At 25.1% G+C, this 72,089-nt stretch overlaps 1 protein-coding gene and 3 non-coding genes across 4 annotated transcripts in view; 3 read left to right on the forward strand and 1 right to left on the reverse strand.

Moving 5' to 3' along the window:
* Positions 1-24,347: 24,347 nt before the first annotated feature.
* On the forward strand, positions 24,348-24,437 carry Trnai-uau (transfer RNA isoleucine (anticodon UAU)). The gene is given in 2 exon segments: positions 24,348-24,385; positions 24,402-24,437. It is a non-coding gene; the product is annotated as a tRNA-Ile (tRNA).
* A 20,562-nt stretch (positions 24,438-44,999) lies between these two features.
* Trnai-uau (transfer RNA isoleucine (anticodon UAU)) lies at positions 45,000-45,089 on the forward strand. The gene is given in 2 exon segments: positions 45,000-45,037; positions 45,054-45,089. It is a non-coding gene; the product is annotated as a tRNA-Ile (tRNA).
* Positions 45,090-47,207: 2,118 nt separating this feature from the next.
* On the forward strand, positions 47,208-47,281 carry Trnai-aau (transfer RNA isoleucine (anticodon AAU)). The gene has a single exon. It is a non-coding gene; the product is annotated as a tRNA-Ile (tRNA).
* A 14,651-nt stretch (positions 47,282-61,932) lies between these two features.
* LOC145835570 (adenylate kinase 8-like) overlaps positions 61,933-72,089 on the reverse strand; it is a 12,343-nt gene continuing 2,186 nt past the window's right edge. The window contains exons 2-12 of the mRNA XM_082943226.1: positions 71,323-71,407; positions 68,222-68,271; positions 67,695-67,829; positions 67,125-67,254; positions 66,511-66,686; positions 65,764-65,862; positions 64,735-64,867; positions 64,208-64,407; positions 63,756-63,868; positions 63,131-63,281; positions 61,933-62,243 (exon numbers count right to left, since the gene is read on the reverse strand). Of these exons, the coding sequence (XP_082799352.1) occupies positions 62,115-62,243; positions 63,131-63,281; positions 63,756-63,868; positions 64,208-64,407; positions 64,735-64,867; positions 65,764-65,862; positions 66,511-66,686; positions 67,125-67,254; positions 67,695-67,829; positions 68,222-68,271; positions 71,323-71,407 (1,401 nt within the window). The 3' untranslated portion in view covers positions 61,933-62,114. The remainder of the gene's footprint in view (positions 62,244-63,130; positions 63,282-63,755; positions 63,869-64,207; positions 64,408-64,734; positions 64,868-65,763; positions 65,863-66,510; positions 66,687-67,124; positions 67,255-67,694; positions 67,830-68,221; positions 68,272-71,322; positions 71,408-72,089) is intronic.

Below are 72,089 nucleotides of genomic sequence, written 5' to 3' on the forward strand. Positions count from 1 at the left end.
AAAAATGAAGCTCCCTGCCTCTGCAGTACCTCACTGAAATTACAGAATATTTTTGTAGAAACTAAAATGACCGTTTTAAAAAAAAACATTTGTAATTATTGTACAAATGTTTACTGTTCAACGTACAAAAAATAAAGCACTTGCAGTACTTAACTGTTATAAAATAAAATACTTATAAATTATACAAGCATCTGTTTGTTTTTTATGCATTCACAACGTGCTTTAAAATTAATGAATTTACTATTTTCGCTTACTCTCCTATTGATACATACCAAAAATAAAATATATTTTTACTTATATAAACAAGTTGTTTAGTTTTAAAATTTTAGTTTTCAACTTACTTTTTGCAGTATCGGGTTTTCTTGGCATGATGTCAGTTACGACCTCGAACGTTGTTTTCTGTAATATAATAAAATTTCAAACGAAATAGAATATTTACGTTTAGTATGAAAAATGTACCGGATGTATAACACAAAAATTAACAAATTAAAAGTAAATTACTTTTGATTAACCAAATGTTTAAACTACAAAAAAATGAATGAAAACATATTATAATAAAAAGAATGGAAACACAAAGTTGATCGCGTCAAAAACAGTAAACATATCTTAAATGTATAAAGATTATATGTTAAAAATAAAAGTACTTTTACTAATTAAAGTTTGAAATATAGAGGTACTAATAAAATCATAAAGAATCAATTTCAAAATGACTTAGAAAAAATTTAAAATGAAAAATATTAAACGCAAACTATTTTGAAGTTAAAAGTGCCAACGCAATTCAAAAGAACCACAACTATAAATGCAGTTTTTCAAATCCAACAACTCACAAAATGATCCTCAAAATCCTCGGAATCTTCACCGGCAAGCTCAACAATACACTTCGAAGGATCGTTCTCGCTCGTGTTGAAGGGGTTTTTCCCCGATGTGAGAGTCGCATTGATTATTTTTGGTATACCAGGGACGAATGAGGATTGTACATTGTGTTTGAAGTTGATTTTTCTGGGAGTTTTTTTGTCACTTCGTTCCCAGAATTTGGGGAATACATCGACCTAAAGTCGACATAAACTTATTTTTTTGTTTAATATTTAAAAAATTACTACTAAAAGAATTGCGATTGTTCTAATTGTTGAAATACTAAAATTTGTAAACTACTCAAATATTCAAACTGTTTATAAAAATGAAGTTTTATTTTAATTTTAAGCATATAAACGCGATTTAGCTTTTAGAAAAATTTTAAAACACAAGTAAAATAACGGTATCGGTTAATTTAGTTTCAAAAAGTATATTCATCGAAAACTTTAGAATATAACAGTATTTGAGTTTAAACTTACAATGACATCGAAAGAAGTCAACGACTTTTCACTATTCACAGTGATTACGTAGTTCCTATCATTGGTGCTTGCTACGTCATAATCAGCAATTTCCACGTCATCGGTGGAAGATTGCTTGAGTTTTGAGACTTGCGCGGAGAAGCTCTGGTAATGTATTCTGGTTCTGTCGATGAATTCGAACTGAGCTTTGGATTTAAAAGAACCTTCTACTTTCTCAGTGGTATCCGTGAACTCAAAAGCTATAAAAATACGAAAGTTAACCACTTGTCTTACATTAGTATTTCTATATCCTTTTCAGTATACTTTTAGTTTAGTTACTTGATTCATTTCGACTAACAACGGTTTAAACAAGTTAAAAAAGTATGACTTCAGATGTGATATGATCGTTAATCGTATAAATGATAACTATTAGGTTATATTTTTACTTTAAACCAAAAAAAAAAACTGTTTAAATAGTATGTTTTGATCAAAAAGATAAGTATAAATATATTTACCTTTGAATGCGCAGCTGTGGAGAAGGTCATCTAAAAAATATTAATTTATATTGGATACAAATTATTCTAATATATTTTAAGTAGTATTTTTTCTAGACAAAGAATCAAAGTCAATATTTTTTAAAGAAAAAAATCTAACTTTATTTTTAAAATAGTTTAAAATTTTTAAAGATTAATTTTTTTTTTTGTAAAATAATTTAAAATAAGTAATTTTTTCATACAAATAGTTACCTATTATACAATTTCTTATCCAAGCTATTGAAAGCATGAAAAAAAAACAGATTTTACAAAAGGAGAACTTTTAACTATGTAAAAAATGTTAACTATCCCAAAAAATATTTATAATTTTTTGATTAGAAAAACTAAATAGTTATTTGTGAAATGTTACACATACAGTTTTATAAACTATTCTTAAAACTACAAATTTGAATGAATTAAGGTTTTTAATTCAAACCAGAGTACTCTGGTACTTTCTGCAACACCATTGATCCTCTCCAGTGTTTGCAGAGTTGATGGGCTCTTTTTTCACTAGACCCAAGGAAGTAGTACAAGAAATCAAAATCCTGCTGCCTTGTATAGTTTCCTCCTGTTTGGTTAGAATCGAATGTTAATGTAATTAGTTTTTTGAATGAAACAGTTCTTTAAACTACTTAATTAAAAAAAATAGTTTTAATGTTTTTTTACGATTAAGACACTTTAAAAGTCGGTTAAAGGTCAAAATTGAGTAGACTCCATCAGTTTGCTTCTAACTTTTTTCTTTGTTTTAGTTATAAAACTCGAATATAAAAGTAATACTTTGTTTTATTTTTATTATGTGAAAGGATTAAAAAGTACATATACTTAATTTTTTAAACATAACTTTAATATAAAAAGCTATCTAAAAACAAAATTCTATACAACTTAATAGTTGTACTTTTTATTTGTTAATGAGCTTTAAAATTTCTTCAATTATAAAAAAATTGAAAATGATATATAAAATTTTATATAACAATTTTACTGTTCAGAGTTTATTAAAAAGTGTTCTATGATTTATTTCTTACTGCGTAATTTTTTAAATAAATAGTTTAATTGTTGTTATAAAACTAATATTTAATGTTATGAAAACCTATGAAAATATTCAAGTTTCGTTTTATACAATTTACCACATTAAAAAAAAAAGTATTTTAGTATCGAACTAGTTCAAAGAAAACATAATCACAAAATTAGTGTCTTTTGATTTGAAATTATTGACTTGCATTACTTATTTCGATAAAGAAACTTAAAAAGATACAAAAGTTATAAACAAATAACCATATAAGTAATATTTTTTTATTAACTTAAGCAGTTTACTTAAACAAAATTAAACTTAAAAATCAATAACTTGTTTGAAAAAAAAACTTCTTTGAAAACTAAATTAAATAAAGAAAACATTTTGTTATAAAAAATATATTTAAAGTGCTATAGACCTTTTAGATATTTAGAAAAAAAAACCACAACTATATTCGAGTAAAAATCAACTACATGTTTAGTTTAAACATAATTTAAATCTCTTAATCGTCAAATCCAAAAACGTTAGTTAAAGCCAAAAAACTGAAAATTCACCGTAAGTCTCTCTAAATTGGTAAACGAATGAAGTACCATTTCTGTTTTTTGCTGCCAATGTGCAACGTGGAATGTAATGGCCTTCGACTATAAGAGGGTGCTTTATCTGAAAAACAAAATAAGTGAGTTAATAGAATCTACACTGTTATAATGATTGTAATATTTAACCATTGCTAATTATTAAGAAAGCTAAATTACAGTTGAAACATAAAACGTAGAGAGTAGAGTGTTTTTATATAGTTTTTAATTGACATGCATTATTTCTTGAGCAGTTATCGCTGTAAAACCAACTTTAATAATAAACTGTTTAAAACTAAAAAACGTTTATATAATTACATATATTTTCTTTTAACCTGCAATTCAGTGTACAAAAGCTTGAGCTGCTTATTCACTGAAGTTTTTATTTTGAAGTTGGCATCGTCTTTCACCTCCATTCCGTTGATATTCCAAACGAGAGTTTTATCAGGAGTGTATTCATTGAAAGCACACCTAAAAAATTTTAATATGAAAACACGTTTGAAATATCTATTAATAAGCAATACTTCAAAAGAAAAGTTCTGCGCAACAACGTATAAAATATTTACTCGTTTAAGTGGTAGTGTACTTTTTAGAAGCTAGCCTTGTTTGTCGCACTATTTAGGTTTTATTATATTTTAAACTTTTAGAGTTGTTGTTAAGAGTAAAAAATATTTTAATTCATGTATTTAAAACTTTTAAAGATGTTATGAACAGTAATAAAAATAGTTAAATTTAAATGTCTAAAACTTTTAAAGTAATGTGAATAGTAATAAAAATATTTTAGTTTAAATGTTTAAAACTTACCTAAACTTCATCTCATCACGGTTGAAGTCACTATAGAGTCTTTGAGCTGTTTAATTTGATTTTCTTTTAATGAATATTAAAAGTTATTACAAGTAGTAAGAATCGTTGATAAAATAACTGCTTTATTTTTACAGTTAGTTTCATGAGTTGATTTTTTTGAGTTCATTATTAAAAACAAAACTCAAAAGTAATTAAATTTTTAATAAAAAAATTTTTTTAAGCATTAGTTTTTATTATTTTAATTAGTCCAAAAATAAACATAAGTATTTATATAAGCTTTTTTTAAGCACTAGTTACTCTCAATAATTTTTTTAAACATATATATATATATATATAAAACTAACTGTGGGTAAATTGAAACATCTGCACGTACATAAACTTAACTCCAACCCTAATTTTACCGGTGAGCGAGGGATCCAGATTCAACTTGGACATACCTTTGACCTAAAAAAAGCGTATACACGTTACCAAGCTTTACTTTTACAAATTGCTAAGTTAACTCCACTATTATTTTTGCATTAAAAAACATGTTATCATATAGATACTACCAATCTTAATTCAAAAAGCATAAACATCGGTGGGTAACCTAAACCTAAAAGACATTAAATATAATACTTAAGTATTAAAGTTAGCAAAAATGCATGTTAGTAAGTAAAAATCACAACTATTTTACAAGGTATATGTTAGTTAGAGACTATCACCAATCTAATTACTTTGTACTTATACCATCGTGTTAGTGAGAGGTTAATGATAACAAAGTACACTTAGTTACGGTAAAGTCGGATAGTTTACTTACGTTTGAACATTATTAAATTTATTAAACAGTTTAAATAAGTGATTTAATATTACTAAGATCACTACAAAGTAACCACATTAGCACGTAAACCCACCTCAGTAACAGTAAAATCTTAACTTGCGTTTACACGCTAACAATTTAAATTTACTTAGTATCATAAATCAAGTTCACCTCAGAAACAGTAAAATCTTTCGATTTGCTTCCGTTCACGCTCACCTGCCAAACCACTGTTAACCCGTCCGGAATTTGCATCTGGATATCTTCCCTGTCCTCCGAAGCTGTTTTTTTATTTTTAACTGTTTAATTAAAGAAAAATTGAAATTTGCTTTAAAAGTTTTTTGTTTGAATAAAGCTTAACCTTACAAGTTTTCTTTTTTCTTCAGACTATGAAACTTGATGTTAAGTTTAAATCGAGTATTGCGTAGTTTTATTAATTGCATATCTTTAAAGTACTTATATCATTAACTGTTTATTATATCAAGTGCTCATTTTATTATTTGTTCAGTTGAAAAAATATTCATTCATTTTAAATAACTTAGAATTGTATAAATTTGACGTTAAATTCATTTTCATACTTTGCGTGACTTTGGTGTTTAGTACGAATCGAGTATTGGGTAGTTTCATTCACGAATGTAAAACAATTTTAAATCAGAAAATCTTAGGTTGATATTTTTTATTTCAATACATACGTACATTGGAGTTTTACAAAAAATAAGTTCGCCTCCGTAGAAGTTTTGTAAAAAGCTTAAATTTTTGCACACAATTTTGTTGTGATGTCTTCCAAATACATATATTTTTTACTACCTAAAAACCTAAAGATAACATATTTTAAAAGTACCCTTAACACACATGTATATAAATTACATTGGCTAGTGAGTATATATATGAAAAAAAAAACAAACCTTCGATGCTATTTTCAAAGCCGCGTGAATTACAAACAATCTCAAAATGCAAATTTTGAAACAATAAATTTTTATTATTATAACAAGCAACTATAAATCATTCATATTTTATAAAATATAAACAAATAAACATTTTTTTTTTTGTTTGTTAGAAATTTAAATTTTCTAGTTAATAAAGCGATTTTTAAAACGAGTCAAATACTGATGACAGTGGTTGAAAAGTAATAGTATTTATTTGTTTTAGTTTAGTTATATATTCATGTTTTTGTTTATACGTTTGAAAAAATATTTATTTAAAGAAAATTTCCCTTAACATTTTTAAATCCTATAAAGTAAATTTCATAAAACAATAGTAGTCTGTTATTTTTTTAATAACCGTTTTTGCTAACCTTATTCTCATATCTTTAAAATTTAAAAAAAGAATTGCATAAATGGCAAAAAACTTATTGGCATTGGTTTTGATACTAATTAACCAGGGTTTCCTAATTTAATCTTCAAAAGGCCCTCGTTAATAAAATTAAAAAACTCCGGTCCCTCCAACAGGATTACTTAAAAAAAATCACCATTAAAATCACCTAAGACTTTTTTTGCTCTTCAAAAGCAACTCCAGAATACCTAGTGTAAGTTTCAAATTATGACATCATTCCCCCTGTTGCTCCTTTACTTCTCATGTCCCCCTAAATATCTGACGTTGCCCTATTGGCCCTCATTGGGTAACCCTGCATTAAAAAAAAACAAAAGTACAAACCCAAACCTCTGAAACCCTTTCTTAGATTGTGGTTCTTGATTTCTGCTTGGCAACCGAGTATACTATTAGGCGATATGTAGATGTGAGATAAGAAAAAGAATAATTTAGTCATGTATAATTTTATTAGCAAATGGTTTATTAAAACTAACAAAAACCTCCCATAATATTAAATAAAAAACACATTTTATTTCCAAACCTTCGAAGCCCTTTCTTAGGTTGTGCGTCTTAACGGCATAATGTTTTTTATTTTGATACTACTAAACCAGAAATTAATTCAAAGTTAAACGAACCTTCAAAGCCCTGTCTGAAAAGGTTCTTGATTTCTGCTTGGCATCCGAATATGGCATCAGGCGATATGAAGGTGTCGGGTTTCAGGAGGAACTTCTCGGATCTCTCGCCGTATATCCTGTAATCCGGAGTGTTCTTTGGATGGAGGAGCGTCTTGCCGTCGTCGGTAACGATGTACCACCGGGTCTCGATCTGTTGTTTGAAAAAAATGAAGTTTAACATAATTTATCACAGCGGTTATCATTGTTGTGATTATTTATTGCATTCATTGATGTTTACTTCTGTTTGTTAAAAATACTGTCTCCACGCTTAGTGTTTCGGTTAATTATAATAAAACTAAATGTCTTTTATTACCTTCTTCAGCGACAATGTAAAATCGAGTTTCAAATTACTATTTATTTATTTTTTAAATTTTATCTTTTTTTTTTTTGTTGTATATTTAGTCAGAAACAAAATTGTTCTTTAAAGAGGTATCGATTACCGGTGAGATAAACTTATAAATGAGGCTAATAATCAGGTATTGTTTATTAAATAGCTCTACTATCTATAGTTTTTTTCGAATTAAACCTATAATTAAAAGTCTTTATTATTACTTATTTGCAGTGTTAGCAATTTTTTTTTTATTAACTTATTGACAATATACCATCTTGTTTCGATCTGTATGAATTAATTGCTTTGCTTAAAGTCTACTCTGTTAATTAGAAATATTATCTCCACGCTTAGAGGCTTACTGTTTAAATAAATATAATAACAATGACAGTGGCGATATGCCACTTCGATTTGGTCTATTTCACATGTTTGCATAGTATTCAAATACGAGTTAACTTATAAACACATAAAAAAAAACTTAAAAATACATATATCTGAGTTTAAATTTTCCTAAATGTTCAAAGCTTTTTTTTTTAACGTTCAGTTTCAAATAGCTTATAGCAAAAAAAAATGCGTTAAACACTTTGTAAAGGTGTAGTATTTAACTACGAAAAAACTAGTTTCACAAAATATGCTATTTATTTCATTATTATTTTTTAAGAAATAATAATTTTTCAAAGGTTAGTTTTAGTTTATACAGATTAGAAATAAAAAGTGAACTTTATTTTTTCGTAGAAACAAAACAAAAAAAAAAGACACTAAAACTGTTTAAAGTTTACTAATTTAAATTAACTTAACATAAGCAAACATGGTGAGTATTTACAAAATTGATTAACTAACAATTCTTTGCACAACTTTTGTATAATAATTGTAAGTTATAGTAAATCATTGCTTAAGTTTTTTTTACTATTATAAACGTTGTTTAGATATTATAACAGAAAACTTTAATTAAACGATTAAAACTAAACAAGCTTCAAAATTGTTCTAATTGAAATACTATTTAATTTTTGAATATAGTATATTCTCTACATGTAGCACGTCTAAAAAAAAAAATTAAATTGTAAAAATTTGGGATAAGACTTTAAAAGGTATCCGCGGTGTGCGACTCGATAACCGAAAGGATTTTTTCTTAGTTTTAGCACCAAATATTTTGAGTGCTTTTTTGTCGTTCAATCAACTATATACATACAAAATAAACAAACAATACTTATTATTTTACCTTGGTTGATTGAAAGATTTGTATATAAACAAAATATTCAACTACTTGTTTACCTTTGATTGGGTCAGTTCTTCATGCCTTGGTACGTCACATGTGTATAATGTTCCTTGTTGTTCGTCGTTACCGCGTATTTCTGTATAATTGTAATTATATTATACATATAAACTAAAGATTTTATAAAAAGTTCTGGTCGATAGTGCTCGGCAAACTGAATTGGAGCTAAATATTTATTGAATTATATAAAAAATATAGTTTAGACAGCTGTTTTGTACATGAAAATTTCATGTACGAAGCAGCTGTCTAAAATACTGTTTTTATATATATAATTAAATAAATAGTTATACATATATATTGATATTAATTGTAGTTAAACTGGATGAATTTAGTTTTAGAATTTTAATTAAAAACCATTTTTGATAGCTGTTTCAGCTTCTTGGATATTTTATTTATTTCAAAAGTGTATTTATTTATTTTGCTTTTCAATTTCGTTTAAAAAAATGTTATATTTTTCTTAGACTAACAAAATTAGTAAAAAATTTGTTTGGTAATTGTATGGTCATTTGTTAACTTTTTTTTATTTCGCCATCGTGTAAGTCAGTAAATAAGATGTTTTAAATGAATAATAGTTATTTATATATACTTTTTTATTTGTTAAGGTTTGACACAATAATGTAGAAAAAAGCAATTGTAAATCATTTTAAATGATTAATTTTGAGAAAAAATTTTGAGAAGAAATTTTAAAAAGTAAATTACTAAATTACATACGATGTTCTTTGAATAACTACACTAAGAAGTTAAAGCATAATTGTTTACTGAAAACTTTTTATTTAATTTTTTATGCGCGTTAACTTGTTTTTAATTATTTTTTTTTCAAACCACTTTACTAATAGAAAACCAGGCGCTTAAAGTTTTTATTAACTTTTGTTAGTAAAATTACTTATATTACTAAGTTTTGCTAACAAATTGATTCGAAAATCAGATTTAAAGTAATCCACATGCAGTAAAAAATAACTTACCTGAAAAATTTAGAACTAGTAGAACCAATGACAGCCAGAAAACCTTCATTCTTTTAATAAGTTCAGATGTTTATATAAATTCTGTAATTATTTTTTTTATTAGTTGTATGTAATAATTTAAGTTTAAAAAACTGGTTATTTTTAAACCTAGGTAGACGTCAGTAAAACTTTATTTTAGTAAGTTTATGTTTGTGTTTTTGATTTTTATATAATTATTTAATGTGTTAAAGTCTAAATTAAAGTTTGTTTTAAAGATATAATTTTGTACTTAACTTTTTAAAAGTGTTTAAGAACATAACTTTTTACGAGTACATGATCTATCTACTTTCACTTAAATAAAATTTGCAAAATTGCTTATTTTATGGGTTTTTACCGTAACTAAATGCATGAAAAAATTTGTTGTAAGTTTGCATATAAAAAACAGCTACAGTAGACTAAAACAAAAATAAGAAGTAGTATATGTTTTTTTTAATTTTTTAAGCTTTAACTAAAATTTTATTATTATCTTCAGCTATTAGTTGTATTTATGTAAGGTAAATATAATTATAGATTTTTGAAAAATGTTTAGAAACTAGAACTTAGTTTTGTCATAAAACAAATATTTTGTCAGTATTAGTAGTTGATATATCTATGTTCTTTATATATATAAACTTTTAAATACTTAGTATGATAAACTTATCATTTAAAGTAATTAAATGCTGCCTAAACTAATTAAATAAATTTGAACACTATAAATAACTGCTAACAAAAATTAAACCACACATTAAACTGAAAGTTTTTATGATGTACAATTGTTTTTTCAAACTAAGGTAAGTCTTATAATAAGTTTGGTTAGACTAGCTTTATAGAGTAGAACTTATCATAAAATTACTAGTAAATTTTCTTACAAAAATTTCAACATATGAGTTTAAAACAAAATAACTAAAATTATATCTAAACAAAGTTTCATAAAAAAAAAAAGAATTCAACAATTATTTTTATTTTGTGAATCTGATTTAAATATTTATTAAACAGTTCTTCATTCTTAAAACTACAAACTGATTCTAATAATATAAACTAATTATTAAACTGGGCTAAAAATAACTAAGATGCTAACCATAAACCTGAAAACTATTTTAGCTTAAAAACAAACAATCACACCTGTAAAAAATTTAAGTTTTAAAAAGCTTTTTTTCAAATGAACTTAAAATTTCACAAAAGAAGGTTGTCAGCTGATAACACGCACTAAAATATATTGTTTTGTATAATTACAATAGAAAAAACAGTTATAATATTCTTTTGTTCAAGTGATTTAAGATTCAAAATTTATCAAGGTCGCTTGCAAATACTGTAATATTTCACTATGCGATTTAAATGTAGTTATTATACTCTTGTATTTTTATATTTACGTCTAAATGTAATTTTACGTGTTAAAAACAGCAATTATGTTCTTATCAAACAAATAACAGAAAAATATATTTGATAGTTTGCAAAAACTGTAATACTTCATTTTGCAATTTAAATGTAATTATTTGAATCGCAAATCAAATCTTATTAAATTCTAAGACTTGTGTTTTTTTTATTTACTTCTAAAATGTAGTTTTACGTTTGAACTTTCTAGTACAACAGTCATGTTTCTGCTAAACTATATTTTTTTAATAAATTTTAACTAATACAATAACCTATTGAAAGTTGTACTTTCAAGTTATAATCTTCAATAAATTTTAGTTCTACGTTTTACAAAAACATTTTAAGTTCTAATCAAAACATTTAAGTTGTTGAATTAAAGCTAAAATATATTAAAAAGTCTTTTAGATATGAGATATACTTTTTCAATCTTGCAACTAGATAAACGAATGCTATTTATTTAAACAAAATCATCAATAAAACTAAGCTATAATACGTTAAAAACAAACAATATCAAAAGTTGCTTACTATGTCAAAAGTCTTACAACTAAAACGACGGTCGTACTAAAAAAGTTGCATAAAAATTGTGTTAAGTCCTTGAGTATGACAGAAAAATTTCTTATTTTAGAATTTTGAAAACAATTTAAGATAGATTACAAACCTTGAAATTTTAATTGTTTTGACTTTGCAATGATACAATCTTTGTTTTAAAAACCAGCATGAAAAATGTAAAATTAAAAGAAAAACGTTAACTATATTGGTTATTATCACGCCATAAACGATGATTTTTTATAAAACTTTGTTTTCTTAACTACTTAAATGGTTTAAAAAAATATATATTATTGTTTTTGTTAAATTTGAAGAAAATAGTTTTATACGTTTAAATTGTCACGAAGTAAAGGCTAAAAACATTTTGAAACAGATTTTATCTAGTTTTATTAACCGATATCTTTCTATCATACATTCTGAATTTTTTGACTTTAAGAAGCTAGTTGTATTAGTTATTAACATGTTTAGAAATAGATAAATAAATACAAAACTTATAAACAACAAATTTTAGCTGCAATACAAAACGTAAATCTGAATACTAAAAATAAATATTTTAACTCTTAACACAATGCAAGGAAACGTGTGTTTACCAATTACTTAATTAAATATTTATACCACGCGTTTGTGAACTTATAAGGTGAGTGGTTTGATTCGAGCGTGGTTAAATGAGTGGTTAAATCTTTTTGTTAACTGTCTTATTTTCGAGTTGTCACAACATTTTGTTATAAGATTATGAAACCGAGTATAAATTAACATCAAAAAGTAGTTCAAAAGAAAACATTTATGTTTGAAAAATTAAATAAATTTAATGTGAAGTTTATTTTTACAATTCATTTGCAGAAACAATCGCTTGTTAGTTATTTGAAAACAAACAAATTGATAATCAAAAACTAATTTTCAATAAACAACTTTTATCTTTTACTTCGCAATAACTCCCTAAACTGCATTTTTATAAATTTTATGCTTAAAATGAAAAAAATCAACAAAGCCTTTCTTAGCTTAAGTAAATTAAAATAAACTTCTATTAATTAATACAAACTCTTCTAAATTGACCTAATTTAAAACAGTTTATGTATTCTATTATGATTTGCATTTATTCAAGTTTTTATTTATGTTAAAAAATATAAGTTATTTTGATGAGAAAATATAAATAACCTAAAAAAATAGAAATTTGTTACGTCCTCATATAGTAAAATAAACACATAGTTAAGAATTCTTTACTCGATTATACTGTGTTCAATATGTTTTACTACACCTAATAAAGTATTTAAACTAAGTTTAAATATTTTTTAATTAATTTTAACTGAAAGTTTTGTAGGTTTACATTAAAGTTTCAAGTTTGTCAGCTTAAAGTAAACTGGTACTTAAATCAAAATCGCATCATAAAGTTACCAATGCAACTCCTTTCCTTGACAAAATTGGATTTTTTCTTTGAAAAATTATGTTAGTAGACTAAAACATGATAGGTTTGTTATTTATAAGAAGCTAGTGATTTTGTATTTTGAAACAAATACAACCATCATTGAATAAACTTTCTGAACTAGATATCTAATTAAATACTATATTACCTAGTTTTTCTACTACAATTGCTAATAGTTACTGACTTTGAAACTAAATGTACGGTTTAGAACTTGTATAAATCACCGAATTATTTACAAATATAAACAATATAAAAATATACAATGTTTTCAAAACTTCTTTTGTTTCAATAGTTACAGTAAAAAACAAATGCAGAGTTTAAAAACGTTGTCTGATTATTTTAAATATGTCGCTTACATTTATAAAACTGAGTCTAAAACTGAACATATGCCTTAATAATTTTATAAACAGAACATATTCGTAAATATAGGATTCAAGTACACGTTTAGTTTTTTCGACTTTTGACAAAATTATTTTATTTAATTTTATTAGCTTTGCTATTTTTTATTAGACTAATTAGAAAACTTAAGATAATCAAAGTACTTACTGGTTTTAATTGCTTATCGACATTGTACTGTGTGTTTTACTTATATTCGATTCTTAAAGTTTTAATGTTATAATCACACATCGTTAAGGTTAATTAAATTAAAATCAATATTTAATCGTTATTTTTTTCTTACTAGACTTGTTGTTTTTAATTTTACAAGACTACGTTAATTTTTACTACTTGTTGACCTTTTATGTAACTAAAGTTAGTTATACACACTTAACTAACTGATAGTTACATTTTGGTTTCTTCTGTAGCAATATCGAAACTAATTGTCAGAATTACTTCTGAAAAATTCGGACTTTGGATTTTTCGATATCTTATATTTTTAAAATCTTCTCCGTTAGATGACTAGCTTTGCTAATTTAGGCTTATTTGTAAAAGTCTATTAACAACTTGCAAATAAACCTAAGTTTAAACACTTAGTCATATTTATATTTCAATCTTTATTATTCTAAGTTCCTAAATAAAACAAACACACAGTTTTAAAAAACTAAACTACAAAGTAAAACACTTTGAAAAAAATTAATACAAAAAACAAATCTTCAGAAAATTGTTTTTAAAACATTCTTTTTAAAGTTTATTTTTCAACATTTACACAAACAAAAGTTATTTGTATTCTTGTTCAACCAAATGTTGGTAGAAGTTCCAAAATGTAGACCTTATATTCTACAAAAAACAACGAAAAGTGATTAACGTATAGTAAAAATTATATAAAGTACTCTTATCTTACATAATATATAACAAGACTTTACTTTATTTACGAATTAATTTAATCCAATCATTTAGATAAATCATTGCAAATTATTTTTTTTACTTTAGAAAGATTAAGAACAGTTTTAGTTTTTTATATAAGTACGAAACAAATTTCACGTATTGTTACTTTTAAACTTTTTAAGTAAATCTGAATTATGTAATTTTATAATCTATTATAAATTTGTTTCTGTTTAACCTAATAAATCCAAGTTACTAAACAGTGTCCAAAACTACTTTGAAATAATCTAGATTATTAATTTAACTCGAGTATTGTTGTTTTATTTCAAAATGTCTTCATTTGAACAATAAATATTAATATTATAGTAAATCATTATTACGTAATTTGTTTTTACAAAAAACTTAAAAAGTAGCTCAAAGTTTGAAATCAATAAATGTAAAAATCATGTATTTTATGCCTTCATTTACAAGTATTCAAGTAAACTGACTGTGTATAAATTTCCATAAGTTGATAATAGTATCAAAAAAGATAACCATCCGAAACCCGCCGTATAAGAAAAAATCGCAGATTATGGTTTACATAAAACATAAATATTATATGTTTCTATAATATGAGTCAAAGTCTAATAATAACATTTTAAAAATAGCAAATTTAAAAACGAGAAAAATAATAAACCTTTGTTCTTCGTACTCCAGACAGCTATTGTCTTACTAATCAACAGTTTTAATTTTTTGTTTTTAAGCGGTTTGAACATCACTAAAAAATTCCATCTAACCTATATTTAATTGTTGACTGAAAGAGGTATATCTATACACAAATTACCTTTGTTTTACTTAAATTCGTACAGAACTCTATAAAAAAAAGTTCGTATAAAATACAAAAATATAAATTCGAAACCTTTTGACATGACGCTTTTTGTAAGTTTTCAAAAATAAACATAATACGTGGTACTTTGATAAATTCAAACTGTTTAGTTAATGTTATTTTGAATGACAGAAAAAAACATTTTGAAAACAAAAGTATTTATAACATTTAATTAGTTGAACAATTTAGAAAATTAAATTTTAACTTATGTAAGTCTTATAGAGAAGTCATAATTAAAATCTAAATAAGAATTTGATGTATGTATCTAAGTAAAATTGCTTCACAAGTTTTACTTAGAACCTAACATTTTATAGAATTATTATATAGTTATTCATTGACTTTATATGTTCTCAATCAAACTCATGCTAACAATAGATATGAATGCTTTTATTTTTTAGTCCTCTATAGACTTTGTAAAGTTTATGTTTCTGAAAAAGCAGTATTTACTTTAATTCGTAATTTTATGAATTTTAGTGGTTTTACTTTGCAGGTTTTACTTTTGTTAGATATTCTAGTTTTTTTTTTACTGAAAATTTATTTTTTAAATTAGAATCTCGCACTCGTACTTGGTATATTGTAATGTAACTTTAAATAGGTGTAAAAAAGTTATTAAGTTTCTTGAAAGCTAACTTGTATTTAAACAACTATTAAGTAAGCACTTCCTTTGACTGATAGCTAAATTGTTAGCTTACCTATCTAAAAAATCACGACATCGCTTGTATTTTAGCTTAATTTAAACGGTAAGCTCGATTTGGCCAACCAACTGAAGCTTTTGGACTTTATAAATATTTAGTGTTTTGTTTATTTTATGTTTTATATTTTATAATTTGTAACTGTGTATTTATAGCCATACACTAAAATAACTCAACTTAAAAATCCTAATTACCTAAGTTTAAATTAATTACGTTAATTTGATTGAAACATCATTCTATAATTCAATTGAATATTTTCTCAATACCTTACTTTTTACAATCAGTTTAAAACATTCAATTATCAAAACTAAAATCAACTAAAAAAATTTTAAAAAAAGTACATTTTACAATTTTTTTTCAAATAAGATGTACAGATTTTTGATATGTTTTAACGTATTTATATAATAGACTTTTACATGTGTAACTTATGTAAAGCTAGTCATTTATTGTACCATAGTAGTAAAAATAAAAAGATAGTTGTATAAAGTTACTTTGAATATAATGTATTAGGATGTTTAAATATTTCTTTGATTTTTGCTAAAAGTTACTTGGTATACTTTATTTGTTAAAGTTTTATGAAAAATAGTACTAACTTAGAATTATTGATGCACTTGACTTTTTTATGAACACGATATTTATCTAGCTTGTACTTATTTTAATTCATTAACCAGTTTTCACAACTGATAAATTAAAAACTAAAGCTTAATATATTTTTTATACTTAAAAAACTTTAAACTTAGATCAAACTAAGTACAGTTACAGTAAACTTATGCTGTAATTAATATTTTAAACTAAATTAAATTTTTTATAAAAATTTTGTACTATCTCTAAAAATAGATTTCGTTTTAAAAGTTTAGACAGGCAGATAAATATCAAACTTTGTTTTCATTTAAATTTATTTGGTGGTTTTAGTTGGCTAGTTTGAAACATAATAGTTTTTAGAATACAAAACATCGCAAAAATTTAAGACAAGTGCGTTATTTTATTTGTGCGTAAAGAAAAATGTGACAATTAAACAAAACTAACAAACTGCTTAGATAAGCATTGTGACAGTTAGCGCAAAATTTAAAAACAATAAAATACACAGAGACAATTAATACAATACTAAAAACCTGCTAATATATACGAAGTCATTTATATTACAATAACTAAATAATTTCCAAATGAAATAATTAACATTCTAAAAACAACACTAAGTAAACGATACAGTTAACACAAGACTTTATCAAAATATACAAGACATAAAAACCACTTTCAGCTGAAGTAAAGTTAAACTTTTCTAAATATTTAATTAAAAATCTTCAGGTGATTCCGCTTCTCGCTTAAACTGTGACTTTGGAAGATTCTTGTTGCACAAATCTGTTTAAAAAAAAATTATTTAATGATGATTTGAATTTTAACGAACTAAAACATTGTTACACAAACTTAATAAAAATTATTGTGTTTTAACTCGGTCTATATGATTTTAATGGATGTTAGAGGTGATAAATAATCTTAGTCAGCGGGAAAAATTAAAAATATTATTTACTTGTAGGCTTGACTTAATATAAAAAGTTCCGTAATTTAAAAGTATACATCACAAAAACTAAATTTAACTTTACAAAAGTAAAATTAACGAAATAAACATTCAGTAAGCTTTAATTTCTACTGATAATTAAATGAAGAATATCTATCATTTACTTTCTGTAACAACTGTCTGTTTCAGCTGCTTTAAGCTATAAAATACGTCATTGACCTATAATCAATATCCTATCATATTATTTTTTTTACTGTATATAAAACTTTCAGATGTTATGAAACCAAGTAAGATAAAAATATCGAAAACAATAACTTCAGATCAACAACAATGGTAATAAAAAGTACACATGTAAAAAAATTGAACAAATTTGATACTATAATGTCGTCATAAGCATATATAATAATTGTAAAGTTTTATAATATTAAATATCGAACCATTCGTCCTATTAAAATTTTCGTTTAAAACTGTTTATATTAATCATTATAAGGTAAAAATTGTCCAAATGCTAATAAAAGAACTTTTAGCATAGTTTTTTTATCTTATAATAATTACAACTGAATTGTAACAACTTCTAATAAAAGTATTGTAAGCGTAAAGTTAATTTAATCCATATAGAATAATGTTTTACTTTATCATTTTAACGTTTACAGTTCGACTGATCGATAACAAAAGCATATGTTGCGTTTATGTTCTCAAAGTTGTCAAAAAAAATAAATTCTAACCTTAAAACTATTGTAGAAAGAAATTTACTCAAAGCTACTCTTAAAGTTTTTGGCATGCGGTCAAAAAACTTAATTTTCTGTCGATTCATAATTTAAACTTAACTACTAGTTACTTTAGTTTAAACTATGAGTTTATTAACTTTGTAGATTTTGGATTTGATTATTATTGGTAAAAATGTTTATGTTTGAGTTTTATATATAAAATCGTTAATTTAAGGAAAATAAATCTCAGAACTCTTAAAGTTTAATTTATTTTTGTTTTTAAAATATCAATATATTTATCTAGAAATTTTACTTGGAATTTTATTTTATGTGTTTGTTATACTCTAAAAGTAAAAACTAAACAAAGCTTAAGTAATTTACTGTGTACTATGTATCAACTCTAGCAAAAATAATTTTAAAACAAGAACTCAAAAACTACTTTAAAAAGTTAGCTTTGAAATCGTTATAATTTTAAGATAGTATAATAATGTTTAAATCTTAATAAAGTCTACTTTGTTGAGCTTCCCACCACAATAATTTGGTTCTTAAGAAGTTTTAAAGAAGAAGTTTACAGATTTAACAAAACTATAAGTTACGGCTTAAAGTCAAAGTAAATTTTGTTTTAAACTCTAAATAAATATTATTAAATTTTCTATTAACAAATATAACAAAGTTACAATTATGTCAGCCTATAAAAATTGTATCTAAACTATCAAAATAGTTTTATTAAACTAATAATCAATATAAACGTTTTATCAATTTCAACTTTGAGTATTAACTGAAACTTATTTATTTATTTTTGTGTGAGTTCAGAAATAGTTTTCAAACTTAACTTAAGTGGTTAAAAACTAAATAGTAAAAATAAAAAGTTATCTTACTTACGTTTACTAAAATAAATTTTCTAAGTACTTAATTTAGACATGCTTTTTATTAAAGTATTTAAATACAAAAGTTTTAACCTGTTTCACAATCGTATCCACAAATTTTGACATCTTGCATTTCAACACAACCAATTTGTATTTCACTTTTACCTTCAGACTGGCCACTTCTTATGCAATTCTTATATTCACCGTTTACATCTATAAGTAACTATTATTAACGAAAATAAATTACAAATACAATTAGACTGTATTATGGTTTAAGCGACTCAAAATTACGAAGGTTTAAAATGTTTTACAATTACATAAAACTAGAAACAGTTAATTGCTAATAAAAGTTTTCTTATCCAAATCCTTCAAAAGTTTTACGAACAAATATATTAGTTTCATTAAATAAAAACTTTCCTAAAGTTGTAATTTGTTTCTAAGAAAATATTAATACACTGCTTTACTTAAGTTTAACAAATTATCAATAATTCATTTATTAATTTAAACGAAATAATTTAAATAATAAGTCCAATACCTATCTCAACCATAACAAAGCAGCTTTTAATGTTTTTCGGTTGAACAACAGCACTAAGTTTTTTATCATCTTCAGTACAAGAAAGCGACTCGTAACACTTTAATGAGTTGCCTGCAAAACAATTACAGTTTTATAAAGCTAAGAAAAAAACTATTAAAACATTAAAACCTGTATATAATGTATGTAGTTTTTTGTATAAGCTTAACAGTATTTCATTAAACAAAGTAATACTGACTTTAATTCTTTCTTGAAGGATTTTTTTTTACTTACAATGGTTTTAAGCTTTGATAAGTTAGTAACTCTATAAAACAAATTTTACTTTGTTGTTTTTTGTCTATGATGTAAGATATTAAGCTACTTGAGAAAGTTTTATTAATTTCTTTTATACTTGAACAGTTAAAATATATACTGTTTTCTTTTTTTTAGTTGTTGTTTTAATATTAATTCTAAATGTCTATCATCACTAAAACTCAACTAACCACCATTAATAATGAATGCAACAACCAAGCACACGATGAAATACTTCATGTTAACTTTTTATTTTTAAGAAAAAATATACAATTTAAAACATAGAACTGCTAAGATGTTTTTGTAAAATAAGAACAAAATCATCATATTTATAGTGTGGAATTTATTTTTATTAGTTCATATATAAACAAAACTGAAAAACAATCTACTGTTTATTTGTTATCATTACAAAAAATGTTTATTACCAACTCCATTATTTCAGCAGTTATAGTTTTTAAAATAAACAATTCTTAAGTAAATAAATAAACACTATACTTTTTAAAATGTTTTGTAAATCAAAAAATTTTCTTTTGTAAGTCAAAAAATATATTTTCGTTATTTTTTAACTGTATTTTAGATTTTACTGTATTTATAAAACAACTATTTTAAACTAGTTAGTGTAAAGTAGTTTATTTAATATAAAAATATTTGTATTTTTACTTGAATATTTTAAATGTTTATATATTTGAAGCTACATTTTAGCTTAAACAATTTCTGCCTTTTACTTTACTTTAAGAATTTCCTTTACTTTGTACAATAGATTAACCTTGAACAGAATGTTACATTAAAAAAAATCTTAAACAGAAACAGAATTTAATATATTTCGTAGTTTTGTGTTATTAAAGTCAGAAATTTCTGACTCTAAAAATTTTGATAATAAAAATTTCAAAAAATTAATTTTTAAACTGTTTTATAAAACATTTAACTTTAAATATTTTAACTAATTTAAAACAGCTAAAAAGTTCGGTAAAAAAACTTTTATGCCTAAGATGAATAGTTTATTAACCTTTTTCATGCGTAGCTAAAATAATGCTTTAGAATTTTAAATAAATACTAATTCTAATTTTATATTTCTATAAACTGTTTAATAGTGGTTTAGAGCACATAATACAATTTCAAAAATTTTTAGTTTTAATTAATTAAAAAGTTCACAATACAAATGTAAAAAATGCTAAAATTTATTTTCACTTAAGTATACAAGTTTTTAAAACATTTTTTATAGACAAATTTATAAATGTAAAAAATGTATAAATTTTAAACTTATTTAACTTCTATAAGTTGAACAAATACTAATATTCCAAGTGTATTAGTAAATTCATTGAATTTAAATAAGGGTTTTATTTCATTTTAATATAAATAAATTAGTTTTTAAAGTTAAAAAACTAAAGCTAAGTTTATAAAATATGAATAGAATAATTTGTTAACAGTTAAAAAAGTTTAGTTTAAATATAATATTGAGGTTTGTATTTTATTTTTTGAAATATTTCTAAATTGAACTTATTTTTACGTAGTTTACTGTCATATATCTATGTACATTCCATCGACTGACACAGTATAAACAATTTTATTATTGGATTTTTGTTAGTTTTAGTTATGTTTTATATTTGTTTACCAAATTCAGTTTATTATGCGCTCATTGCAAACTAAACAAGACCATAATGTTGCAACTGTACTGTTGAGTTTGTTTGTATAAATAGTAACGCGAAAAGGGGAGTTAGAAAGCAACAAATGGGTTTGTTTATCTAAAAATTATTTTTGAAAATCTTTAAAGCTATCAAAGTAATCAGTGTATACTTGTAGATTTAATAAATTATTATGGAATTTATTTAGTTAGTTTTAAAAAACGTATTGATTGATAATTCTAAAAAGTTTAATGACCAGAATCAATGATTGAAACTTTTATTTTTAATTATTAAAGCTCTTAAACAACACTTTGTAAAAATTCAAAAGTTAAGCAATTTAATAGTTTTTAAAAAGAACATTACATTATGCTATGCTACATGATTTTTAGAATAATTTACTAAGCTATCTTTTTGAAAGTTTTTCACATTTTAAATGATTAAAATCATAGAATCATTTTATACTTTTAAACTATTTTTTTACTAATTCTTTTTAACGAGAAATTATTTAAATACAAATAACTGATCAGCAACTAATTTTACTTTTCTTTATTTTTTATAAATTGTTTAAAAATACAGTTTCGTTACGCTCTCAAGTAAGCCTAAGTTTTGGTTAACTTAAAAATTAACCAAGTTTTTCAATAAGTTCTTAAAACAAAACTAACTTTAAGCTTTCGATTTGAAAAAATTCAACCACAGTTTTCATATAATAGTTATTTTCTAAATGGTAGATTACCTTTTGCAGTTGCTTAAAAACTTTATATATGGTAGTAATAACTTAATTAAATTTTTATAAAACAAAATATTTATTCAAATATAGTTACTATTTCAAAGCGAACTAAAACATTATTTTTTCATATTTAATTCATTCATTAATAAAAGACTAAAAGCACATTTGATTTATTTCACTTATCTTATACTAAAAACGAAAAAAAAAAAATGTTTAAACTTTAACTGAATTAAATAAGTTTATCTGTTTTTGTATCAAAAAAAAATATAGATATTATCACGTGTTAATTATTGATGAAATAGTACGCAAAGCCGTTTTATAAACTCTTTATCGGAAAGTAATACAGATCGGTTATCATAGTTAAAGCACTTATTTAGTGTTTTATTGAACGCACAGTAACATATTAAACATGACTTCTATTTATATTTTATACACTACAAAAATGTTTTTTTTTAACTTTTATAAAACTTAGCTAGAATAGAATCTAATACATTTTTAAAAACAAACAGACTTATTTCATTTTAATATATTAAACTATTACTGTTTTTAACACAGTGTACTCAAACGTTAATTCTTTTTTACCTATAAAGTTATAGTTAAAATATTGCTTTACAATAAACTATAAAGTATTAGTTAGTTTACAATAAATAAAAACTTATATTTATTAAAAAACTGAATTTTTTATTATTTTTATCAGATTACTGGTATGATAGTTATTTTCTCAAAGCTAGTAATTTATAATTAAATGTTTTATACATATAAAGCTTTGACAAACATTAAGTTTTCAAAGTTTGTTTTATGTTAAATTTAAACTGTTAAACTTATATGAACGACCAATCACTGTAATATGTTTCTGTCTCTTAGTTTTTATCTAACTTATAATATTTGTGCTTAATTTAAAACTTAGACTTTTATTTTGTTATCATTATTGTGTCTAACTAAATGTTACCCTTAATATAATACCAAAATATACCAGTAAAAAATGTAACGTTTTTTAGACATAATATATAAATTTTTACTGGTAGCAACATAGCATTTTTTGGAATATTTTGTTAGTTTTTAAACTTATAGTAGTTATAATGTGTAAGTTTGATTAAACCAATGTAAATAGTATGTAATATTGAATAATATTTGTGCATGTATTTCCAGCTTTACGGGAGTCTTTATTTGAAATTTCTGGAAAACAAATGAAATTGGTTACATGAAAATTCAAATTCGGACAACTCAAATTCCGACAATTCAAATTCTTAAATAAATATTTGAAAGACTATATCTCAAGAAGTAATATGAATTTAGAAAAAAAATGCATATGTAGATCTTATTAATATCTACAAGCCACTTTTTCTTTTTTGCAAAATATAAAATATTTTTTAAGATATCAAAAATTACTAAAAATAACTATGTTTTTTACTTTATTTAAGCCATATCTTAAAAAAATATTTAATGTTTTTCAAAATAAAAAAACACTTGTAGATATTAGTAGGACCTACATATGTACGTTTTATATTTAACAAATATACATTACTTTTTTAGTTGTTACTTGTTTTATTTATACATTTCTTTTAAAGAACTTGAATTGTCGGAATTTGAATTGTCGTGAACCCAATGAAACTATGCGTTTCAAAATGATATTGTAAATACTGTATTTATTTATAGCAAGTGTTTAAACTTTTAGCCAACATCTTAACAACCTTTATTTATTTAAATACCTTTACTTTATATACAAAAAAAAACAAAAAAAAAATTATTAAATTAAAATTATCTTTATAGAAATCCATACTAATATACTATCTTTTTTTTTTTTAATGATAATCAATTTAGTAAATTTGATAAACCCGTTTTTTTAATTAAATGCTCATAGTAGCGAATAACAATTAGACTTTACAACAGTTTATGATTTCATAAATTTTTGTATAAAAATTAAAACTAATTAAAAAAACATTGAAAATTAACAATGCATTATAAAAATTATTTTGTAAAACTTTAACTTAGTTGATCATATAAACTATTTAATTAAAAACTTAATTTTTCAATATTCTAAAATAACAAGTTTAAAGATTGAATCAGTATGTTGTAATTCTTATAAGTAAAAATCAATAAAATGTAAGTTATAAACTTTGGATTTACATATTTTCTTATTTTTAAAGTTTTATATTTTATGCTTATACGTATGTAATATTCCATAGTATTGAATTGAAATTGTACCAGTTTATAAATAGCATAAAGCCTTTTATATAAGCCTACAGTTTCAATTTATGAAATATAAACTGAAGTGAGTCAAGAAAAATTGCTTAATCAACCAAAGCAACTATTAAGTTTATAAACTAAACAATACAATTACAGACGTAGCTCCTGTGGCGCAATCGGTTAGCGCGCCGTACTTATATGATAGTATCGGAGAAATGCGGAGGTTGTGAGTTCGAGCCTCACCAGGAACACTTTTTATTTATTGTCAGAAATAAGCTACACTTGTTTTTTTTCTAACAATTTCAATAAAATGGTACATACTTAATAAAACTAGCTTTTAATTGTAAATTTTTTAAGTTTAATGTTTCAAATCAAAATAATATTCAGTTTATTTTTGAATTTTCTCCTAACTCTTTTTATAAAGCAGATCCCTTTTAAAATAAGCTCTATTAAATTCAGCTGTTTTAAAACTTATTTTTCAAGATTGACGTTTAAGATGTATGTTTAAGTATAAAATAGCATTTACATCAGCTAGCTTAACGCCATACTCAAGTTTCAAACTGTGTCTTCTAAAAATCTCAACACAGACATGTATATATATATATATATATATAACTCGGGTTGAAAACGGTGTCTGAATATTTTCTTTAGGATTGGCGAACTAAAATGAAGTTGACAAGTATTTAAATTTTAAAAAAGACATTCAAAACAGACGTACTTTGATTTTTATAATTCATTAAAATAGTAAGAATCATAGTTGCTATTGTATAGAGTTTATTGCACAAAAAATAGTAATATGGCACATAGTAATTTTTAAAAGCTGTCCACGTATTAAATTATATTTATTTTTGTTTATTGATTATTATGGAAATTCTATATATTACAAAAAATAAAGCTTGAACTATCTAAGGCTTTTGAATTCATTGAAGAGAAATAATTATATGGGTTTTTAAGTGTATCGCCGCAGAAGCTCATATTTTATTTATAAATCTATTTTAAATAAAATATGAGCTTCTGAGGAGATAAACTTAAATCAATTGTTTTTCTATTGTTATAATTATATATAGTATGAGCTTTTTTTTAATATACTAAATAAATCGGCTCATTAAACTTGTATGCCTATGTATTTAAAAATAAAAATATGTATGCAAAGTTTTATTTAGTACATTAGCAGTTGCAGAAGAAAAATTTAGTCAAGTATATAAAAAACAAATTTGCATTATAAAAGGAACGGAATTTTACTATTCAGAGTTATAAGAAACAATCAAGATAATCAAGATAAAATTAAGATAATTTTGAAAATTATATTAGTTTAAATTATGTTTAATACTAAATTTACTTTTACATTAAGCAACAGTTCTGATCTAAGTACTTTATTGAAATAAACTTTTTTTTAGAAGTTGTAAAATGTGGTTTTTTAATTTTGTGTATAAATTGTTTGTTGATACATGAAAAAATGAGTATTAAATTTTGTAATCATATAAAACATGAATTATAAATAAGAATGTTTTTCACACCGCATAGTTTAATCAAGCAATAAGAATTTTCAATAAGCTAAATTTAGAAAAGAAAAACAACATGCTTTAACTATAAGTAAAGTTTTAAAATAATTAATTTGTATTCATCTAAGGTTTTCAACTAAAAAAAAGGTTTTCTAAGTAAGTTGTCGAATTAACTTATAGTTCTTTGAATTCTTACTCTTTATAAAACTTTAGTTATTTTATTTGAATTTAATAAAAAATAAACGGCTTCCCTAAAGTTTATATATCAATATATTCTTCTACTAGGTTTTATGTTGTTGAGCATAGTGATAAATAAACCTAGAAAATATTTATTATAACATTGTGAACTAAGAAATAAGGTATTAACAAAAAGCAAGACTAGGTTTAAAATTTATAGTTAATAAATATGAGTAAATATAAAATAGTTTCAAATAAATTAAAACAGTTAAGGTTGAATACTTATCTCTTAAAAATATTTTATTGCAAAATAGCTCCCCGTCGGGGAATCGAACCCCGGTTGCCCGCGTGACAGGCGGGAATGCTCACCACTATGCTAACGAGGATAAAATACGGCCAGTACGGGGATCGAACCCGCGACATTCACGTGATTAACACGACGCTCTAACCAACTGAGCTAACTGGCCATACGTTTAAGTAGGCAAATATTTATTTTATAAAGCTGAAAGTTTTTATTGATTCGTCATAATCAATATTCCGCGACAAAGCCTTTGAAAAAAATATTAATTTCATATGATAAGTTAACAAGTTATATCAACTTCAACAGTTAAAACTTTAATAATAAAGCTATTATCACTAAACGGCCACAGGTCTGATTTGTTATTGTGCAGGTAACAAGTTGGAAAATTATCAATGTTACTTCATAATGCGTTACATATTTGACAGAACTGTAATCAGGATAACCGGCAACACGTTTTGGAAGTCAAGTGTTATCCAACTTGATGACGTAATAACGCAGAGAATGTCGTAATTTTTTTTTCTTATAATTATTGCGAACAAGATTATTTTTTTTAATACCCGTTACCTTTGCAATAATAACTTATAGAATTTCGTAAAAACAACTTTTTTTGGTAAATTTTATTTGCAAATATACGGCTCTAAACTTGTCGGTAAAAAAAAAATCTTCATTTTTTATAAAACATTAAGAGCGAACAAGGTTATTAATTTTTTTCTAATATTGTAACATATGTGAGTTTATATAAATACTAATCATTTAAATTTTTTATACTTTATACTAATTTTTCTGAGATTTTACACAAATAAGACTTTGTGAATAGCAACAAGTATTTCTAATTATTAGTCACAACAATTCTTTTTATAGGTTTTTAATTTTACACAAACAGTTTTTCAAATTGTTTTTCCGAAAACCTTTCGAAAAACTGTTTTTATTTCTTCATAAATAAGTAACGTTGGTAAATTGTTTTATATACTAATAACTTTTATTAAAAAAAATTTTATCTTTATCATATACTCCAAATTTAAAAGATTTTTCATTACATTTAGAAAAATTTCATAACATTGTTGTTGTAAAAACAACTCTCTTTATAAGTTATATATAAACTTTTTTATTGTTATATTAAATTGTTATTTGTATACTTTTATATATGTGTAAATTATCATAAAAACTATAATAGAGTTAGTTATAAAAGTTGTTAAAGCATTTTTAAAGCTGTCTACTATTGTCATAAACATGTTTTCAAAATACAGTAGTGTATTTTTCTTTAATCTATTTTTCTCAGCTTTTAATGCTTAGCGTTTAAATATCAAAAAGTTCAAAGTTGTAATGGTTTATGAAGAGATGTACGAGAATTTTTTTTGTACACAACACCCTTCAACAAAAATTTTTTTGAGCATTTTCGTTTTTTTTTTCGTTTGTGTTCAATTGATTTATTAAAAAGTAAATTTTTATTGAAAACTGTTTTGCAAACTAAGTTTCGCTCAAAATGTTTTTCAGTACATTTAATGGAAAATTCTTTATCAAATTAAATTAGTCTGGCGTTTGTTTCTTCATTTGAAAGCGTTTTCTGCTGTTTTAGTATATCTAAAAATAAAGAATATTTTAGTTTTTGTTTTGAATGTATAAGAGCTTGAGGATTTTTTAGTACTTTAAAATTTAATTCTTAATATTTAATAGGTTTATGGAAACAAAATTGATTATTATCATGATTTAAAAAACTTATTAGTGTCTTAAAGTAAAGTAACAAATTGTAAAAATAAATGGTTTTATTGTACGAAATACTAATTTGTAACTAATTTAAAAATGATTTAAAAACTTTTATCTATTTTCAAAGTTTTTGTCCTTTCTGTCATTTGCAAACAAATACGCTCAATTTATATAGTTTTACTGTGTAGTTTAAAAGTAATTTTTATTTTTCTTTGAATAGTTCATTAAAAATCTTTGTTCGTTTCGACAAAGAATTAACAAAAATAGTCTACTGCATAAACAGCTAAAATAAGTCATCTGTGTTGTAGTATAATCTAGAAATTAAAACCTTTATTTTTTTGCATTAAAAACTATGTTTGACATATATAAAAGCAAAATAATATAAAAACAATAAACTTTGCATTTGTGTTATAAGTACTTCTAGTTTTAAATATTTGTTAGTTTTATCAGTTGAGATTATGTGTTTTGTTTAACAACAGAATAGTTTACTTATTTATTTTAATCTTTTCAAAATTTTGATATTTTTTTTCATATGCTTATATATTGTTTTAAAATTTAGGTGCTTAATTCGATGATAGATTTTTTGGAGTTCCTTTAAATTTTGTTTTGGTTAAATAAATTTAGATCAGTTTAGTTTAAGCACAAAAAATCAGCTAGTATTATAAAATTAAAATACAACTTTACTTTTTTTTTTATCTTCTATAAAGCTTATAAAACACTATATTTAACAACTAAAAATATTAACGATAAACTAGTATGGTTTTTATAAAATGTTTTTTTAGTTTATTTTTACAATCATAAAAATTTTTCTAACATATTACAACAAACAAGTTGTTTTACTTTTCTAAGAGGTCGAATAACACCTTTTTACTAATATTTTGCAAATAAGTGCTTAGTACAGTTTTCTATTTACTCAACATGATTAAAGCTTAAATGCGACTAAGAATGTATAAGTATGTGATATTAACTAAAATAATTTATTTTTTAAAATAGGTGGTTCTAACTTATTGAAAATATTAATAATCATTACTTTATCAAAAACTTCTTGAATTTTATATGCTTGTACTTTTATTAATTAGCCTTCAAAATATTATAAGTAACTTAATTTAAATAATAATATTAATACTTAACTTTAGCACTTTGACTAAAAATGTATTTTTTTAAATACTAACAGGTAACTACTAAAAATAATTTCTATGAAATTTATTAAATAGACTATTTTAGTATTTTTTTCGTTTTCCGCAGAGAGTAGGTACTGCTGTAAAATCTAAAATGAGGTTACTGATTTTTAGTTGAAAATATGACTTAGAATTAACTTTTAAAATTTGAAATATAATTTCTAGGTCTTTGTAAACTAACGAAACTACAATGAAGTCGGTATTTGTGTTACTAGTAATTAAATTGGTTTTAAATTATGGTTAGTTATACTTTTTTTATACAAGTGAATTATCGTAAAACTAAAGTTATTTATTTGTTAAAATATTTGGTAAATTAACACATTTTTTTTTAATCAATGCAGTTTTTTATGTTTATTTTTTATTTATAACAAATGATTACTCTGGTACTAAAAACTAATGAGAAACTAACTATTTTTGTAAAAATAGTATAGACAGTATTATAATTTTTATTGCTTTAATGCTTCTGTTATAAAAATTAATATATATTAGCTTATAAATTAGTTTTTATGCATTATAATATATACTTTTAACTTTATAACTAAATACAACTAATTTCTTAGGTTTTGTCTAACATAAATCAAAATTTTTATATAACAGGTCAAATTGTAAACTTAAAACTTTTAATAAAAGATATCGTAATGAGGGTATTTGAAATATAAAACTCAAAATAGAAATACTAAATATAGTTACTTTACTCTTAAATCTGCTAATTAACTCTATTTTTTTGTTTAAAACACAATTTTTAGTTTATACTAAAAATTCAACTAACTACGAGATTCTTATACATAATTTTTGGATAAAATATTTTAACTGAGCGCAAACAAGAGTTTAATCAATTTATTTCAATATTAACAGCAAACGGACTGGTATGCTACGATTCTAAGGCGTGTTACAATGACGTTGGATACACCAACTATTCCGAAATTGCAAAATATTGTTACGCAGGATTTAAGGGCTGTAAGTTAGAACTTTAATTTTATTACCTTTTTCAGTTTTAATTTTTAAGTTTTTGTTCTGTCTTCTAAAATTAAGTGATCAAAAAGTAGTAAGGAAAGCATTTTGTTACTTGTGAAAGAACCACACAAGTACGAACTGTTCAAAAATAATTATAACACATAATAAATATGTACAAATAATTTTTATTTTGTTAAAAATGGTTTAAATATATCAAGACTTGCAAAACTAGAAGTTGTTTTAGAAAAGTTTATTATAACGAGTTTTCAAGACCTTTACTCTTTCTGTTTTCCTCTGCTAGGATTTGGGTCGGAAGCGTAGTTAAAGTTTTAAGCCAAAATTATGAGAAAAAGTTGCTCGCAGGAGGCGCTGTATAGCACTTTAGCATTTGTTTTGGCTGCAGCTGCTTTAAACAATTGCAGCAATCTCTAAAAATTCAAAGTCTGGCAAGATATTAAACAAGACTTATAAATTTTTAATGATAGTAACATATACAAGTTTGTATAAATACTAATCATTTGAAGTTTTTATACTTTATACTGATTTTTTTTTCTCAGGTTTCACACAATTAAGACTTTGTGCATAGCAACAAGTGTTTCTAAATATTAATCACAACAATTCTTTTTTTAAGTTTTTAATTTTACAAAAAAAGTTTTCAAAACTGTTTTTCCTTTCGAACAACTGTTTTTATTTCTTCATAAATAACTAACATTTGTAAAATTTTTTATTACTAGTAATTTTTGTAAACTTTTTTTCATACTAATATATACTCCAACTTTACAAGATTTATCATTACTTTTAAAACATTTTCATAGCATTGTTGTGTTGTACTACATAACTCTCAGATATAAAGAAAATGTTAAAAATAAGCGTTATTCTACATTTTTAGTTTAAAATTACTTTTTAAGTAATGTATAAACTTTTTTATTGTTATATTAAATTGCTTTTTGTATTGTTTTAAATATGTGTAGAGTTAGGTATAAAAATTATTAAAGCATTTATAAAACTGCTTTAAACTGTTGCTTTTAATTTTTACACTTTTAATGACTAGTATTTTAAAATCCAATAGAAAATATAACAAAAGTTGTTCACAATCAAGTTTATGAACCGTGTATACGCTAAGTTTTGTATTTGATGCAGTTGTCTTAAATTTTTATCTATGAAAAAAAGTATGTACTAATGTTTTATATGAAACTGATTTTGTCTTTTAGTATCAGAGAGATTTAATTAAAACATATATTAAAAGTTTCTAAGGCATCAATTATACATCTTATACACTTAAACTTTATATAAGTAGTATTCTTTTGATAAAAATCTAGTTTAAATAAATTGTTTTTTCAATTATTTACACGGCATACCTTATAAAAACTTTAAAGGCCATTAGTTTGGCATATTACTGTACAAAGGCATTTAATACCTTCCGACTTTCAAATACAAACCACTCAAACTCTTGTAAATTTGAAATAGTTTAACTAGACGTTCTTTTTTAATGGTTGGTATTTTTTTAAAGACGGCGAAGAAACCGAATGTTCCAGACGTTTTTATTACGGAAACTTTGGCTGGGATGAAGAATATAGGAACAGGGTATTAAACAATATGACGTGCAACTATAAGGGATGCTACTACTACTGTAATAAAGGTAATATTATATATATAAAAGAATATATTTAGGTATGTATATATTATATGTATTTTTTTACTATTGTAATGATGGTAAAATATACACTTTTAAATTTTATTTTTTAGGTATATACAAACAACTTATTTTTTCTTAAATACTTTTATATAAGTATAAACAGTTTTTACTACACTTGGTTTGAAATATTTAGTCAAACTAAAATAAAATAAAAAAATTTAGCATATTTTGCACTATATTGTATTCTTAAGTAAATGAAAAACTATAATTCAAAAAAAAAAAATTTAAAACTCTAGCTTTCGAAAACTATCAAACATAATATGAACTAATTTTTATATTTAAACGTACTTGCTTAAATGCAAATTTATTTTTTTCTTTGAGTTTTTTTTTTGTAAATAAATGATAAAAGTTTCTTTGTGACAAAAGACACAACAACGGTTGAAATTGTTTTTTTTAACAGATTTTTGTAACAGAGATGTTTTCAAAGTTGTTTCTGCGGAATCTAAAAACAAAGGTATTAAGCATTTTTTAGGTTTTTTTTTAGTTTTAATGTAAACTACATTTTACTATTTTTCCAAGAACTAAATAAGTAGTGAGTTGAAACGTGTCTCCATAATGTAATTTTGTATTCACATCAACATTTTACTAAGTTTAAAACAACATTTTAAAACCGTAACCAATAAAAAAATTTATCACTTGTCATTCTAAAAAAATAATTTTAAAAGAACCTATTTGATTAAAGAAAAACTAAATTTTGAGTTAAAGCTTTTGTTTTATGCACTATAAATCAATTATGACAAAAATATTGATAACAAACAGATTATTGGAATAAAGACGTTGTAAAAGATGCTATAAAAGATGTTGTTAAAGATGTAGTCGAAGATGTCGTATCTAAAGAGCTTTCAGCAAGATTTTCCGCAGGATTTAAAATCAAAACCAATAAACTCAGCGCTTTTTGTTTTACTTTTGTTTTTTTCGCGCTTTTAATATAAATTTAGTTTTACAACTATTTTTAGCCGCTACTTACTATTCAGTTATATATATTCAGTTTTAGCTTATATAGTTTCTAATTTTCTTATGCTCAAACTTTTAAAGTTATTATTTTAGGAAACTGTTCAAATATTTTTGTAATAAAGATAGTTATGATAAAACTTCTAGTTATACTTATATAATAATAGATTGTTTACAAAATTTTACCATTTAAAATTTGTTAAAAAAAATACTGTTCACATTACTTTTACAAATATATTTATTATCAACTCATTTTAATAAACCAACTTTTGTACATGTTAAATAAATGACATGAAGTTAATCTTTTTTTTGTAGTTTTACCATAATTTTATTTACTTTTAAAGTATAAGTACCTTTTTAACAAAATTATCATCATATTTAATACAATTTAAAATTTATTGAAGATTACAACAAAGCTATAAAAAGTGTTAAACTTACATTTGTTTGTATAACGTAAGTAAATGCAATGGCTTTAAAATGTTTGTTTTTGTTATTTCTAAAATTTATAAAATTAAAGTTGATCATTGTTTTAGATTTTTTAATATTTTAGAAATAACAAAGTATTCTTAGATCAAGAAATAAAATAAGTTTTTGTACGTTTTTCAAAATTCATCAATCTTCTTTGAACGTATTCAGAGAATGAAACCATGCATAAAGTTACATTTATCAAACAAAAGTACAAAACGAATTGTTTATAATTTTTTTTGTATAAGATGAAATATAACGAATGCAAATTCTAATTTTAACAGTTTTAGTTACTTATAAAATTAAAGCTACTTTGATTAAACACTTAAAAAAGTACCTGTTAATAAATTCATACAGATCATATTAGTTGATTACCAATGAATTTCACACATAACGTTTACTAGTTGTATTTGTTTTCGATAATTAATCAAAACCACGTATAGTAGAGTGGGAAACTTTATAAGTAGGAGTTATAACAAAAAAATCTTAAGCAGGCCGAAGTTGTTGAAAAAGTTCTATTTCGCAGATTTTTTATGAAAATGTTTACTATGAAAACTCCTAAAAAACCCTCAAAAGTAAAATTGCAGTTCAATGAACAATCTATTATCTCTATGATAACAAGTATAAAATTAAAAGCAATTTTAAAATGATGTGTTACTAAAAACATGATCTTTGTTTGATCATTATAAATTATTTTCATCAAAAACGTAGTTCGTGGGTCTGTCTAGGCCAGTATATTAATCTTACTTTTTATACTTTAGTTTTAGTAGAGTTGAAACAAGTATTGTAAATAAAAACTTTGTTAAGTTTTTTTTTAATGTATTTCTCAATAAGCTTTGAAATCCAGCTCTAAAATTGTTTATACTATACTGTCTTCATTTGAAACTTTTTTTTTTGTAAACAACTATGGTTAACTATGGTAATAACTTATTCTATAGCTTATGTTTTGGCTACTTATCTAGCCATAAATAAAGCTACTAGCAAAATGTTTCTGTCCAGCTTATAATTTTAGACATGTTACAAAAAACATCCGATAATAATTTGTCCGTGTTTTCATCTTCATAGTTTGTGACAATTTAAGAAAAAAACCGTAATAGAGACTAATCATCAAAAACGTAGTTCGCGGGTGTCTGCTGACAGGTCTCAGGCCCGCATATTAATCTTACTTTTTATACTTTAGTATTAGTAAATAAGTATTGTAAACAAAAACTTTGTTAAGTTTTTTTAAAAGTATTTCTCAATAAGCTTTGAAACCCAGCTCTAAAATTGTTTTTTACTATATTGTCTTCATTTAAAACTTTTTTTTTAAACAACCATGGTTAAACTACGGTAATAACTTATTCTATAGCTTATGTTTTAACTACTTATCTAGCCTTAAATAAAACTACTAGCAAAATGTTATCGTCTAGCAAATAATTTTAGGTATATACAAAAATACAAAAAACATCCGATAATAATTTGTCCGTGTTTTCATTTTTTGTAGTTTGTTAAAATTTAGAAAAAAGCCGTAATAGAGACTAATCTTGTTTGAAAATTTTAAAGCAAGCTAACAAGTAAACAGTTTAGGGTGGCAGAATAAGAACAGTTTGATGATGTTTGTTTTATTAGTTTTAAAAGTTTTATATTCAGAAAACTATTGGGATTTAATAAAATAAACAGTTTTAATAAACTGTAACATTTAAAAATGTTTTTATTTTATTAATGACCTATTTCATAAAATAGTTGATTGTGTTAACAAAGTGTGAAAGTTTTGAGAAGAACATTAATGAACACATACAATTAAACTTGTTAAATGATATGGTTAACAAAACTTGTATTTTTGATTACGACTGAACCCTAAAAATTCATTATTGCCTTTTGTAATAAACATAACTAAAAAAAAACTTTTACCACACAATGCAACCATTTTCCTTATTTTAACAATTTACATTGCTCAGATTAAAAACTGTTATGTATAACAAATGTTATAATTATTTGTAGAAACAAATTTCAATTACTACTACTGTAAGCAAGTAAAAACACTTCCAAAATGTTTATTTTGCATTAATGGTAATTAGTAGCAAACAAAAAAATATATATTTCTGTTTAAAATATACCAGATGTAATAATATTCTTAATCTTGCTATATCTATGAGTTTCCAAAAAAAAACTGGAATACTGAACAAACCGAGAATTTGACAATTTAAGCTCCAAAAACTAGGAAACAACTAAAATGTGAGAAATTTTGGAAAAAAAACCTGAAAACTAAATCAAAAATCACTAAAAAAACATTGAATTTTAGAGTATTTTTACATTTTAAGTTACGAAATTTCAAGTAAAGTATATTAAATAAACATTTTTGTTTTTTTTTTTAATTGGTATACTATTTGAAAGAGTTTTTGTACCTTATATTATTTTACATTCTTAAAATAAACTAAAATAACATGTTGTTTAAAAAACCAGGAAGAAATTAATAGAATCAGAAATAATTTTGAAAACTTTTGGCAACCCTGTACATTTATATTGTTTTACAAAAAAAAAGCAAATACTTTTTTATCATTTGTAAGAAAACTTTATTTTAAAATAAAGAATAAAATTTTTATTAATTCCTTGACCCCAAAAAAAAATTGTTTTATGTTTATGTAGTTTTGTTTCTAAGTATTAATATTATAGCAAAGGGTGTTTAAAACGTTTTACCAGCTTTTAGAAGGCCTGCTATATTACTTATAACATCTAAAAAACTTCTTTATTGTTTTTTACTTTTTACTACATCTATAATAATTAAAACTGAACCATGTATAGTGTTAAACATTTAAAGTTTTATTTCTTGTAAGCATAAAATATCTCATTTGTACATTCTGAGTGTGTAAATATATAACATACTTATTTTACTGTAGTATATAAGCTTATATTAAGCTTATATTATACACAATCAACTATTTTATGAAATAGGTCATTAATAAAATATAAACATTTTTAAATGTTACAGTTTATTAAAACTGTTTATTTTATTAAATCCCAATAGTTTTCTGAATATAAAACTTTTAAAACTAATAAAACAAACTGTTTTTATACATTTAACATTTAATGAACTAGAATAAATTAACTTATTCATATGTAGCTACTTACATGACATCAAGTTTTAGGTACTTATACTTAAAACTATTATAACATATAAAAAGCTTCTTAATTAATTTCTATAGCCATTAGTGAAAATAACAAAGATATAACAACATTGTTGTGATTATAAACTTTATCTTTTAAGCATTTACATCTCTATGAACCAACAATGGTGTTTATTACTTAGCAGTTGTACAGAAAAGTTTCAATATTTACAAAATAGTTTTCTGTATATACTTGTATGCAAAGATGTTGTACATGATATAAGTATTAAAAAGCAGATCATAACTTTTGGCTAGTATACTTAAATTCGGTCTGAGCTTAAAATAGCTAAGTCAGCAAAAATTGCTTTTTTCATGTTATTTTAACTTAAAATATTTGAATTTTGTCTTTTGATTTATTTCTATTATTTTTTGTGAAGTTGGTTAGGGACAAGGGTCTAAATTAATACAAATTAAAAAAAAGCTTTTAAAAATTTGGTGACTCAGCTTTTATCAACTTTTTTTCAGCTCACACTGACCTTAAAGTGTACTTTCCATAACTGTTTGGTATAGTTTAACAAAAATAAATCTAAACATTAAATTGAAGTTATAACAAGTTATAAAACTAGTAGTTTATTAAATTATTTAAGTTTTAAAGAGACCAAACTTTCTCATTCAAGTTATAACAATCAACAAAAATATTTTTTCGTTATATATATCATAACAAATCATAAAATATATAAATTGTGCAGGGTTATCACAAAACCTAGAATTCTGTAAAAATCTAAAAGGTTGAACGTAAATCACTCAAAAACCAGGAAAAACTTAGAATTTTACACAAAATTAACATGCTAAGTAATAAAATTTTGATTTAACACAAAAAATCTATCATATAGTTCTTTTTTTTTTTGTCATCATCAAGTTTATTTTTTAAATACATATTTAAAGACGCTTTACAATATCTTTTCAATGTTGTTACTTTATTTAACACACTGTTTTACCTTAAGTTTATTATTAAACTAAAAATAGACCCTAAAACGTGTTCTTTAAAAAACCTGGAGAAAAGTGGCAAAAACACAGTGACAACCCTGTATGTAACACATGTACTAAGTATTTGATGATGCAAATAAAAATTATTTAATAGTTGAAAATAATTTTATAAATATAGAAAAACAAAAACTACAAATGGTTTTTACTTTCATGGATAATGCAATTTTAAAGAAAAAATTGACTTTTCATGATAAATTAAAAAAAATTATTAAAATTATCGAGTTTCCACAAAATTAAATTTTGTTTACATAATGCTTGATAAATATTTAGTGGTCTATTCATTTTTTTTCAATTTTTTTTTTTTTTTTTGAGTAATAAAAAGTAATTTGCACCTTTTAAAAAGAACAAAAGAGGCTGTAATATTTAACTATGTGTTTTGATCTATTTGAGTTCTCCTCTAGTTTAATAGTTTGAATTTTTTTTGTGTTGTATTGAAATTTAAAAATTATAAACTGCTTATAGTTTTAACAACAACTTATGAAAGTTTAATAAAGTACTATAAAAGTAAATTAAAAGATTAAGATAAACAGTAATAGAAGTAAGTGACCCTTGAAAATTCCTACACAGCTTTCTCTGTAAAGGAAATGTCTTGTATAAATTATATTTTTAAGCTTTAGTGAATAATTTAAATTTATTATTTTTAATTGTATCTGTTAGATAAAAAAAAATTTTAAACTTTATCAGCAAAACTATAACAAAAGTTTTGATAATAATTATTTTAAAATAAAATCAGGGTTTCTACTGCGCAAAACTTGTTTGAAAATACTTTCTATATATATATTTTTCATTTATAGTGGGAACATTGTAAGGAAAATAAGTAAATTAATTTCACCCAACATATTATAATCCTTTAAAAACTATAAACAGTTTAAAACATATTAATTAATTAACTCATAGTCTATAATGATTTGTTATTTATTTGATACATAATTATAAAAAAATTAAAGATAATAATTAAATCTGAATGAACAATCAAGTTATCAAATTAAGATATACTAAAAATGGATATGCCACAATACAATGTTACTGAAAAACAAAAATTAAGAAAAATACAATTAGTTTACGCAATTATAAAAACCAAAGAATGTCTTCTGAAGAATGAAAGATGCAGAAAAGAAAGTATAACTTGTTAAGATCTATTCTAAAAAGAAGAAAAAATTAATTTTCAATTATAATTCATTACAAATGAGATAAAAAAAAATGTTCAGCTTAATTTAAATTCAAAATGAACCTTATACACCAAAATACATCAATTCATCAAAATTATCGATCACCTTAAACAAAAAAAAAACAATCGAAAGCAGTCATGGCAACATGTAATATGGGTATCTGAGTAAGAGTCTAAAAATGTTTAAAAACAGAAAATTTAAGATGACTAATGAAACAAAAATTATTTTAAAAATTAAACTTTTATTTGAAAATTAAAAGAAAAAGTACAATATAAGTGACAAAGTTGATCATTTTAATACTTTGATGTTATTTGAAAACTTTACTTTAAATTTTTTTCATTAACTGTTCTGATTTTTTTTATTTTTTTTAATAATTTATGATTTTTGTATACATAAATAAGTTTAATAACCGATTTGAGATAACTAAACTAAATGATTTTTTAAAATCAATGTGTGCAATCTAATACAGATGTAAATGAAAATCACTAGTTACCACATACTTTTTTACACTAAAATTATTTTATGATTTTGTTGGCTTCCTACCAATCAATAAAAGTGTTAATGCTTTTGTTGCTATTTTTTTTCAAAAAAAAAAGTAAATTTACAAAAATAAGTAGCATGTAACAAATAACTTTTTTTATTAAACTTGTTTTCAAAACTGGTTTGTACAAATCTTTAGCAAAACTTTGCTTATCAAGAAAAAAACATTTAAGTTTTGTTAAACTATAATTATAGTAAAATTTGTTAGAAACAATTTTAATTGGGTCATTGTTTATTTACACTAAAAAGCTCTAGTTAAATTTTGAATTTTTAGAGACCTATCCAATTTGAAATTGGGAAAAATAGTATCCTAGTTTCTAACCTTTTTTGTTAACAATTTATTTTTTTGTAACGCCACATATTTTAAAATCTAAAAATAAAATTTAATTTTTTATCGTGTAACTGCAAAGTTTTATAGTTTGTTTTCTACACTGCAATGATATTTTATAAAGTATTAAATGAAAATAAACTATTTGTAGTAAATAAATACTTTTTTAAGTTTCAAACTTAATAATTATTTTGCTGTTCAACTTTTTTAAAATACTTTAAGTATACTTCTTAAGCTTTTTTGAAACGTTTTGAAAGCTTTTTATAAGATTTAACTATTCACACTAAAGTAATTAACTCAAAAATCACTTTAAAAGTGTTACCATAATTTTTTCTGATTAAAAATATTCTAAATAAAATATTAATTAAGATTATTGTTGATTTTTTACTAACTTTGGAACCAGTTCTAAGTGGTAACAGTTTATAAAAATTTAAAATTTCCTTTCCTTCTGTATTTCTAACTAAACGTATGTATTTTTATTAAACAGGACATATTTTGGAAACTGTTATATAATGTAACACAGACAATTCTGAGTAGTCAATTGGTAGTCTGAGTTCTGAGGAATTAATTCTTTAAACTATGAAGTTATTTTAAAGCAGGGTCCTGTGCAAAAAGTACATTAGGCTTAAATTTTTAATCAAAGCATACTTTTATATTGTCCTTATCAGATTATACATGACAAATTAAACTTATTAAAAACTATTAAAATTTACGTGAATTTAAGAACGATTTTTCACCTATTTAAAATAACATGTTGTGCCATACAGCATTTTTTGAGCACAGCAAACAAATTTAGTTCATACTAAAGTGCACAGGTGCATACTATGAGAAATATCCTTCTAAAAAAATAAATGTTTACTGTTGTTTTTCTAAATGAGAATAAAATAAAAAAGAACAAAATTAATTTTACAATTTTTTTTTTGTAAAAATGTATCACTTGGTTAATAATTGATTGAAAAAGTCTAACTACAAACTTTTTTTTGTGTTTTTTTAAATGTTTTAACGTTTTTAATTTATAGAAACAAACTGTAAAGTTAACTACAGTTTTAGTTAAATATTTTTTTGATTTTTTTTTCATTTTTAACTTTTGATATTTTTTAAATTACATAATAGTTACATAAAGTCTTAAAACCTGAGTTTATAAACAGTTATACAGTACAAATAAGGTACTGTATCCAAACACCAATAACCACATTACAACTAATACTAACTAAATCAATAAATTCTCCAGCATTTGTAGAATAAAAACTTGAATGAATTCTAATGGAAATCCAGCCCAATTAGGTGCTGTAAATAGCAACCAGGATGCTTACACTCCAACTGCACAAGCATCCACCGTCACTCACAGCCCTCCTAACTATACTTCCTACCAAGTACCTGTTTACAAAGAGCAGAGAAGGGAGAAAATGCTCCCCATGTCCCAACCGAGCGTGATAAGCGGTCTGGACTACTTGCGGTCCAACCCAACCACCAGGGAAGTGACCACGGCTCTGAAGAACCGTCACATGTCGTTGAAGTTTACCTTCAGCTGTATGTGGGCACAAGAGCAAAGACGCAGCTACCCTGAAGATGGCTTCATAAGTGGACAGCAATGTGTTACTGGTAATCCAAGCTTAAACAATGCTAACCTAATAATACCTGGTGAAACACATCATGAAAGTCTCAACAACCATGATGCTGGAGTAGGTGACTTTTCAGGTAACCTGAGCGACAACATTGAAAATAGGGTAGTGGCTGAAGATCCACAGCAAGGAAATTTGTATCAGTACAGAGCGAACATAGTAAATGGTGGATCACAGTATGAGAGACACAACAACTTTGGTGCTGAAGTTAGTGGCAGTCCAAGATATGTGGATCAAAACAGTGAAAATATGGAAATAGCTGAAGATCCACAGCAGGGATATCTGAATGAGCCAAGCAGAGCAGCATGGGAGCCAAGATCACACCGGGAAAGACCAAACACCTACTTGAGGTGAAGGTGGACTGTATGAAAGTGGGAGCTGAACTGTATGAAAACTGAACTTTTTTTTATTGTTATTAGATAATTGTATTTGTTAGGTTATTTATTTTATTAAGTTCATGCTTGTGCTTCTGATTAAGATAGATAAAAAGATTTTATTATGATATTAAAGTTATTAAATATATATTACAATAATAAATTAGCATTCATGTTTTGGTAGATATAAGCTAATATAAAAGTATGGACACCAAAAACGGGTAAGTGGTGAAGGGTTCTAATCATTCGATGAAGTTGCTTTCAAGGTAGATTTCAAATAAATATTTGCAAATAAGATTAATGATTTAAACAAAATTCATAAAAAAAAAGATAATAAATAATTATTTCAAAGAGATAAAAATTTGTGAATGATTTAGTACTTAAAATATCAACTTTAATTTGTTTATAAATTGTGGTAATTGAAAACTTTTTTTTTTTTTTTTGCTTGTTGTAAAATTTTGACATTAGACAATTTAATATTTATTAAAAGCTAATAAAGTTCGTAAAAGTGTAATTACTTTTAAAACAGTTTAATATGCTTAAAAAATCGATAAGAATAAAATATTAAAATTTTTTAAAATTTTGTTGTAACTTAATAAATTACAATAGAAAAAGAGTTAAAAAAAAATATTGTCATTTTTTGACATTTTTGAATATTGTTTTTAATACTTTAAATACTTTATTTAATCTAAAATATGTTGTGAACTTAATAATGTTATGTCACTAAAACGTTCTACATGGTGTAAGCAATCCTAGTCAATCAAGCAAAAGAAGTCATATGAAAAAATAATCCAGTAGAATCTGTACAACAATGAAAAGAAAACAAACAGAATTAACAAAGTTTAAACTTTTCACCAAGTTTCAAGCGTTGAATTTTTGTTTAGTTTTAGCTATTGACATTATATTTAGTTTTATTTCATGGTTGACTTTAAAATTAAATGTTTTCTAAAGTTTATTGTGATATTTGAACTTTTTAATATAAACCAGAAACAATGTACAAAAAATTTTCTTGTTGATGTAAATAATCTTAGAAAAAAAGGACATTTGAAACAAATTAATTTTGGTGTAAAAATGTTTGTTTTTGACAATTTGTTGTTGCTTGGTTCTTGCATGATTTATTAAAATTTAGTAGAAAGGTTAATCAACTTTACACGTCTTACTAATAATATTTTAAATATGTTATCAATAATTTTGATTAAAAAGAATTTTTGGATAGTTAAGTGTTTAAATCGTTTAGAAACCATTTGTTTTTTTTATTTTTGAGTTTTAGTTGTTAAGTTTGAATTTGATTTCTAAACTTACTGCTTAATATTTTCAAATTTTATAAATTGTTATGCTTATTTTTTATAAATAACAAAAATGAAAAGTTTATTTGGTTAAAATAGTAATACTTTGTGTCTTTTTATCGTTATCATTTTTTAATTCTAGTTCTAACTACTATTTCGAAATGTATTTAAAATTAAAGTACAAACAAAGACTGTTTTATTAATACGTTTATGTTTATTTATATATACTTGTTTATTTTCACTGAAATAAAAAAATTGATCAAAATTTACGAAAACTCCACACTCATATATTTGCTAAAAACCTTATAATAAAATATTTTGAGCTTTGATTATGCACATTACTTTAAAAACAAAGTTTTAGTTTCGTTTTTGTTATTTTATACAAACGTTTTATTCAAATTCACATAAAACACATAAGTAAATATTTCAAAAAAAAAAATTCAAATTGCACATGTTCTTAAAATATGATACTGTTTGGACAATGTTTTCAAATCAAATAATTTGAATTTTTTGGTAAAAAATATACTACGTAGAACAAACAAAAACTGTTAAATTAAAATAAAAACAATCTACAAGATATATTCAAATTTCATAAAACCTCATAAACAACTACAGAGATTAACATTTTCCAAAATATATTTATTTAATTTTATTATATAAAAACATAAAGATAATCAAACACATATTTTATTTCAATTATGACGTCACAATTTGAGTTCATCTTCTATTGCGTCATCAATGTCGTCATCGTCCATATCAGGGAAATTTTTAACTTCGATGTCGTTTGAGATAAATTCAAAAACTTCAGTTTCGTTTTGAATTTCCGAATTAACTTCTGTCGGCTGTTTATTTAAATAAATATTTAAACATTTTACTTAAATAAAAAGTGGGTCTTAAAATGTGGATCTTAAAAAGCGTGATAAAAAGTGGTTTTTTTTCATACGTTTCCCGTTAATTTTACGCAAATATAACTTTTAATCTTTTGTATTGTACTATTTTTACACGTCGGCCTATAAAATGTTATTTAATATTATTTTCTCTAAAAACCATGGCTTTATTACGTCATAATATACATTTAATCTTTAAAATTTGTTTTAACGAATGGCAGGTTAGCTCAGTTGGTTAGAGCGTCGTGTTAATAACGCGAATGTCGCGCGTTCGATCCCCGTACTGGCCACATTTCATCCTCGTTAGTATAGTGGTGAGTATTCCCGCCTGTCACGCGGGCGACCGGGGTTCGATTCCACGACGGGGAGCTTTTTTGTTTATTACAATTTTGAAAATATCTTTAACTATGGTGAATTTTGTTTAAAGGATTAACGTAGAGTTAGCTAAGGTGAACGATCTATTTATTTTTTAATTAACTTTACAATGGCCTCAAATAATAATAAATCAAGAATAAAATTCTCTGCAATGTTTTCTGTTTTGTTGGTTTAGAAACTTTGGTAATTGATTAAAATAATTAAGGTACTTTAAATAAGATTTTATTGTTCAAGCTTAGAAATATCCATGCCATAAGTACTCCTACTGTTCTTTATTTGTAATAATTTATAAATTTTTGAAACATTCCTTAAAAACACTTAAATAATAATTATCAGTAAAAAGATTGAAACAAACCTGATATTTTTTGAAATATTGGTTCAGCTCAGTTTTGAAGTACTTGTACTCTTTGTATCTTTCTGAAACGTAGGTTTCATCTTTACCTGATCTGTCTTGTATAGCTTGTTCTGAACAAACCATGTTGTAAACCCGATTCGGCTTGAATCCAGCACTTACTACAGCCTGAAAAAAATTGCACGAAAAATAAAAAAATAATTATTATTTAGTTAGTAATTTTTTTCAAAATTGTTATGGATTTTTAGCTTTTTAAACTTACTGTGAGCAACACAGTGCTTAATGTAAGTTTTATATGTATATATATATATAATAAATTTATTTAACAGCTTAAATTTTCTACCAAGCACACTTAAAAAGTGATTAAGTTTATTTCAGCCGTTTGAACTTTTACGTATTTATTTAGTTTTGTGTAGATTCAAAATTTTGGGTGTTAATTTTTCATTTAAATAGCTTAAGATTCTCTCCATGAAAATATATTTGATTTTTGAATTTTAATTGTTTTAAAAACTTTTAATTTTGGACTTTGAAATAAACTTACACACTTATCTTAACAACATAAATGTTTAGAGGGTTTCAAAAGCTAGGTTTACATGTTAATTTGTATTTTGCTTACATCATAAATGCTTTATAATTGCTCAGAGAAAATAAATAAATAATATATTAATTATATGCTTATGTAGCAGAATTAAAGAACAAGAGTTATAAAATAGTTTGGAACTTAGAATCCGAACACTAATAAAATTGACACATACCAACTGTAAATTAGTGCTCAAATATTGTGATTAGGTTATGAAACTATTTAGCAATACAATCTACGTAGCTCCTGTGGCGCAATCGGTTAGCGCGCCGTACTTATAAGATAGTATCGGAGAAATGCGGAGGTTGTGAGTTCGAGCCTCACCAGGAGCACTTTTTATTTATTATCAGAAATAACTTAATTTTTTTTCTAACAAAATCAATAAAACGGTACATACTTAATAAAATAAAGTTTTAATTGTAAATTTTTTAAGCTTAATGTATTATACCAAAATAATATTTTGTTTGTTTTTGAATTTTCTCATAAATCTTTCTATAAAGCAGATCCCTTTTAAAATAAGCTCTATAAAATCCAGCTATTTTTAAACAGTTTTTCTCAAACTTATTCGTCAAGATTGATTAATATTAAGAAAATAAAGCATTAACATCAGCTAGCTTAACGCCATACTCAAGTTTTTAAACTGTGTCTTCTAAAAATCTCAAAACATATATATATATATATATATAACTCGGGTTTAAAACGCTGTCTGAATACTTTCTTTAGGATTAGCGAACTAAAATAAAGTTGACAAGTGTTTAAATTGAAAAAAAAAGGCATGCAAAACAGATGTATCTTGAATTTTATAATTCACTAAAAGAGTAAGAATCATAGTTGCTATTGTGTCGATGAGCTTATTGCACAATTGTTCGACGTTAAAATTTCTATTCAAAAGGAACATACATTTGATAAGTGTTATTTTATTATTAAATAAATATATAATTCTGAAATTCGAGAAAGCCTGGTTATTTGTATACTTTTAAAATTTATACGCTATAAATTATTATAAACTAAATTGTTTAAAATAAATTATAATTTTTAAACAAACATCGGCCTGCAAAATGGAGAGTGGGTACCCGTGCATGACCCATCCGACGTTGTTGGCCCCGACGTCCGCCATAAAGTCCACGATCATCTTCAATGCGGTCCTGTTCTCCACGAACTTGCCCTGCCTCACCATTCCCGCCGCTTTCAACCCAACTTCGTTTTCGGCCATTATGTGCTGCTTGATCAGCTCACCGCAGTTCACTGCGTAACGAAATAAGTGTGTATTTGAAGTATAAAAAGTGGGTATATAAAGTTGCTATTAAAGTAAATTATTAATCTCAGTTTATTTAAGCTTTAATATTATTGTTTCTTATAGTTGTTGTGATATATGTATGACTAGTTGTTTTATAAAATTAAGAAACAGCTTTGCTTGTTTTAGATATTACCAACTGTTTAGAGAAAAAAGTGGGCATTTAAAGTTAGTTATACTTCAAAGGAATGACTGGAAAAGAAACTGTCTAGCTATAACACCATTTAAAATAATTTAAGTAAAAATAATTTTTGCTTATTTCGCTTTTACATTATATATTACTTATTTTAACAATTTTTAGCTAAAAGTGGTATATAAAGCAGAAAATATAACTGTTAAATAGATACTTACCATTAATAAGGTTGTATTTTTTGGCGAGTTTTTTAGCAACAGTAGATTTTCCGCTACCACTGGGTCCAAGTAGCAATATCTTCGGGTTGTAGAGAAGACCCTGTTAAGAAATGAAGATAAAATTTTAAACTCTAGAGTCTAGAGTAAGAAAAATTATGTTACAGTTAATTATATGAACTTGTAAATACAAATTTGTGATAACAAGGTGATATGCAATTAATATATTATAGAAAAAAAAATCAAAGTCTATTTTTTACCGTAAATAATCATTATAATGTTTTGCTTTATAATTTAAAGTTTAATCAGAGTAGAAGCAAATTGCTTTTTAAACTTAACTCTGAATCAATTTTATAAAGTATATTATAAATCACAGTTGTGATGAGTTAAAGATACATTCTTCTATTATTTCAAGAAAATTTCACTAAAAACTTTTTATTAATATGGTTAAAAAACTAACATCATCTCTTGGTAGTGGTTTTTCAATTTTATCAACAAAATTCAAAAATACTTCATATGGGTCCATATTTGCATCTATATTGAATGGCTGTTGAAAAGTAATTAGTTTTTATTTGAAAAATATTATGCTCCAAGTATTCTTTAGATACTGATTTACTTTAAAAGAAATCATAAACTTGTTTTAATGTTTATAATATTATGACATGTAAACAAAGCTCTAAAAATATTTTTTTACCAACTATACTGTACAGGAACTTAGCTCAACGCTTCATATTCCGTTAAACAGTATTATTACGTCATAATATTTAAGTGAATTTTTATAAACAGCACAAGCTCATCTTGAACGTGTGGCCGGTTAGCTCAGTTGGTTAGAGCGTCGTGCTAATAACGCGAATGTCGCGGGTTCGATCCCCGTACTGGCCACATTAATTTTTAACAAATAATTATTTTGTCGGCTAAAATTCTGATAGTTGTACAATTTAAACGGATTGTTCCATGAAAATGTTGTTGAACACTATCGTATGTTATTTTTTATGGTTTGCATAAAAATTACAACAAAACAAGTTAAAATTAATGCCTCTGTTAATTAATAAAGTGTATATTTTGCGGCGTAAAATTTTTAGTTTGTACTATAGAAATAGCAGAGTAATACTTTTTAAAATATTTGATGTTAAGAAATAGAAAACTTAAATTTGGATTTATTTTATTATTTGATAAATTAATTAAATTTAATTTGAATTATTATATATGTTCTTTCAATATGTTATAGATTTTCCCCAAGCTTTGTATTAATTAAAAAATCATGTAGTCAAAGTCCATAATAGTCATTAAAAAAATGAAACAATGTAAAATAAAACTTAAATTGTATTACTAATTATATTACGAACAAAAGTATTAATCATTCAAAATACCTTGTAACTCTCATAGAAGTGCTGAAGTTCGGTCCTGAAGTAGTCGTATTCCCGGTGCCTGCCCCTGATGTGCAGCTCCAGTGCCGACGGCGACCCGTCGTTCATCGGTACCACCGTGTCGTGTCCGTTTATCGTGCCCTGGCTGTCCATTCTCTGCACCACCCCGTCCATGCTAATGTCCATGAAGAAGACCCGGTTCGGCACGTACCCCGCGGTGGTGAACCTCTGGTTTGAAAAAAAAAACATTTTTTAATTATTTTGTTTATTTCTGAAACCTACAAAGAAAAAGACATTTAAGTCAACTACTGAGAAATTTTTATTAATATCCTAAAATGAAAAAAATAGTAGAACTAGATAGGAGAAGAACTTTTTTCTTCCATGGACACAGTTTTTCTAAAACTAAAAGAATGTTTTTAATAAGTGTGGATAACTAAGTAACCATTTAAAAAAAAACTTTTTTTAATATAAAGATAAAAAAAATACAAACATTATAAAACTACTTCAACTAAAAGTTTTTCAAATCTGCATATGATAAGCTTAACAAGATTAATTATTTTTTACAAATAGAATATAATACTTCTCATTTACTTCAGCTTGTTTTTGGGTGAACGGGTAGCCGGTGGTGACCCAGCCCTGCCAGTTGGCGTTCACCTTGACCATGAAGTCGTCCGTGATCTTGAAGATGTCCTCGTTGTCCACAAAGTGTCCTTTCTCCATGCTCCTCTGCATCCTCAGGCCCGCCTCGGTGCCCTGCTTGATGTGGAACTTGACCAGCTTGCCAGAATCGACTGTTTTCAGTTTGTTATTAGTTTTTACGTGAACACCTCTTAGATACTTTTAGAATGCTGGAATAAATTTGGGTACAACTTTTTCGCTGTAAATTTCGGTAGATGTTAAATATTTTTTTACAGTGTTTATAAGCAACAAACTTGTTCTTAAATATATTTTACCAAAAATGCTCATATTTGAAATTTTTCAAAGACAAACATGTTAAATTTTTCTTTTATTTAGTAGCTCACAAAGAAATTGTTTATTAAATTGCAGTTACATAAAATAAATTCACTATTGATAAGATTGTATTTCTTATCAACTAACTATTGATAAGATTGTATTTTTAGCAACTAAATACAGATAAGATTGTATTTTTTATTAGTTAACTTTTAATAAGATTGTATTTTTAGCAACTAAATATTGATCAGATTGTATTTTCTATCAACTAACTGTTAATAAAATTGTACTTTTAGCAACTAACTATTAATAAGATTGTATTTTTTAGCAACTAACTGTTAATAAGATTGTATTTTTTAGCCAGTTTTGCAGCTACAGTAGATTTTCCAGCATGCGAAGGTCCAACAATTACTATCTTCGGTATGTACGATAATCCCTATTTGAAATAAAATATTTTAAACAATTACTGATTTTGAAACTTATGATAGTCCCTACTTTAAATTAATTAACTACAATTCAAATAGATGAGAATGAAAAGAAATGTGTTATTTTTTTCCTTCGTATGTCATTAATTTTGTCAGGAAGTTTATAAAAATTATATAGTTAATTGTTAGAACAATTATAAAATCTCGATAATACAAATTTAATAAATGTTTTTATACTTCAGCTGTTTATTTACTTACTATACTACACATTAAAACAGCTAAAATTCTACAAACTAAACAAAAAAAAATAAAACAACTAACATCATATCTTGGCAAGGGAGATTCAATAGATTTACAAACTTGATTGCAAACAAATACTTCATCTAAATTTCCATCGATTTCTATTGGCTGAAATAATTATCTCGTTTGTCAGTTAAATAAATAATGGTCTTATGTAATAATTTCTACCAATAAAATTAGTTCCTTTAAGAACATAGAAACAATACATAATAAGGTGATTAAGGTCATTGAACGCTAAAAAAACAGTTTAGTCTTATGAAAAAAACTAGTAAAGCAGCTAAACATTTTGATATTTATTAATTATTTAAATCTTCTCAAATAATCTAAAAGATGTATTTTCAAAAACTTTCAATTAACCCTAATATCAGCAGTAGAGTAGTGCTCCTTAACTTCAGTGCTGAAATATTCCCAATTGTGCAACTTGTCTATGACGTGTTTCCGGTTATGCTCCAATGATCCGTTGCCTAGCAACCGTTTCATTATGACGTCATTACTCATTTCCAGCATGAATATCCGGTTCGGCTTGATTTGCTTCTCGTGCAACAGCTAAAAACATTTTGGAATAAAAATTTAATATTACAAAATAACTTTATGCAATTCTATACATTAATTTAAAACTAACACTTTTCCAAAACAAAAGTTTTTTATTTTGTTTGCTTTAACAAACAAAGTATTAGACTACGTACGACTACATGTAATTATGTAAAGCGATAAGTAACACAAACAAGTTTTGATTTTATAAACACCAATTTTGGTTAAAACCTTTACAAAAGCTAGTAAAACATTAAAAAAATATATTTTATTAATGCTTCTCAATTACTAATGCACTTCAGGTAACGAACCTCGGCTTGCACCCTAGTAACGGGGTAACCATGCAGCACCCAGCCTCTGACGTCAGCTTTGACGTGGTTGAACTTTTCGACGATCATCTGGAGGACTACGTGGTTGTCGATGAGCAGCCCCTTCTCGTGGTGGCTCGCCGCCAGCAACCCCAAACGCGTCTTCGTGTGGACGTGCTTCCTTATCAGGCGACCGACGTCGACTGTTGTTATTTGTTTAATTTAATGTTTCACAACTTTTATATATTTTAATATTTAGCACATTGAGTTCTTAATATAGTACTTTAAGCATAGGCTTTATCAAACTTAAAAATCTAGTTAGCGAAACTGTGTTATTTTTTTTGTATATTATTTTAAATTCAAGACCATTACTGTAATTACTTTAGTACGTGTCAATTGAGTATGTTAGCAACATTACAATTGCGCACGTATACAGTGTGTCACTAGTGATAAACTATATCTTCAATGATGTAATAAGTATGGTAGCATAAGAGCGTTTGATACAATTGTTATTTGCTTTTAAATATGCTTCCAAGTTTCAGTAGGTGTATTTTTTAATGTGCCTTTAAGGTAGGCTAAATATATTGTCATGTTTAAGGTAGTGTAGTATGTAAAAAAAAGCTTAATTCCCTTGTAAATAATTTGCTTTTGATGTTGTGTTTTCATACATTTATTCTTCTAAAAGAAAACAAAAACTGTATAAACAAACTGTTGGCAATGTTGTATTTTTGCACTAATTTTCTTCTAAACTTTCATTATAATTAAGTTTTTAATAAACAAACTGTTGGCAATGTTGTATTTTTGCACTAATTTTCTTGCCAGTTTCGCTTTTCCAGACCCTGTTGGTCCAAGAAGCAAGATCTTTGGTTTATAAGGAAGATTCTGTTTGATGCAAAATAAAATTTTAATGTATTTAATTGATCAGGCTAAAAGAATTCAAATTAAAAAGATAAATTATAAGTATTTGACACGTTTTAAAATTTATTTATTAAAGAGTAGACTAATCAATAGATTTTTTAAGCTATTTAGAGGAATTTATAAAAATGTTTAAAAGTCACAATATAATCAAACTAACAGATAAAGGTTGAATAATGTGATTTTCAACAGATTTGCAAATTGATTGGCAATCTTGGTCCGCATTTATATCCATTGGCTGTGAAATATTTGAAGTTATTTTTTGAACAATTTTAGATAGCAACTTTTATAACTGACACAGAAATCTACACTTAGGTTAATTTAAAAACATTAACTTCAAGTGAATATTTAACTTATGAAATATACAAATTTTAATACTTGAAATTAGAAAGTAAGTAGTAGTTTCACTACATAAGTAAAAAATAAACATAACGTTTTTTTTTTATTGTAAGTACAATCTTTAAAATGTGTACCTGATAAGTAGCAAAATAGTCGATGATTTCACCATAGAAGTAGTTGAACTCCTTGAATCTTTCACTGATGAACTTGACGTCGTCTTCTTTGTGTCTGACGCATCTTTTCAGTATGCTCTGTCTCGTCGGTGGATCGTACAATGCGTGGTATCTTTTGAAACATAAAATGAACTTATTTGAATATGCTATTAAACTGTTTTATAGTAAGTTTTTTCATAGTATTAACACTAATTTATGTTTATTTAAAAAAACAAAGCTATTTTAGGTATTTAAAATAATATAAGCAAGTACAAAATGCATTTTTCTAGTGTAGCAGTTAATTTTAAATTTTCAGTTTAAACTAAAACAAACTATATTTTTTAACATTTAATTTTTAACTTTTAATTAAAAACATTACGGCAGTAACATATTTTACTTGAAACAATTTCACAAGAAACTGAGAAATATTTCGATTAACTTTAATTTAATTACTTACATTAAAGTTGTAAAAGTAAACAAGGAGATTCAACCTATAGCTCTTGTAAATTATATAAAACAGGTTCAAGTATATAAAACCTTAAACAATAATATTCAAGCATGTAAACAACCTTTTCTTACAAACAGGGTCGAACAATCTGTGTGACAATCTCTCATTGGCTAGTTTTTCGGATATTTTGAAGAAAAATACCCTGTTTGGCACGTAACCGGCCTCGCAAAGCATCTGTGTGGTTTTAATAAAATAGTTTGTTTAATTAATTGCTTAACTTTTTTTATCGAGTTAAACTCGTTAGTTTTATTGTAGTCACTTATTTTTATAAATATCTAATAACTGATTAAGGCTTAGAATAACTTAAACTTATATTAGGTATATTTATTGCTCCAAAAAACTACAATTACTTGTGTGTATTTTCATACACTCTGATGCTGTTAATAAAATTCAACTTAGTTTAGTTTCTTAGATAAAGTTTTAAATGGTAATTAATAACAACCTTACAAACAAAGCTGAAAACGTTATATAGGTTCGAAACCATGTAAAATACTTTAAGTAAAATACTTTTTTTACAAATAATCAAAACTAACTTCAGCTTGCATTTTGCTCATGGGAAACCCGTGGATGATCCACCCATGGATGTGAGCGTCGTTCTTCTCCAACTTATCCCTGATCATCTCGAAGATCACCTTGTTGTCCACGTAAGACCCCTTCTCCAGGTCGCCTCTCGCCTGGACGCCCAATTTAGTGCGTTCCTCGATGTGCTGACGTATCAGCTTGCCCGAGTCGACTGTTGGTAAAAAATTATTGTTGATTGTTTTTAATTTGTTTAAAAAGTGTGTGTATTGTTAGCTATGTTTTAAGTTTAAAACTTGTTTAAATAAAAAAACAACTTTTCTGACGACTTGACTCGACAATAGTAACTTGTTTTAAACAATTAAAGTGCAACAAGTTATTTTTAAGTAGTTTTAAGTTATAAAAACGTTAGTTAAAAGTTTTAATATCGTAATTAATGTTCAAAAGGGAAAAAACTGTAGTTATATTTTAAAGGGGTTATAAATAATTACTAACCATTAACAAGTTTGTATCTGGAAGCAATTATTTCAGCCACTGAAGTTTTACCTGCTCCCAAAGGTCCGATAAACAAGATCTTTGGAGCGTAAGACAAATCCTGAGGGAAAAAAAAGCAATTTAAGCCCAAGTAGCTAATTATTTACGATAGTTAGAAGCTTGACATTTTAAAATAATAAAATTATGCATAAAATTATATTTTAAGCTAAAACAGGTTTCATCAGTATTTTTCTGCTTGTTCAAAAACAAATACTTTAGAGTGAAGTTTAATTATTTACGAAGTCTAATTTTTCATATTTTAACTTTATTTTAATATATACTGATACAGTTTTAAGGGATTCACAGAAAAAAGGGGGTCTTGTAAAAAAATAAAATTTTAAGTTTTGGTACTTTCTTGTTCAGCTTATTAAGTATAATTGAATACGTTTTGAGGATATTTGATTTTTTTGTTAAAACACAAAGTAAATAACAAAATTCAAAAAATAAAACTTACAGGAACTGCTACTTCATGAGGCATGGGATTAACTATTGTGCTTTCAATGTAAGTTTGCAGATATTTCAAATCCAGCGTTCCATCTAACTGCACAGGCTGTAAATTAATTATTAAAACATTTTTTTAAGTATTTTATACTTGATAATAAGTTTGCAAACACTTTGAATCTTACATTGCATCTAGTAGCACAGGATGTTTAATAAAAATAAACGTACCAAATTAACTAGTTTTTTTTTTTAATTTGTATGCTAAAAAAATATTTTTCAAGTAGGAATATATGTTTGAATGTACAACTAAGATCAAATATCCTTATACTTGAGTATAAACCAACGTATACAAATTTAATACAAGTTAAAATATAAAACATTCCTTTTGTATTTAAAACATCACAGTAAATTAAATACTTTTATAGTCAAAAGTATCATGCTTAAAGAGTAAAACATTTAGCAGACTTTTGATAAATATATTTTATGCCTTGTATGTACTTTTTCATCATGAAAGAAGTCAGACAGTTCGTTGTTGAAGTAGCAATACTCGTGATATCTGTCTCTTATGTACTTTTCGTTATCTTTGGGATCTTGAACGCATCTGTTTCTTGTTTCAATATCAGTTGGTGGGTCGTATAACCGGTGGTACCTGGAAAATTAGTTTTTTTTATTTTAGTTTATGTTTTTTAAAGAGCTTACCACATTTAAATAATAACTTTTAAGTTTGTTTTTATTAACTGACTCCTAAAAACTATAATGTTCGTCCCTTTAGTTAATAAGCAAGTATATAAAATTTAAAATATAAACATAAATCAAATTTAATGAGTTCCAACTGTTTTTAATTTTTCATTATAAACTTAACTCATCAGCCATTCTATAGTTTCAAGTCTTTTGAATAAATTATAAAATATCAGTTTAGTAAATGATACATAAACCAAGTAACTAATGTGAAAAAAAACTTTGTACAAAACTTTCAAGTAATTTTATTTTTCCTTCAAATTAAAATCTAAATAAAAAGCTACCTTAAACCAGTTACAGGGTCCATGATTCTGTAAGACAATCTTTTAATAATAGCGTCCAATGGAAGATTCATGAAAAATATTCGGTTTGCTTTGAATCCTGCGTCCACTAATGACTGTTTGTTTGAAAAACATTCGAGTTAAAAAATTTTATTCAAAGTTAATTTTTATACAATTATTTTTTAGAGTTACAGCAGTGTAAAAATAAGGTTACTTTTATACAATAAAAAAACTTAAACAATTTTGTTTCAGTTCGCATATCTTTAGTAAAAAAACTAAAAATAGCATTTATAACTTATTTTTAAGCAGCCATTAAAAACTATACTTTTTTATATACCGAGTTTTTGCTAAGATAAAAGATTCATTATACTACTTTATTAAAATTACAAAAATTTTAATTTGTTTTTCTAAATATTAAGTTTTTAGTTGGTTTATGTTTTACAATTACAAACTTCAGCTTGGTTTTTAGTGAGGGGGTATCCGTGAAGAATCCAGCCCCTGCCAGATTCGACAGCCTGCAACTTTTCCATGATCATATTGAAAACCACGTGGTTGTCCGCGTACAGTCCCTGGTCGAAAGTTTCTTTTGCGGGAATTCCCAACTTCGTTTCCATATCAATGTGGTTTTTTATTATCTTGCCGCAGTCAACTGGAAAAGTATTTTTTACATTAGATATTTTGTATGTGCATTTTAAATCTTTGTACAACTTAATTTTTGTTTTATATTTAACCTAAACAGAAAAAATAACTTCAGGGTTGCCATAGATCGAGCTGTAAAAAAAAATCCTCAGTTTGTTTAGACTTTTCCTGACTTTTTGATCAAATTCTTAATTAAACCCAATTGAAAAATACATAAACAAAGAATTTAAAATTATGTATAGTTTTCAATCTTAATTTTATACAGGTTAACACAACAATTCTTTAGATAGATTAAATCATATAACTACCATTGCACCGTTTAAATCATCTGTGTATGATTGATGTATGGGCAATAAACAGTTCTATAATCAAAAAACTTTTATCTTTACCACATATTTAAAACACACGGGAGATCAAAGAAGATTTTAATTTATTCCAAAAACTCAATTAATCCCTGGAAAAAAAATTGTAAAAGAAAATTTCCTGGCTTTTCCTGATATTTTTTTCAAAAACCCCCATTTTTTCCTGGTTTTTGTAATTTTTATTCATTCTCCTGACTTTTTTGCAACCCTGAAATTTAAGTTACAAAGTTTAAACTAAATTATATTTACAATACTGAATGATAATTGATATCAGTTTATTAATTTGAGATACAATCTAAAACTTTGCAATAGTATTTTACAAGCTTTCCTAAGCGTAGACTACTCAAATAAAATCACAGTTTCTTTTACCATTTACTAGTTTGTACTTTTCCGCAATTTTTCCTGCAAGGGTGGTTTTTCCGGCTCCCATTGGACCAATCAGAATGATCCTTGGATAGTATCCCGGAGACTGTGAAAAACATAAGTTTTTGCTACACTAGGATCTTTATATAAAACTGTATAAACACGTTAAATTTAGAAATTTAATTTGTTTTAAACTTTTAAATACAATTCTAAAATTCAATTTATTGTAAATAGACTTATGGTATGTCACATAATAGTTATTATTAGTTAGTACTAACAGTCATTGAAAAAAATTCAAACTTTCGAAAATAGACTTAACTTGTAGTTTCTTACAAAATTGTCTGCTTTTTAGTCCTTATTACAGCTTATGAAAATGCTTAGATATACAAAACATTGTCCACTAAACTATATTTTAATCCTGTTTTTAAAAACAAAGTACTAATGAAATTAATTACAAACTCCCTTTTTCTTCACTTTGCTTTTACATCTTCTTTCGGTCATCTTTGCAGTTTTGAAACAAACAAATTAATCACAAAAAAACAAAATGACATAAATACGCGAGGCTACAAGTATGAAAATAAACTTAAATTATTTTTGTATTTTTTACACAAAAATATTGGTCGTCAACTGATTACGTCATTATGTAAATTTACATAAATTCGAAAGTTTTAAATACTTCTTGCTAAAAAGAAGAATAAGCTTTGTTGAACTGAAGTTGTTTATTAAGTAAAAAGCTGAAGTTGGAAAACAAAATTATATTCCAGGTTTTTATTTGATTAGAAACACTGAGAAATAACGAAGCCTCTGGATGAAATTGTAAAAGACCAAAAGAAACCTTATATAAAAAACTTATTCGGTGATTTCTTAGAAGTGATGAAAGTTTGAGAAAAATATGATGTATATGGAAAATATGAAAAAATAAAATATGGGAAAATAAACATAAATATGGAAATTGATGTTGCTTTGAAGGTTATGAGTAAGTATAACTGTTATATGCTATTTTGATTAAAAAACTTATACTGAAAATTTAAAATTGTTATTAGTAAAGTTATCATTTAGCGTTTGGTAAAACTTTGTAATTTTTCACAATTTAAATTAACTGACGCGTTTTAAAATATTTTTTAAATGGTCAGACAAAATTGCCAGAAAATGAAAGTTTTTATTAAAGATTTTTTAGTTTTTCAACGGGCCTCTTTCTTTTATTATTTTTTTAAGTTTTGTAACTGTGTAATTTTAGTTGACTTAACACTGTTATAGATTCTTTGGAACTTAAAGTTTTACAAAAAGAGAGTAAAAAAAACTTAATTTGGTACTTTTACACTATTCTGCTTTATATATAGCGTATAATTTATTTTAAACTATACTTGAACATTACTGTATAATAGATTTTAAACCTTAAGCTGCTGCAATTTAAGTTTCATGTAATACTTCATACTGTTTATAGTAAACAAGTTTTATAAGTAATTTGTTATTTTTTTTACCTCATCTCTTGGCAGAGGGTTGCAAATTTTATTTTCGATTTTTCTCATCAAATTTTGCGGATCCTGGTCCGCATTCATGAAAAATGGCTGTGAAAACATAATTTAAAATTAGGCAATCAAAAATGAGCACATTTTTTTTTCAAATTACCTTGTTTTTGTTAATATGAGTTATCAGTTCAGGAATAAAATAATCATGTTGGCGGATTTTAATATAACAGAGATATAAACAAAAATTACAACAATTTCTTATCTTTTTATACCTTATTTTTATGAAAATGAGTGACCAGTTCAGGGGTGAAATAGTCGTATTCGTGAACTTTTTTTCTGATATTTTCTTCCTCGTCTCTGCAATTTCTCACTAAATTATCCCTGATATATGGGTGAGGCGGATCGTACAAGTCGTGGTACCTGTAAAAAAATGAAAAATTGAAAGTAGTTATACTTGATACCAGGGGCGTCGCGTGGGGTGTTGCACTGCCGCAATTGCAACACCTTAAAATTTTGTAAACAAAATTTAGTTTTTATAACGTTTTAGATATTTTTAGAACAAAATCTCTTATAAAACTCTAATTTAGACAACGACCATTTTGCTCACTACACTGCCGCAAACTCTTAGCTGCCTGCCGCAAATGAACTCAAAAAAGCAATATTTCTTCAAAAGTTACCGCAAAATCAATATATTGCGGTAAGTAAGCTAAGTTTAAATTTCCCTAAAACAGTGCAGGTTTAAGTATCATTCCACAAGCTATTGTAAACAAAAAATGAAAACAAAGCTAGGCAGAGACAACTCGAGTAGAAGCAACTCGAGCAGGAACAACTTAAGCACAGACAACTCGAGCAGGGACAATTCTAGAAGAGGCAACTCGATCAGAGATAACTCGAGCGGGGGCAACTCGAGCAGAAGCAACTCGAGTAGGGGCAACTCGAGCAGGGAAAACTGGAGTAGGGGTAATTAAAGCACCGGCAACTCTTTTTTTTTTTTGCACCACCAAAGAAAATACCACGCGACGCCACTGCTTGATACTTCTTGAAAAAACTATAAATATTTATACTATAAATATAAAAAATCTGAGAAAAACGAATTTCCACCATAAAAACTAGACAGAAAAGTGCTTAATTTGTTGCATTGGAAAAAATTGATTTTAAGGTAAAAATAATTAATGTTTTAATTTAAACAAACTTTCTTCCAGTTTTAGGGTCCATCAATCTGTATGCCAGCCTTTTAATGATTGCTGGGGGTTTTATTTTCAGGAAGAAAACTCTGTTGAAATCGAAACCACTTGCTTCGAGTTCCTGTTTTTATAAATTAAAAATTTGCTGGAGTAATAGAGACTATTAGCTCAGACAAGTTTTTTGGAAAAAAAAATAATATAAAATACTGTGAAATAGGTTAGTTTATAGAGGAAATGTCCGAAATAGATCTAACTTGATTGGAATTAAATCTAATAAAGTTTTATACATAAGAGTTTTAATACTTTTTTTTTGATTGAGCAACGATTAGTGAAAACCCGCGCAAAACCTACTCATTGTTAATTAAAAAAAAACAAGTAAAAACCTCAGCTTGTGCCATTGTGAGTGGGAACCCGTGGACGACGTACCCCTTGCTGCTTGCGTTCAGTTCCTCCAGCTGCTTCTTCACCATCTCAAGCGTCACCTGGTTTCCCAGGTAGATCCCCCTCCTGTTTTCCGCCTCCGCTCGCCTCCCCAACACGGTCTTGCCCGCTATGTGCCTCTTTATCAGTTGTCGGCAGTCAACTGTGTGAAAATAAAATTTGTTAAAGTTGAGAAAGAATTGGTTTTGGGCGGTCTGAGTTATAAATAAAATTAAAGTTTTATCAAGTTTAATAGTTTACAAATATTTCATGCTAAATAAAAAGTCTAGGTTTAGTGTAAGTTAAAATAAATAAATAAAAGCAATCATAAACATTTTCTGGTAGCATTTTTGAAAACTATTTCTTTATTTTACTCTTTTTAAAACTCAAGTTTAATAGAAATAATTCTCTTCCGTCAAACTGCACAAATGTGAACAATAAAACTTGGCAGCATTTAGAATATATTCATCTGTGAAAATAATGTTGTTCGATGCGTAAAATGGAAATTATTTTACTTTTAGGTTGCTTTTAATCTATACCAGGGTTTCCCAAACTTTTGCAAATGGCCCCCTTTAAAGAAATTGAAAAATCCATGGCCCCCTTCAACAAGATTACTCATAAACTACGATAAAAAACACTAAAGACCTTTTTTTTGCTCTTCGTCTGCAACTCAAAAATATCTAGTGTAAGTTTCAAATTATGACCTCATGGCCCCCTGAGTATCTGTCATGGCCCACTTTTGGAAACCGTTATCTAAACTATAACTAATTTAAAAACTATTCTTATCCCAAAAACATAAATTTTTTAATGGGTGATTAATTTTATTAAATAATAGGTGATTAAACATTCCAGACTACTTTATTTGACTATTGTATAACTAGATGTTGGGACTAAACTGTTGTTTAGCTAGAAGTTGCTGTTTTATGTTGTAGAAAGGCACCATTGGTAAAAACCGTTGATGAAATTATTCACAATAAACCTTGAATGTAGTCTTTTCAATTATTGGATTTAAAAGTTACCAAAACAAACTTTATTACACTTTATCGGTTTAAAATTAAATCTATCATTCCTGTATCCTAAAATTTTTGTAATATATTTTTAATATTGAAAGTTTTCAAGATTGTATTGACAAGTATAAATGTTTTAGTTTTGTTATAGTCGTACTTGTTTTCTAATTTAATCTTTTTTTTTTTTGTTTTAGTATGCAAAATAGTTTAAACTTTTCAAATATACATTACACTTAAGTAAAAAACTTGGGACCATTTAAAAATGACATAATGTAAAATTGCTCTACAGCTCGTTAATAAATTAATGTTAAAAAACATTTTGTCTCCAAACTATTGTCATTTAAGACACATCAATATAAAAATAAATTAGTACCTTTATACATAGTTTTAACTGAAGGATAAACTAACATAATGCTTTTTTTATTTAACTTTGCAGTTAACATAAAAGCTCAAACTGTTAAATAAAAACTTATCAAAACAGATGCTATCTTCTGTAATACTCTAAGAATATTCTTTGTTTACTTACTGAACTAAATTCTTTCTACGTTTTATACTACTATAAAAAACAAGACTACCACAATATATTCTGTCAACCTAAATTATATATACTCTCGACTCTTTTTTTAATAATGACTGCACAAACTAATTAAAACAAACCATTAACAATTTTAAGTCTATCGGCAAGCTTTTTGGCAAGACAAGACTTTCCTGAACCAATTGGTCCAATGAGGGCTATCTTCGGAATATAAGACAGATTCTGTTTGAAAAAAAATCTGTTACACATTTCTGTTTTACTTTCAAAACTAATACTCAAGCTAGCTAACACTTAAAAAAATATTTGACTGGCACTAAAACTAAGTCTCACAACAAAAGTATTTGATTTTATAAACAAAACTACTCAGGTTTGAAAAAATTAATTAAACACAAAACTACTCAAATAACACTTTAAGCTACTAAAACAAATACATATAATTTTTTTTTGGTTGTGTTACAATATATAATTTCTAAGTAAACTGTTTATCTTCAATTCTTGTTTGATTAAAAACCAAGCTACTAAAGAAATAAAACTTATCTATGCCCTTAAATTTAACAAACTAAAAAAAAATATTTTTATACCTACATAAAAATATTGTTGAAAAAGTTTTAAAAAAATATTTTAGTGTTTTTTTTTTTCTTTTTTAAACAACGTTTACTGTTTATTTGAACTTTTAAACTAAATATTTTTTTTGTTTGAAGTTTTTTTTAATTTAAAAAAAGTTACAATTCATACATAAATTTAAAAATGTAAATATTTTTCTGCATTTCATTAACAAACTTATAAAACATTTTTTTCAAATCATTATAGATTTAACAATATAAACTTCTATGTTTAACAAGTGTTTATCATAAGTTATTCCAAATACTAGTTGATGAGATTTTTTTAAAGAAGATCACAGTTACGACTGAAAAGATATCACAGTTAAAAGTGTTATATAAAATGATTTGATTCTTACAGTAGTTTTTGAAATATTTGATTTTATAAGAGTTAAACAAGTTCACAGTAGAAAGTTCTGTAAGACATAATTTGATAATCAAACTTTAAAAACTGCTTTACTTTTAATATACAAGCGGTTATTAAAAGAAATGAGAAAAGTTTTGCTTTTAAAGTAAAATATTTAAATGGACAAGAAAGGTTTATAAAAAACAAACTTCATGTTTTTATCAAAAGATATTTTTACAGAAATTTAAAGCTTAAGCTCATATAATTTAATTGTAACAACTTTAATCAATGCGAGTAATAGTAACATAAAACACACAATACACAGTTTAAAATAAAATACAAATATAAAATTAACAAAACTTGGACTAACACAAACCAATAATTTTTAATCACAGACCATAAAAACAAACAGTTACTAAACATTACTATTGAAAACTCAATAACAAACTAAATGATAATTCTGCTTTCTGATATATTTTTTATCAAACAGCGTGATGATTAATTACCAGTGAGGTGTCATTCTGTAGGTCCCTGGGCAGCAACTTGACTATGGTGGACTCGACAAACTCCATTATTGTGTGGTGGTCCTGGTCCGCGTTGACGTGGAAGGGCTGTGAAAAAAAAAAAAAGTTCGGAAACGTTTTAACAATGATTGGTCAATTTTTTGTATTCAAGTTTTTTAGTTAAAATTTTTAATAAATTAGGTTTTTTTTGAATTCATGTCTCTTTTTTTTTGTTAACAAATACTGTTTTACTTTATTATAACAATAACAAATTATACAGTTATAATAGTAATACAAGTTAAAAGATTTTAAAACAAAACACAAAAATCAAACTTGTTATTAATCTTTTAAAGTCCTGACCAATTATTAAGTTACAGCGCCATACATAAAACCAGGTATGTTACCAGATAATTCCTACTTTTTTCAAGTTGCTAGGCCAAAGTCTTAAATTTTATCATAGATAATTTGTGGGACCAGCAAAACAATTGTAAACAATACTTAAATGTTATAATAATTTAAAAATTTGATTGCTCATGTTTCTTAACATGTAGCAACTAAATCACTTTAAATTAGTTATTTAACTAACTAATGCTATACTCACTCAAGACCCACTCAATACAAAAACATACGATAATACTCTCATACCAATAAGTATACTTAAAATTTTGATTGTATTTATTAAACTATAGATACATAAAGTAAATAAAAGAAAAAAATGTTTTTGCTGGTTTAAAGAAATATAAATAGATTATAACACTTTATAACTAATTTTTAGTTCAGTTAAACAAAAGTGAGTAGCAGTATATGATAGTAAAAAAAAACTTTATATGAAAATTATAAAAATATCACTTTAAATAATCTCATATAAATATCTTAAACTAACTTCAAAACCCTTGAAAAACACTTTAGAAGGAAATAAAATAGTAGAGCTTAATTTTAAAAACTTAGATATCAATACACAACTAAAATATTTTCATCAAAAATTTGAAACAAACTTTGAAATCTTGGAAAATGTCTGCAAGCTCGGTATGGAAGTAATAATAATTGTCAAGTTTCTTTTTAATATTGTTTTCATTATCTCTCGGATGCCTCACACACCTGATTCTGACGTCATAATCCGACGGAGGATCGTACAATTCGTGGTATCTGATTGAGAAAAGTTCAAATGTGAGTGAAAACATATCATTACACTATTCAGTTAGATTGATAAGTATTAAAAGTACTAGACTTGTTAGAGTGTTTAAAAACTATAAATTAACTAGATGATAAAATACCTTTGAAGTATGTAGTCTGTCAGTATACTTAATACTATTACGATGAAAAATACTTACCACAAAACAATAACCTAAAAACAAAGAATAACAAACGTAAACAATTTCTAGTTCTATCAAGTTAAAATAATAATAAAAAGTTAATAAGTTCAACTAAAAACATTTGATAGAATGGAATAACTAAAACTATAATGATATACAATACAATTAAAAAAGCATTTTAAGCGCAGCTAATATCATCATTGAGAAAAAAAAATTATAATAAATTTTAATTAAAAAAATATTTATATAATACTTTAAACTTATTTTATACAAGTAAGCACATAGAAAACAATAACAAAACTCCTACCTTTCCCCAGTGATAGGGTCCAACATTCGGTAAGATAATCTTTCAATAATACTGTCTGCCGGCATATCAAGAAAATAAACCCTATTTGGTGCAAAACCAGCCTCAATCAGGTTCTGTTGAATGTATTGTAATTGTTCAGGTTAAATGTAAATAGGTATTACAACAATAAACACTATAAACTATAGGCTAAAAAGAGTTTTGTTATTAGAATGAAAAAATATCACTAGTTGTATCCATAAATAAAAGAAACTAAACTTAAATCAAAACTCTGTATTGGAAAAAGATAAAGGATAACTAGTTAAAAATCTACAATAAGTGGCCAAACTGTAAGATATAACTGCACAGCCCTTGGACTTTGACCCAACTTTTTTATGTGAAGTATCTTAAAGTGGTACTAAAAGAAACTTTCCGACAAAACTATTTTTTTTATTAATTATAGAAAATCAACAAACTTCAGCTTGTATTTTCGTCACCGGGTAACCGTGCAGGACCCAGCCCCTGACTTGGGGGTCGATTTCGCCCAATCTGGGGGCCAGCATCTTCATGACGACGTTGTTGTCAACCAAAAGTCCCCGGTCCGCATTCTGTTTCGCCTGTACGCCCAATTTAGTCTGTCCGGCTATGTGCTCCTTTATCACTTGTCCGCAATCGACTGTAATTTTTGATGAATTTTGTTTGTTTGTGATATTATTTCTTAAAAAGAAAAATAGTTATAATTTATTAAATAAAAGTAAACAAAAATTTAATTTGCTTCACTTCAATGTTTTTTTTTTCTAATTGCTTACTTACATAATATTTTAAACTTTTAGTTTACTTTAATAAAATAAAATTATATGCAAATATTTTTTCATAACAACTAAGCTGAATAAAAAAAAACAAAAAAACATGTTTTTAATAAAATTTCAATTTTAATTAAAAAATATACTATTTGACTTAACAGAAAAAAATAATTGGTAATAAAAATTATAATAAAACAAACTGTTGACGAGGTTGTACTTGGCGGCCAGTTTCTTGGCAAGAGTGGACTTTCCTGACCCAACTGGTCCAATTAATAGGATTTTTGGGGTGTGCGGACCGGTTACTCTGTCCTGCTCATTCAAAAACGACTGTACCTGTTATTAAAATTACTTATAAAAAATATTAAAATATATACAAAAATGTAACTGATTTTAGAGAAATTGAGGTATGTCAGACTTTTTTGAATTAATAATATTATTTTAATTTCTAGATTATCTAAAACAATTAAATATTGAGTGTTCTTAAAACTAGTATGTACGACGTTTTTATTGATCAAAATATTCAAATTAAATTACAAATTGATATGACCAACTGTGTTGATGCCGTGTTGTTTTATATAACTAGAATTTTATTTTTAGAACTTTTAGTGTGTTGAGATTTTAAATTATAAAAGAGTTTTGTAGACACTAAAATATACATTTTTCATAAACTATTCAAGTCAAAACTCTTTTTTTAAAGCTGAAAAAACAACTTGATTTAAGAAGATGATAAAAGGATTTCTAAGTTTGTGTTTATTTTATAAAGCAGTTTATAAGTTGTTATGTTGTGACAAATTTAAATTTGTTTTCTTAGCAACACAAACAGTTATGGGAAAAAATTCAAAACAACTATTTACACAACAATAAGTAAGAAATGCTAAACAAATATAAATAAAACAATAAACAAGGTAGGCGTTTACTTTTCAAACAACTGACACTCAATTAATAACATTGTTGAAACATGGTAAACAAATTGTGATAAGAAATTAAATTTGAAAAATAGAATAGAAATAGAATTGGCATGCTATAATACTGTTTTATTGTATGTTTTTTTTTTAAATACTTTCTAGAATGAAAAAAATCATTGTTGAAAATTTTCGAAATAATACTTTACCAAACTTAGTTTTAAAATACGCTTAGACTACATACATCAAGAACACCTTAATCAAAACTTCAATCATGTAACAGCATACATTTCATTTTTAAAATTAATGTTTTGTATAAATACTAACTTGACTGATAACATCAGATTTGGGCTGGTCAGCATTTATAACTTTATAAAAATTTTCATAAGCTTGCTTTACTCCCTCTATAGTGCATTGGTATTCTTTCTGTTGAAATTGTGTTAAAAAATATAAATAGTTGATACTTTAGTAACCATAAAGCAAAATAATTAACTAATAATTAGATAAATGGTGTAAAAAAACTATAACTTTTGAATAAATAGTAAAAAGTTCAAATATGATTCTCATTCAAACATATTTGATAAAAGGTTTTGTAAAAGAGTAATTACATCAATCTTAACTTGTGATATACGTAAAAATTAGCTACTACTACTTGGTAAATAATATTTGAAAGATATTAAAAATATATTTGTATAAACTTAGCATGTTGAAAAATTATATTTAAACAGCACACGACCATTAATGCAGAAAAACATGGGATATTTTTCAAACTTTTTTGTTTTAATTTTTAAACATTACTATTTTAAATTAGTGAGAATAGATAAAATTTTATTTTATTTTATTTGAGTGAGTGAACAAACTTGAACACAAAGCACATGTAAAAATCAAAAACTACTTAAAGAATGCTGATATTTAAAACAAAATAAAGAAAAAAAACAAATTTTTATACTTTTATAACTATATCTCCTTAAAAGGTCAAGCTTTAAAAATCCAGCCTTTTTATTCAAAACAAAAGTTTTTTTAACTTTTGGCTTAACTTGATAAATAAAAATTTCAATTTGTCAACAAACTAACAATACTATGAAGGAACATGTCAGGGTTGCTCAAGTGGTCGTCTTCAATCAGTCTGTCTTGGACGTTCTGGTCATCGGGCCAGTCAAATGCGGTGTGGTACACGTTGCCGTTGGTCGGGTCGATTCTCTTGCCCGGACGACGTTCCATGAGTACCACATGTGGCGCGTCCAAGATTGCTGTGCAAAGTTTCAACAGTCAGTATATTTATGCACAATTATAGTCCACAATTGGTATGAGAGGCAGTAAATGTATTTGAAAAATTTAAGTTTTTGTTCTTGAATTTTATATATCACTTCTAGTATGGTAAAAACGGGTTTAAACATGCTAAACTGGTGTAAACTAGTAACACACATCTTTTTAAAAATTGGTTTTTTAAAAATCTTTCAAAATTAACCAGGTAATTTTAAAATATGGTTTTTTATCAACATACTTTTACAGCTACAACACAAAAATAAAAACAAAATACATGAAACACTACATGTAATTTTAGAATTTTTTAATATATATAAATTAAAAAAAAAATTTTAAGTCCAAAAATTATACACTGCTTCAAGCAAATATTGTAAATTCCATAAGAATATTAACAACCAAGAATTAATAAACAGATCACTGACCAACATGGTCGAGTAATATTCCTCTCGCTTGCAAATCTATTGCTTGTTCCCTGTTTTGTGGGAACCCTTCTAAAATATAACCTCTTCTCTGGCAATCAGGTTTCCCGACCCGATCGCATATCAGTTGCACCTGGTTGTATATATGTCATGTGAATTATTTGAATTTTGTTCAGAATTGCATTTTAGTTCAAGTATGATCTTTAAAAAGAAAATATTCAAAGTATACAAATAAATTTCTACAATTAATACAGTACTTTTAACTTTGATAATTTAAGCTTGTTAGAGAAAGAAATACTTAAGTGTTACCTGCATAAATAAATAATATTAATACTGATCACACAACATTTTTCAATATACTTTTTCTGTGTTCAGTTTTTTGATTATTGTGTGTTTATTATGTGAATTTTTTACAAATTTTAAAGAGTATAAAAATATATTAAACAATTAAGCATTGGTAAAATTTGCTTAAACAAAATAGACCAAAATATAAAAATTTTCTATTAAGTTAATTTTAGTTAAAAAAAGTGAGACCCTATGGATTCAAAAAAAAACTTATTTCTTATAACCAACCCATAGGTCATTGGAGACGTGTCCGTGTTGATTTCTAATTTCGAGAACTTTCAGTACGCTTGTGTTGAAGTGATCAGATAAAAGTTCCTTCTCATCAACCAACACAACTCTCACTTGCTCCGATATGTACCTGCTCTGTTGGAAAATAGTATAGGCTTTAAAAATAAACAGTTTTACTACATAATCACAACTTATATACCTTATAAAATTTTCAAAAAAAACATACTTTATTAAGCTTGTGTATTTATTAATTGTATTAAAATCGTTTTTTTTTTTTAAGTTTTTAACCTATCAAAATAATTTATAAATAAATAGCTTAACTAAACTTTTTTAAGTTGCCACTTTTTGTTTAAAGCTAGGACTATCTAAACAGTACAATATATATTTATTTACAAAACACTTGTTCATAGTACTTATTAATTTATTTTTCAATAGTTATCAAGAGTACAAAGCTTTGTGGAGTTAAAGAATACAAGTTATAAATAAAAACTATTCAAATAAATAAAATGATAGTAAGAAAAACTCACAACAGATGTTTTGCCACTACCCGGTGCTCCAAGGATTGCAAATTTTGGAGCTGTTGATTTTTTTTGTGAGTAAAAGTTGTAAATAAATACATAGAAATTATATGACGTTTACAGTAGTTAGTTTTAAAAGTCAGTTTATTTGCGCTTATATTGAAAGATTTTAAATTTCATTCAAAAAATATAAACTCAGTAATTATTTTAATCTTCAAAAACTATCAGTTTATATGAGTTAAGTAAAAATTTTTACATACAGTAAATGTTCACAAGTCTTTTTTAAGTAGCTTTAACTATAAATAAAAACAAGTTTTTCAATAAAAATCTACAAAATTTAAAAACAAACACAACAACATGATTTTAATTATAGCAAAACTGGTAAAAATTTTGTTGATATGTTTATAGTTCAGTATTTTAACTTACCGTTTGAAAAAAAAGAATGTTATCTTGCATATATCTAAGCTATATAACATATAATATATCTGCATATATATACATATATATACATGGTTGCCACTGATCAAGCTGAGAAAAATTTCCGACTTTTCCTGACTTTTTACCAAAATTTTCCTGACTTTTCTAAATCAAACTCTTAAATTAAACTTATTCTAAAATAAATAATCTAACACTTGAAACTATATAAAGCTTCCCTTCTAATTTTAATACAGGTTAAAAACAACAGTGTTTTTGCTGAATTCTATCATCAAACTTCCAGTACATCACTTAGTTAAACCATCTGTGTATGATTGATGTTTGTAATAAACAGCTCTATCAGCAAAATAGTTGTATTATTACCTTATAACACAGCTTGTCTGAAAAAAGGCACAAATTTTTAGCATTCCTAGCATAAATATATCTAGATAAACAAACGACATATAAGGAACTTCTACAATAAAAACCTTGAATTAATAACGATCTTTCACAACTAAAATCTTAAAACAATAACAAATTTTTACAGTTGAAACCTTAAAACAATAAAGAACACAATTTTTTAGAATTTCCTAGCATAAATTTATCTAAATAAACAAAACAACATATAAGGAACTTTAACAATTAAAACCTAAAATCAATAAGGAACTTTCACAACAACTCAAACCTTAAAACAATAACAAACTTTTACAGTTAAAACATTAAAACAATAAAGAACTTAATCTAATACTGTTTTTTTAAATGTATGTACAAAAATTTATTTTCTCCGTTTTTTTATCAGCACTTCAACCTCTTCATATAATGAAGATACGGTTTCCTTCATCTGAACTGCATTCCGCTTCATTTTCTTGGCAGTTAAAACCATTTGCCTCTTTTTATTTAAATCGCTCTCATCTGCTGCTCTTACACTTGTTGAAAAGAATCTTTTCTCTAATCAAGCCACAACTTGTGGGCTTCATTTCTTTTTTTAGCACTCATTTATTTTTACTTTCATTTATAAAATAGTTCCTCTTATCATGTAGTATGAAATTTGTAACAAATAAATATACTCTTATTTACTTTAAAAACTTAAGTTACTCTACAAAAAATACAAATAAACTTAATCTTGGCATATACCTCTCTTATAATTTATTTTATAAATTTAAACAACTTTGAAAAAATATAAAGAGGTAAAGTATACACATAAACATGTTACATAAAATACTAAACTAACTGCTTAGTTATAAAGAACTCAAATATTTACTTGAACAAAAAACACTTTGATTCTAAAATTATGCTAGATAAACTTTGGTATATATCATAGTTTCACTATGGAGGTGTCCTTGCTACAGATCATCAATACTAAAAAGCTCAGAAAATCTGCTTGTTCAACATGTTAATAAAAAATTTTTGCAGTTTTGTAATGGATATTTTACTAATTTATACCAGATGAAGGCAATGGAAATAAAATGAAATACTTTTGTAAATTTCTAGGAAAATTTTGGAATTTTTTTCTGACTTTAAAGGTTTTTTAATTAATTTTTACCATTTGAAGGCTTTGGAAAACAAGGAATTTTGTAAATTTAAACTAACAAAATCTGACTTTTTTTTAAATTTTATCAAATTTCCTGACTTTTACTGACTTTTTTTCAAAACCCCCCATTTTTTCCTGACTTTTGTCATTTTTTGAAATTTTTCCTGACTTTTCCTGACCAAGTGGCAACCCTCGTTGCTTTATTATTGTTTGAAACTTCAAGTAAATTTTGAATTTTAGTGGGTCAAAATTCTAATTTTTTTTATGAAAGCAGCAAATTGAAACAATAAAAAAAATGTTTTACTGAAAATATACTTTTGGCTAAAGTTTTTAATCATTTATTTTCAAACTTATTTAGGTTTTTAGATATTCAGCAATCTAGTTGTGTAACTTTTTATAAACTTAGTAAAAAAAAAAAAACTTAAATTTCCTTGTTCATTATTTTTTAAATACTGTAACATAATTTACAATCATTATTAGAATTAATTTCCTAAAACCTGAACTTTTAATCATTGAAAATATATTTTTTAAAATACTTCTATTCTACTTTTCACTCTTCTGACAAAAGTGGCTATAAAATTATTTCCCTTATGCCTTGCATTGGAAACTTTCATAAAATTGTCTATACCCAAAAAATAAAATTAGTTTTTGTATTTCATATCATTAACCTGCAATTTAATACTTTAAACTTCAATATTAAGAGCAAATGTTAACTGTTTATAAATTATTTTTGATAATCTTTAATCTTTACTATTAATTATTTTAACCAATAAACAATTTTCAAGTAGTTTTTAGATACATATTACAAAAATAAACATTTAAGGCATTTTTTAGTAACTAGTGTAACAACTAGATTATATAAAAAAAAGTACTACATAGTAGAAATAACAAATACCTAAATTTTAAACATTTTTTCTTGATTATAAGAACTAATACCTTTATATTGAAATATTTTTTGTTTGATATTAACGTATCAGTTTAAAAGTATAAAATTATACTGGCAAGTTCTTTGGGCTTGTTTGAAAGTATGTGTTTTTAAATTAGTATCAATATTTATTTCCATTTACTGAAATTGAACATTTGATTAGTAAGCAAAACTACCATATTTTTAATTAATCACAAAGAAATCAAAAAACTTTTTATAAACATTAGTAAAATTATTCACCTTGGTCTCCATCCCTTTCAAGCCACTCAATTGCGTATGACAATGGATCATCTGGCTTGTCCACTATTAGTTCACACATCAATTTCTGTAAAATATTTGCTGTTTTTTTTACCGACTTCAATACACAACTGTTATTTCACACCAATTTCTATCAAGTATTGAATGATATATTTAATAATATGCTTTCAAATTAAAAACTAACAAGATTTCAACGCTTTAACTTTTGAAAAGGAAAATATTTTTTTAAAGTTTTATGTAGTTTTATACTGATTTCAATAAAAAGTATTATATAAATCAGGTTCTGTAAAAACATGTTGATATAACATATTTTTAATTATAAAACAAACATAGTATGACACATAGTTCTTAATTAAAAATTTTTTTCATGAAGTTTTAACACCTAGTATAAAAATATTTTATAATACCAATAACAGTAAACACAATTAGATGTTGCATTAAATAATTTGAAAGTTTAATTATTGTTTATTTTTACCTCTTAATACATTTTAATTTTAGTACTTCTAAATAAATAATCAACTACTTATGAAGATTTGTTTTTTTTAAGGGCATAGGAGGATGCGACATTTTTTATTTACTAAAAATAACATCGGATATTGTATGAAAGCTTCAAGTACAAACTACAAGCAAGTTTTTATAGAATTAAAAAATCTTATTTAACTTTTGAGATATTGTAAATTTTATAAAAAGTTTCCGATACAAACGTATGGACTATTTTGGGGTCAATTTTCTTGGAAATTTAGAAAATT

This window comes from Thalia democratica, chromosome 5 (genome assembly GCF_965202585.1).
Source record: "Thalia democratica chromosome 5, ktThaDemo2.hap1.1, whole genome shotgun sequence".
Lineage (NCBI taxonomy): Eukaryota > Metazoa > Chordata > Thaliacea > Salpida > Salpidae > Thalia > Thalia democratica.